Genomic DNA, 72089 nt, shown 5'->3' on the forward strand with positions numbered 1-72089 from the left:
GGCAGTTTCTCTTGCTGTGCAGAAGCCTTTTAGTTTAATATAGTCTCATCCATTTATTTTCTTATACTTCCCTTGCCATTGGGGTAAATTCATAAAGTCTTCTTTAAGACCAAGGTCCATAAGTTTAGTACCTATGTTTACGTCAATGTAACTTATTGTTTCAGGTTTTATAATTAGGTCTTTGATTCATATCAATTTAATTTTTGTATGTGGTGACAAGTAGCATATGGTGACAAAGAGCAGTCTAGTTTCACTCTTTTTCATGTGGCTCTTCTGTTTTCCCAGTACCATTTATTGAAGAGGTTTTTATTTCTCCATTGTATGTTTTTGGCTCTTTTGTCGAGTTATTTGCCCATATCAGTGTGGATTTATTGTTGGGCTCTTAATTCTTTTCCATTGGTCTGTGTGTCTGTTTCTCTGCTAATATCATCCTGTTTTGATAATCTTAGTGCTGTAGTATGACTTAAAGTCAGAGAGTATGATGTCTCTGGCTTTGTTCTTTTTTCTCAGGATTGCTTTGGCTATTTGGGGTGTTTTTGTGGATCTGTGAAAATCTGATAATTTTATGTTCTATTTCTTTTAAAAATGGCATTGGAATTTTGACAGGAATTATATTAAATCTGTATATTGATTTGGGTAATATTGAAATTTTAACTGTTGTTTCTTCCAATCCATGAATATGAAATATCTTTCTACTTTTTGTCTCTTTCAAATTTTTAAAATAATGCTGTATAGTTTTCAGTGTATAGGCCCTTTACATCCTTTGTTAAGTTTATTCCTAAGTATTTTATTCTTTTTGTTGCAATTGCAAACAGAATTGTTTTTTTCCATTTCTTTATCTGAAATTTTATTTTTAGTATATAGGAATGCAATGGATTTTTATAAATTGATTTTGCATCCTGTAACTTTACTATGCATTTGTTTATTGTTTCTAATGTTTTTTTGGTGTAGTCTTTAGGGTTTTCTATATGAAGAATTATGTTACTTACAAAAAGTGACAATTTTACTTCTTCATTCCTTATTTGTATGCCTTTTATTTCTTTATCTTGCCTGATTGCTCTGGCTAGGACTTCCAGTACTATGTTGAATAAGACTGGTGAGAGTAGACATCCTTGTGTTGTTCCTGAAAGAAAAAGATTTCAGTTTTTCACCATTGAGTATAATATTAGCTGCATTATATGGCCTTTATTAGGTTGAGGTACTTTTCTTTCTTTACCCATTTCACTGAGTGTTTTAATCATAAGTAGATGTTGTATCTTATCAAATGCTTTTTCTGCATTACTGATAAGATCATATGATTTTTATACTTTCTTTTGTTAATGTAGTGTATTACTTTGATTGATTTGCATGTGTTGAAGCATTCTTGTGTCCCTGAAATTAACCTAACTTGATCATGATGTATTATTTTTTAATGTATTGTTGTATTTGATTTGCTAGTATTTTGTCTAGGATTTTTACATCTTTATTTATCAGAGATATTGGTCTCTGGTCTTCTTTTGTGTGTATGTTGTCCTTGCCAAGTTTTGGTATCAGAATTATGTTGGTCTCACAAAATTTGTTAGAAAGTATTGCCTCTTCTTCAGTTTTCTGGAAGAGTTTGAGAAGGGTATGTATCAAACCATATTTTAATGTTTGGTAGAATTTACTAGCGAAGCCATCTGGTCCTGGACTTCTAGTTTTGGGGGAGGTTTCTCATGGTTGTTCAGATTTCCTCACTGGTGATCAGCTTATTTAGATTTTTCAATTCTTTCTGATTCAGTCTAGAAAGGTTACATATTTGTAGGAACTTTCCCATTTTCTGTAGGTTATTGAACTTTGTCTTTCATAGTATTCTTGTACGATCTCTTGTATTTCTGTAATATCTGTGGTAACTTCTCTTTCTTTTCTGATTTTGTTTATCTGAGTCTTTTCTCCTCTTTCCTTTGTGAGGTTAGCCAGGAGTTTCCCAATTTTACTATTCTTTTCAAATAACCAGGTCTTTGTTGCATTAATTTTTTTGTATAATCTTTTATACAGTCTTTTTGTTCTCTATTTCATTTAATTCTCCTCTAATTTTTATTATTTATTTTCTTCTGCTGACTTTGGGCTGCTTTTGTTTGTCTTTTCTTTTTTTTTTTTTTTAGTTCTTTAAGATATAATGTTAGGTTGTCTATTTGGGATTTTTTTATTTGTTTGTTTCTTGAAATAGGCCTGTAATGATATAAACTTCCCTCTTATTACTGCTTTTGCTGCATCTCAAAAGTTATAGTGTATTGTCATTCTCTTTGTCTCTATATATCTTTTGATCTCACCTTCTATTTGTTCTTTGACCCATTTATTTTTTGTGCATGTTGTTTAATCTCCATGTACTTGTGGTTTCTTTCACTTCTTTTTTGCAGTTGATTTCTAATTTCAAAGTATTACAACCAGAGAATATGTTGGTATGATTTCAATCTTCTTCAAATTGTTGAGGCTAGTTTTTTGTCCCAACATATGGTCTATCCTTGAGAATGTTCTGTGCACACTGGAGAAGAATGTATAATCTGATGTTCTGAGATGAAAGGTTCTATAAATGTCAATTATATCCATTAGATGTAATATGTCATTTAAGACCGGTATTTCTTTGTTGATTTTCTGTTTGGATGATGTATCTATAGCTGTCAATGTGGTATTTAGGTCTCCTACTATGATTGTTTTTTGTCAGTTTCTTTCTTTAGTTATCAGCTTTACACATTTTGGTGTTCCTTCATTGGGTGTGTATATATTGAGAAGTGTTATGTCTTCTTGATGTAGTGTCTCCTTTGTCATTGTAAAGTGTTCATCTTTGTCTCATTACCTCTTTTATCGTGAAATCTATTTTGTCAAATATAAGTATGTGTGTACCTGTTTTTATGTGGGTCACATTCACTTGGAGAATAATTTTTCACCCTTTCACTGTGAGTCTTTATTTTTCTTTGCACCTTTTGTCTCCTATGTATATGATTGGGTTTTTTTTTCTTTTTTTTCTTATGGTGAAATACAATTAGGGGTTTTGTTTTTTGATCCAATCTGCTACTCTGTACCTCTTTATGGTGAATTCAGTCTATTTACATGTAGAGTAATTATTGATGTATGAGGATTTCCTAAAGCCATTTTATCTTTTGTATTCTGACAGCTCTGTGCCTCCACTGGTTCTTTCTTAAAACATATTGATTTTAGAGGGAGAAGAAGGATGCAGAGACAGAGAAAGAGAGGGAGAGGGAGAGAAAGAGAGAGGAAACCATCAATTTGTTGTTCCACTTCTTTATGCATTCACTGGTTGCTTCATGTATGTACTCTGACCAGAGCTCAAACATGCCACCATGGCATATTGGAATGACACTCTAATCAAATGAGCCACCTGGCCAGGGCTCCCTTATGTTTCTATCTGTTGTTTTTGTTTGGTGGTATTCTGTAACTTTTTTGTTTCCTCTTTTTTCAAGTTATGTGTCTCAGTTTTGGGTTTTTTGTGTAGTGGTTACTATTATGTTTATGCAAAAGAAAGTTCATATATACACTAGTTCTTTTTCTTCTGAATGCATCTAATATCCATCTCCCTTTACAAATTCATGCCTTTACCCCTTACCCTTTGATGTTTTTGTTAGTACAAATTATCATTATTTATGCTGTGAGTTCATTTACAAATTTCAGTATCTATTGTCTTCTTCCTCTCTTTTAATGTTATTACTCCCTTTAAACTTATGTGATATTTAAATGTAAGTACCCTATTTTTAAAAAAGGGGTTGTAATATCCTTATTCTGTCTTCTTGATGGTGATCTTACTGACAGTTTCGTGAATTTTTATTATTTGTTTTAGGTAGAATAATGCCTTTGAGTATTTCCTGCAGTGGAGGTTTCCTGGTGGTAGATTCGCTCAGCTTCTGTATGTCTGGAAAAGTCTTTATTTCACCTTCATATCTAAAGGATAACTGCTGAGTGTATTATTCTTGGCCTTGTAAAATCTCTCTTTCAGTAGTTTGAATAGTCCTTTCCACTCCTAACTTGCAGGGTTTCTGCTGAAAAATCCAATTATAATCTAATGGGATTTTCTTTACAGGTCACTGTCTTTTCTCTGGTTGCTTTGAGAATTCTTTCTTTGTCATTAATTTTTGACAGTTTTAATACAATGTGCAAATACAAAGAATTCTCAAAAGAATTCTCAAATTGTATTCTCAAAAGAATTAATACAAAGAAGATCAAGGATCAAGCTCTTTCAGTAGGTTTGAATAGGATCTCCATTCCCTTCTCTCTCTTCTTCTTCCTCTGGTGTACCTATTATTCTTACATTGTTTTTTCCGACAGAGAAAGATAGTTCTAATAGAGTTCCATCTTTTTTTTTTAATCTTTAAGTCACTCTCTCTTCTCCCCTCTGTGGCATTTCTAGATTTCTATTTTCGATATCACTAATTCTTTCCTCAGTATGGTCAGCTCTATTTCCTAAACTCTTTAGTTGATTCTTTATCACTTTTACTGAGTTCTTCATCTCCAGAATTTCTATTTGTTCCTTTTTTAAAGTTTTAACCTCTTTGGTAAATACATCTTATTTTCATTGATTTTAGTTCTGAGTTTATTAAACTGCCTATCTGTGTTTTATTGTAACTGGAGTTTTTTTCAGAACTGCAATCTTGAATTCTCTGTCATTTAAATCACATATTTTCATGACTTTAAGTTTATTTTCTGGAGATTTTTTTTTCTTTCTGAGCGGCCTGGTTACATTGCTTATTTGTGGTATTTGATGGATTTCTTCTCTGTTTAGGCATCTATACATGAGTGGTATATCTCTTGTAGATTGATAAGAAAGAATCTTTCTATTGTTTGCTAGTAGGTGGCGCTGAAGCACAACTTTTTCATTCTCCTGCACTGCTCTGGCTTTTCAGATCTCTGCAGGTGGTGGAAAATGTTCTGTGTTCCATGGGAAGGTGAGCATTCCCTCTGTATTCAGGTCTCCTCAGTCCCAGGGGACCAACCCCACAAGGAAATGTGGTGGGCAATGGGGTGGGGTTCCATATCTGTGAAATCACAGTGTTGTCCCCTGCAGCCCGACACTGCTGGCAGTGCAGCCACAATGGGTGAAGGTGGGGTAAGCCAGGGAATATTGGCTGCTACCTTTGTTGCTTTGTTCTGCCATTAACGGTGACTGGCAAACATTAGTAACTTCCCCTCTGTATCTCCACTTGGCTCTGGGATTAGTTGCAGAGTGTGCTTGTTGCTCAGGGGAAAAAAAATGTTTCTGTAGTACCAGTTCTCAGGTTTCCAGATAATGTGCTCCACAACCCAACACTCATGGCTACAACTTCTTCAAGGGCCCACTGTGTGACTCTGGGCATGTGAAAGCAGATGAGCTTTGAGAGGGGGAGAGGAGGCAGCCTGGCTCCATGGCTTTGTTTGTCATCTGGAATGGTTATTGCCAGACATCCATGGTCATACCTCTGTGCTTCAGCCCTCTCCACGTTACTGGGATCAGCCTTAGCATGTACTGATCACTCCTAGAGGAGTGCATGCAGCATCTCTCTGCTCTTCCAAGATGAAGGAAGCACAAGTGGCAACCTGATTCCTCCTCTCTCTAGGCTGAAACTTGCAGATATCACAGGGATGAGAACTCCAGGCTTAGCACTGTCTCAGCCCTTCTCCCTTCCCACTTCCATGGTTCACTCTTGCTTGTCCACATTTAGATGATTCAATGCATGGATCTCTTAGATATGTTAGTGAATCGAAGTTTTGTTGCATTAGAGCTGTTCAAATTGTTGAAACTTCGAGGGAGAGGCCAAGGGAACCTCTCATACCAGCATTCCTCTGACATCACTTCAACAAATCTATATATTTCTTTTTTATTTCTTTGAATGGCTAAGTTTTCCTTCTTCTTCTGCCCCTTACTGTTAGTTGTCTCCTAAAATTAAGTCTTCATTCTTTAGTCCTTTTACTATTCCCAGCTTTGTCTCCTCTAGTTCTCTGTTCTCCTACAGTTTTCTAACTGGTCTTATGGTTTATGTTTTCTTTGAATATTGTGATTATACAGAACGTGAGCATACATAATTATATACAAAATATTATATACAACATATAGATAAGAACGCTGCCCATTTAAGTCAGTATTAGTTTAGATAACCCTTTTACACTGGAGTCAAAGATGATTTTTTTGACTTAGGATATATTATAAAGAAAGCATTTTAAGAGAGAATATCTGAGGATTGTCTAAGGATGAAGTTAGGCAGAGTATAATTCACATTAAGAACTTGATTAATTCAATAAAGGAGACACAAACTCAGGATGTTCCAGTCAAGAAAGCAGAGTAGGTGGACACCAGGCTTACCTCCTCCCATGACTACATCAAAATTACAACTAAATTATAGAATAATCAAACTGGAGAACCATCTGAAGACTAGCTGAACAAACATCCTGTAACTAAGTATATTTTTAAAAAGTCATATCAGGATTAATAGGAGGAGTGGAAATGTAAAATGGGCTGGCCCCATAACCAAGTGTGGTGGTTGAGAAGCAGAAGGGATATCTCAGTTGCAGAGGATGCCCTGAGGAGTAAGGAGGTCCAAGCCTCAGGCCACACTCCACAGACCAGAGCACCAGTATCAGGAAGAAGAGCCCACAAAATATCTGGCTGTGAAAATCAGTCATTATTCCATCCATTCAGGTGAGACAGAAAGATGCTAGAAACCCACTCATCTTCTTAAAGGGCCTATGCACTGACTTTCGCTTGCAGGTTCTCACCATGGTCTCCAAAGGAGGGACAGAGGCTTGGAAAGTGCCAGAGACATACAGGGAGGACCTGAGTTGTGTAGCTTCAGGACGAAGGCTGGAGGGACAGCCACCAGTGTCCTTTTGTTGAGCCTTCATTCAATGCAGCTGGCAGGCAAGCATCACCTTTACTTTGTTGAACACCCCTTGCCCAACATATACACATGGCCAAATCTGAATTTGCATTAGTCTGGTGAACTCCACTCACTCCAATCTAAGACCCCATCCCAGCAAAAAGGCAGTAGCCCCCATGCAGTAGGCCTCAGTGTACACTGTGACTTTTGCAGAGTAACCTCAGGCTCAGCACTGGCACCAAATTGAAACTGCATTAACCTGGTAAATATGATTCACCCCACCCTGGTGACTCCCTGAGACCCTGCCTCACCCAACTCACATACCACCCAAAACTTTCAGCCGCTGAGCTTTACAGGTATCTAGCAGGCAGCAACAGATCTCAGGGTCTCTTGTGCCTTTTGCTGACCAACCCCAAGCTCAACACTGATGGCAATCAGCCTCACTTTGCAGTGTGGCCTCTCCCACATGCACCCAAGTTCAGCACAGGCAGCTACCAACTGCAGATCACTTTGCAGCTCTTGACAGGTAGGCCCAAGCGAGTCAGAGGCAGTATCTGACATTAGTCTCAATCTGAGAGCCTCCCAAGAGGCCTCAGAACCAACACACCCAGTGGCCTGCTTCGGATCACAATGGAGCACCACCTGATTAGCTCCACAAGCAGCACACCAAAAGGACGGTCCCGTCCAAACAGGCACCAGACCCTGCTGGGGCAAATCCCACACCGTGATGTCAGCCTCACACAACAGCGCATGCACTGTGGTTGTGGCCAATCCTCATAGCCAGCTGGCCTGAGGGTCAATCCCACTCACTGACATGCCAACAGCAAACAAGACTCAACTATAACTGGAGGCCACACACAACCCACACAGGAAACAGTCCTGGAACACCCAGTTCAGGTGAAACTGAGCCACTTGGTCCCACAGGACACCTACTACATAACGACACCTTGCCTTGGAGATGTACTAGATCAACCCAATACATAGAAACAAAAACAGAGAGGCAGCCGAAATGAGGAAACAAAGAAACATGCCCCCAATGAAAGAACAGGAAAACTCTCTTAAAATAAAAAAAAAAAAACCTAAATGAAAAATGAAATTGAGACCAGCAATCTACCAGATAAACAAAATGAAGGATAAAAAGACTACGGTCTTATCAATAGATGCAGAAAAAGCATTTGACAAACTCTATCATCCATTTATAATAAAAACTCTGCAATGTACGAATACAGAGAACATACCTCAACAAAATAAAGGCCATTTATGTCAGATCCATAGCTAACATCATACTCAGTGAGGAAAAGCTAAAAGCATTTTCCTCACAATAAGGAATAAAATGAGGTTTTTCTCCACTTTTATTCAACATAGTATTGGAAGTCCTAGCCACAGCAATCAGACAAGAAGAAGAAATAAAAAGCATCCATATTAGAAAGGAATAAGGAAAACATTATTTGCAGAGGACATGATACTATATCTAGAGAACACTAAGGATTCCACCAAAACACTCTTAGAACTGAAGAATATATTCAGTAAAATAACATGATAAAAAATTAATATTCAGCATATTCAGAAATCAGTTGTATTTTTATATACAAATAATAAACTATTTTTAAAAATTTTTTAATCCCATTTACAATTTCTTTCAAAACTACATAGGAATAAATTTAACCACAGAGGTGCAAGACCTGTACTCAGAAAAGTATAAGACAAAAGTATAATTGAAGAAATTAAAGATACAAATAAAACATACATTGTGTTCATGAACAGAAAGAATTAATATTTTTCAAATGTCCACACCACCAAAAGCAACCCCTTTAAAAATACCAATATTATTTTCTATTTTCTCCAAAAACTCTTTAGATTTTACATATTTATTTTTTAACTCACTTGAATATTTTTTGTATAATGTGTGAAATACAGCTTTATATTTGTCTTATTTCAAGTAATAGTGGTCCATGCACCTTGTTGAATAAGCCTTATTTTCCCCATTTATATGAAATATCAATTTAATCATATCTTACAGTGTTAGACAGATATATACATGTGTTTCTAGAATGCTCAATTTATATCACTGATCTACTTGATTATTTCTGTGCTGGTGTCATGTTGTTTTAATTGCTGAGACTTTATAATGGATTTAAATTTTTTTAATATTTTATAATGGATTTTTACATTTAAAAAATAAATAAATAAAATCAATCTGCATTAGAAAGAAAGAAAGAAAGAAAGAAAGAAAGAAAGAAAGAAAGAGAAAGAAAGAAAGAAAGAAAGAAAGAAAGAAAGAAAGAAAGAAAGAAAGAAAGAAAGAAAGAAAGAAAGAAATTCCTACCTTTTGGAACATCATGGATAGAACTGGAGAATATTATGCTAAGTGAAATAAGCCAGTTGATGAAAGACAAATACCATGCGATCTCACCTATAAGTGGAACCTACTCAACAAAATAAACTAATGACCAAAATAAACCACAAGCAAGAAAACATGGAGCAGACTGAAAGTGATCAGAGGGGATGGGGAAAGTGGAAAGAAGGAGAAGGGACTAAACAAAGAACATGTATGATTGACCCATGGACATGGACAACAGAGTGAAATTGACTGTGGGAGAGGGGGGCAGGGTGGGATGGGTGGAGGAGGGCAAAAGGGGAAAAAATTGAGACAATTGTAATAAAATAAACATGATTTAAAAATAAAATTTAAAAAAAACTTGGAGAGACTATTCAAATAAGAAGGGAAATCAAGTCCATAAGATTTTAGAATAAAAATGGAAAGTAAACAAAATATGTTGGTATGTTTCATTCTGGCTAAAAAAAAATGAATAAATATTAATAATGGAAAAAAATACCAATGGTGTTTTTCACAGAACTAGAACAAATAATGCAAAAATTTATATGGAACCACAGAAGACCCTGAATAGCCTCAGCAATCTTGAGAAAGAAGAACAAAGTTAGAAGTATCATGCTACCTGGTATCAAACCATACTACAAGGCCATAACAACTAAAATAGCATGGTACAAGCATAAAAACAGACAAATAGATCAATGGAACAGACTAGAGAGTCCAGAAATAGACCCATGCATTTATAGCCAATTAATATTTGACAAATGAAGCAAAAACATACAGATAGTCTGTTCAGTAAATGCTGTTGGGAAAATTGGACAGATACATGCAAAAAAATGAAACTAGATCATCTTCTTATACCATATACAAGAATAAACTCAAAAGGAATTAAGACTTAAATGTAAACCCCAAACTCATAAAAACATAGAAGAAAACATAGGCAGTAAACTTTCGGACATTGCTCTCACATTCGAAGGTGGTCTGTGGCACAGAGGCAAGAGCACATACCCTCATGACTGAGGAATGACAAGGAGGGCACGTGGCCCCTGTGCTGTCCTTTATGGTTCTTCTACGGCCTTTGCTGACACGGACCCAGGTGTCTACCAGAATCAACTGGAGAGATTGTTATAAATGTAGAATCCCAGGTCCTTTTGATTCAAGGAGAAGGGATTGAAACTAAAAAAAACCTGTTTGTTTGTTTTTTAAAAGTCTGCCAGAGGGCTCTAATGCCGCCAAGCCAAACCTGGCATTTGTTAAACACCAGCATAGCCCATCCTGTTTCTTATTAAACTTGGAACTTCCTGCTGTATAGCAAAAAGAGAAAAGACTCATAAGCTACTGTGTCCCATTGAAAGGTATATACATGTTTTAATGTTGTTGTTGCCTTTACCCATGTGAGGCATATTGGGACAGAGGATATATGGCATCCACAGTGAATCTTGGCCTTGGTCGCAAATATACTAATACTGCAATTTAAATGTGATAATCATGGAATTTTTAAAGCAGAACTGAGGAAACAAAAGGAGAAAAAGATCCTCTGGCATTAATTTCAGTTATTTCAATGCCATTAACAAGGAGGAGGTTCTAAGAAAAACCACACAAAATCCCTGAGGGGGAACAGGAACAATTTTTGTGAAGAAAGACAAAAAAATTACATATAATTTATTTTTACTAAAATCTGCATCTAAAACTCTGAAAATTATCTTATTTAAAAACTGCTGGAAAAAGAAATTAGCTATTATTCTTCTGTAATTGTATACCCTAAACATTAAATAAAATATTTGCTGTTTCTTGATATTTTATATAATAAAAAAGCTTATAGCATCACTTTGTATCATTTTTAAATTGAATATTATTTTAATGAATAAATAGGATTGGTTTATACCACTTAAATTTGATGTCAACAAAATCTTCCACCCAAGCAGCTGCACATTTCAAATCCCACAAAGTGAAATTTAATCTTTTAAAATCTGATCCAAAATATTATCTCAGCCTATTTTGTTCAAGGAGAACCTTTCCCTGATGGAGAGTCAGACCTGTGTTTACAAATAAATCCAAGATTTCAACACCTAGAGCCATGAAAGGTGCATTCCCTGCCTATATACATGCTCAGCATGAGTGAACGGGGCAGGTCTGCTGATCCCAGTCTTCCACGGGCCAGGCTGGCAGAGCCTCAGTATGTGCTCCCAAGGTATCCACAGCAGCAGGGAGGAAACATGGCCACTATGACACGCTTCTGCTCATACTTCCTTAGTCGAACAAATCAATGATCACTCCTAACTTCAAAGGGGGTGGAGGATTGTCATCTCACTACCACCTTCTGAACTGGAGTATATTTCCCCAGCCTTACTGACTATCACAACTGCTTTTGCTTTTTATCTTCTTTGGACTTTGGCACTAAGTAGCAATCCACACTATCTATCCTCTTATTTGGAACTCATATCATCAATCCAACAAACTTATATTATCAATCAAACAACAACAAAACATTTCATTCTCGTAAACCTTCATATTAAAGCAAGATTTTTTTTTTCTTAGAATCAACATCCCTAGTACATCTCATTTTGGCAGAGCCAGGGTGCTGTAAATAAAGAAAAAGAGAAGGGTACTGTTAAAAGAAAAGAGAAGTTGGTAGTGCCACTATGGCAGAGATGACAGGCTGTTCGCCAAAGATGGACGAATCTCCTACTACCAACCATAGCTTAGAGATGTTGTTGAGTTGTAACAGGAGATACACTCAGGTCCTTGCAATAGGTCTGGTTGCATAAGAGGTTGAGTTCTGTCCAACGTAATGTAGATGGAAGTGCCATTTACCACTTTCAGGCCCAGCCCATAAAATCCTCTTCTGCTCTTATCTTCTGGCTGGATGTTGATGCCTAAAGCAACCTAGAAAGTCACATTTAAAACATGACAAAGCCTCTAACAGCCTGGTCTCCAGATGACTACGTGACCTAGACCTTCCACGAATCCTCTACTCTGCTGATCATACATATAAACTTTTTAATTAAAAATAGTTTTATTTTTAAAGTTTATAAAAATAAACTTTTATTATGATAAATAAACTTTAATAGTGATGGGGGGTAGTTAGAATAAACTGACAGAACACTCCAAAGTGTGAAGTGTAAAAAATGTTTTGGTTAGCCTCCACAGTTTAGTTCTTTAGCTGTCTACTAAAATCTCTCCATTCTCTGGTGTGCATTCGTTGGATGACTGCTCTCCCTGATTAGAAGAGAACTTCCAGGCAAGTGAGGGAAAACTGCATTATTGGAGAGGAGTTTGGAGAAGTACACAGGGAGGACTGCCAGGTTCTGGTTTTGTAAAACCCTTTACTTATCGCTAACCACTAAACCTAGAAACAAGATATAATCACAGTGTCAATGACTGCTTAAGGCTGACAGGCCATATTCTAAGTGTCTCATGACAGAAATAATTCATAAAGCAAAATTAGATATATGATAGTACTTAAATTTTATTATGCTGATCAAAGCCCTATCGTCCCTAAAATGTTGTGGCAAATATAATGCCAATGGCTTTGCCAAACCTATTTTCTTTCCCCCTGGACACATAGGCTGAATTTCCCAGTCTCCCTTTGGAGGACCCGGGGCCCACAGGGGGAACAGGACCGCTAGTGGGAGGAAGCTGGGTCCCGAGTGAATGCTTAAAACAGCACCGTCTCACCCAGCCACCTTGGGACTACGAAGTGAGAAAGATATAAACCACTGAGATTTTGCTATAGCGATTAACACAGCATTCCCTAATAAATACATGAGGACTGTTGCATTTGCTTCAGAGAACTATGTAAAAGGTTAAAACTGAAGGGGATGGTATGTAAAGTATATTTCAATAGAGCTGCTAACCTAAAAAACAAAGTCCAACTCTATAGGTGTACTTTAACACCACCCCTACTCCCACCCCACCCTGTTCAGTCTGACTCGTAATTGTTTAAAAACTGCTACAGACTGCTCCTCTCCCAGGCATGCGTGGGGCAGACCCTAGAGGAACATACCCTCTCTGACGCACACCCATCAGGACTTTCCCCCGTCTCCAAAATTGTTCAAATGAAGGAGTATAAGAGGTAAAAATCTCCAGTTAAAAATAACAATAATAAGTCATGGGAATGTAAGGTACAACATAAAGAAAAGTCAGTATTATTGTAATAACTTTCTATGGTGACAGATTTTATTGTGGTGGTCAAATGGTAAGGAATATAAATATTGAATCACTATGTTGTATGCCTGAACCTAATATAATACCATATGTCAATTATAATTTTTTAAAAAAGAAGGTCCACAAAATGGGTGTTGTAGCTTTGGAGGAGACGAGGACTCCTCCTAGGCACAGAGCCAGGTGGGCACAACTCCAGCCCCAGGCCACTGGCCCCCTCTCCCTCTCCACTTACCCTGACCCTGCGGGCAACCTGCCAGGAGGCCTGGGTGCCTCTGGAGAGGTTCCCTCAAGCCTCCAAAAGAAGGCCTTGCAGGGCTGTAGCCCTCCTGCTTCTGGAGCCAAGGAAGTTTGGCTCGAGCCAGCACTCCTGCCCCTCTACCTGCCCTCAGTCCACGTTACTTCTCCCTTTTCCTGAACCTGGAGAGGAAGGGCATCCTCTGGCTCCCTTCCAGTAGCTCCTGTCAGACTCTACGCAGAGAACCCAGGGCTTTGGAAAGAACAACTCTCCATATAAAGACCTAAGAGGCAGCTTCTATTCTGACATCACCCCCAGATTTTCAGGACCAAAGCTTTGAGATCAGGCTCCATTCTAGAGGTTTAAGGCTTCCTGTCTCTTAAGACCCTCTGCTTTGCCCTTGAACAGGAAAAATCCCTTGAGTAAAGGGACTGTTACCAGGGACACCCGAGTTAGGGGCCTCCCCCTCCTCAGCTCTTGTCTCCCTCACAAGAAAAGAATTCAGGCGAGAGACAACATCTATAATGGAAATGAGATAGCAAGTGTATTTATGAAATTGAGTATGAAGCTCCAAGCAGGCCCCCAACTAGTCTGAGTGTTCTGACTATTGGGATTTGGGGGAGTTTATTGTTGTAGCCAGCTTCTACCGTTCCCTCTGCTCCTCCCCTCTCCAGACCTTGGGACTGATACACAGTTTCGAAAGCATGCAGAACTTCAAGGGCTCCCCTCCCCCTATGCTATCTTTTCCTTGTGATTTTCAGAACACCACACAATCTTATCAGACCAGGCTCAGGACTGCTGAATTACTGCCTGAGACATGTCTCCCTCCCCCTCCCTGCCTTGGTTTACTATCTATCCTGCTTAACAGAACCATTTTTGATTTTGCAAACTCCCTATTGTGAACAGTTTATCCAGGATCATGATTTGTGTGTAAGAGGTAGATAGAGACAGGTAGGCGATTAGTTAGCTGTGTAGGTAGAGAGCTAGATAAAAATACTTGACAGTCTGCAGATCATTCTAAAGACAGGGTCCGAGGGATGAGTCTGGGTATCGGTTATATGGGAGACTCCTTGATCACAAGAATGTAGTACAATTTTTGGTCTTATGTTTCAGTTGATCTAAATAAGGGAACAACAAAGAAAACTAATAAATTGGGCCAGGCAGGGGGGCTAACAAGGGAATATTTCTAAAGTTCCTACATAGGTGCTTATAATGTTCATCAGACTGGGTTCCCTCCCAAGTTCCACACTGTACATCATTTCTCTTCCAAGTCCCTTCTAATGTTTTAGGGGGAGGCAAATTGCAGGGCTTTGGGCTTCAGGGTTAAATAGGAGGGATGCCTAGGCGGAGCTGGACCTTCAAGAAAATCACCCAATATCCCTGTTGCTTTCTATAAATATAAGGGAAACCACTGATTTTTAAAAAGTGCTCTTTTATTCAAACGATCCATTTCACAGTTGTTTACTGAGGCCCTTGCTTTGTATGCAGCAAGCACCAAGTTATGCCTCGGGGAGTTCAGTGATGAACAGAGCAGCCACTGTCCCCAAGTGCACACAGTCTGGTGGAGCAGGCAGCCTTGTAAACAGCTATCCTCCACAGGGAGAAGTACTATGACAACTGCCACGTACCGGCAGTGGGACCCAGGGCAAGTCACTTCTCTGTACCTTACCTTCATCATCTTTAAATGGGTATAACAGTACTGCCCCTCTCCTTGGGACGCTGTGAGGATTAAATGAGTTAATATATTGAATTGCTTAGAACAATGTAAGACACACAGCCGGTGCTATGGAAGAGTTTGTTCTTGGTGGTGGTGGTGACTAATGGAGGAAAGCTCCCCTACCCCATGCTTCTCTAAACCACACCGCCCCGCCGGAAGGGGTTACACCAACTGCATCGAAGAGGAGGAGTTGGCCAGGTGTCTGAAAGGAGGAGGGGATGGCGGAGGAAGAGGAGGGAAAAGAATGAGGGGAAGAGATGGAGCAGAGGAAGCAGCATGTGGCAGCACAGAGGTGTGGAGAGCGCAGCAAGTGTGAGAGCAGAAATCGATTTCATTCAAATGCGGAGGCAGTTTGGAAGATGAGGCAGAGAGTTAAGGACAGACCATACAGAATAGATCATAAAGCGTCTGTTGTATCATGCTAAGGAACTTGGATGTTTAACCATCAATTTATGGAAAAAATTTTTCTACGAATTTGTAAAATGCTTACTAAGTTGTATCAGCAAAGATTAGCTGAACAGGGAAATTGAGAAAAGCACCCTCAATGGCCAATTTCTGATCATAAGTATGGAAAATGTGTGGAATGTCCCACAGGTACCAGGATCTGGCTATAGATCCCTGGGGCCATGTTGACTGTGACTGATTTCCTGTAACTTCTTTTCCCTGAACCTGGAGGGGCTCCCTTCTACCCACATGACCTGATAATAGCCTACCTCCATAAAGGCATTCAAGACTGTGACAAACTCTTCTGCTGTCCTCTCCAGTACCCCTGTGTCCTTACTGTCAGAGCCCTGACATTCTGTTCTGGGGTCCACCCTTCTCTTCCATCCAGGGACTCAAGGGGGAAAACCCTGATTAGCTCAAACCACGCATGTAATTCTTTTCCCTTCCCAGGGATTGGCTGAGAGAGAGATGGGCACTTGTCTTAATTCTAGCCAGAGACATGTGGGGACTCAAGAGGCTCCTGGGAAAGACTTCCTCTCTCTGAAAAAGAAACACACAGGCTGACATGCCTCTTCTTCCTCTCAATGTTGTGTTGGTATGAGACATCTGGAATTGCAGGTCCTCTGGCACATCTAATACAACAACTTGCATATAGTTGGATGTTTACATTTCATTGAAAATGGAAAATTTATGACAACTTCCTGTGGCATAAGTAGGGTGGTTCTTATCCCTTGGGTAGATTAGAAAGCTGGAAGATATAAATTAGCATATATATTAGGCCTAGAGTAGGAGCAGAAATAAACCCAGGACTGATGATTGCTACTGCTTCTACAATACCAGGATATTTCTCTTTCACCATACCAGATACAGACCGAAAAACTTCATAAAGATTGGCAGTCATGCCCAGACAACAAAGCAAGATAGGAGGGTCAACTAAACTGTTTGAGATGATTAAAATGTCTTTTAGCATTTTTGTTCACATTGTATAAGCCATCTGAGGCTGAGCTGAAAAAACATGAAAGGATGGATTCTAGTACTTTTCAAGCTCAGAGATACACACATGTCTGAGTCAGATAGCTGCCCTACCCAGGAACAATTGCCAATAACCCAGCTTCCCAGCCAGTGTGTCCCAAAGGGGCTCAGGGCCCTTGGGATGCAGATATTATCTCAAGCTTTGAGGAGACTTTTCACTTCACCCAGTGTCATAGTCAGTCCGGGCTGCTATAACAAAGTGCCTCAGACTGAAGGGTTTATAAACAAGAGAAATTTATTTCTCATAGTTCTGAACACTGGAAGTCTGAGAGCAGGGTACAAGCATGGTCAGGTTCTAGCAAGGGCCCTCTCGTGGACTGCAGACACAGCTATACTTATATCCTCACATGGCAGAGAGAGGGCAAGGGAGATCTCTGAGGTCCCTTTTATGAAGGCACGGATCTCGTTCATGAGGGCTCAACTCTCATGACCTAATTATCTCCCAAAGGCCCCACCTACTAACACCACTACACTGGGGGTTAAGATTTCAATACATGAATTTGGGGTGGAGAGGGCAAACAGTTCATTGCCCCCAGTCTGCTGTACAAATGTTGTTACTATATACATGTGCTGAGATATGAAATAAGTTTGGGAAGAAGATGCCTATCTTTCTGTGTCTTTCCCACATCTTCTACTGCTGTCTTTTATAAGCCCTCTATTTCAGCAAACGGATACATTCACTGTTTTTTGAACTGTTTTGTTTGTTCACAGTTTTGACTTGAAGACCTTCCCTATGATCCCTTTTGCCTTAAATCCTGGGTCTCCTCCTGCATAATTAAAAAGAATTTTAATTACACTCAAAGTGACCTCCTCCAATTGCACATCTTTATTTTTTCTACTTGTCTCTCCAAATAGACAACAATCTCCCTGAAAGCTATCACAAAGATGCTTTCTCATAGCAAATAATTCATTCGTAACCTGTTTATTGATCATTGACACATCTTACTGTGTTTATATTTTCTAACCTGTTCTATCTTCTTGTTCCTGTGATAGCTGGATGTGCTACAGAAGGTCAGACAATCTGCCCTGGCTGGTGGGGCTCAGTGGGTTGAGCGCCGGCCTGCACATCAAAGGGTCACTGGCTCGATTCCCAGTCAGGGCACAGGCCTGGGTTGCAGGCCAGGTCCCCAGTAGGGGGCATGTGAGAGGCAACCACACATTGATGTTTCTCTCTCTCTCTCTCCCTCTAACCTATCTCTCTAAAAATAAATAAATAAAATCTTTAAAAAAAAAAGGCCAGACAATCTGATGGTATTTTTTCCAACTCCAATGTAGTATATGATTACTATATGTAAAACATGGTGCTGGATGCATGGAGATTCACAGAAGAGAAAAGAAGAAGAAAAGAGAGGAACCCATTGGTAAAAACAGGATTGTAATGTCTAGTGGTCTTCTAACCTAAAAATCCGGTGATAGAAGGGGCCCTAACTAGTAAAGAATTCCTCTGCATGGCAGAAGCACCCACAGTGAGGAAGGAGACACCAGCTATTACTTCTCTCTTGGAACATTTACTATATGTAGTCAAATTTTAGTGGCTATATTAGGATTTGGGGAAGGGCAGGGTACCACCAATTCTCTAACCACCAATAAAATCTGAAGTATTTGCAAGTTTAGTCATAGAACAGACTTTGCATAATTTGACTTAGCTGAGTATTTCCTGCAGAGGCAAGGAAACCCAGGAGCCAAAGTCTAACATTTCTGAAACAACCTGTGGGTGTTGTGGGGGTGGGGCATCAGGTTGGGGCTTGGCCCCAGGGTGTGACTGAGCCAGGGAAGGGAAAGAATCTGTTGAGGGACAGAATCTATTGACTGGTCTGGAGAAGAGAACTGGCCAAGCTCGTGGTCCCTGCGTGGTCAGCCCTACTAACCACAGGCCTCCATGCAGCCCACCGCCCCCCGTGAGCCCTCTCAACACACTCTGTGTGAAGAACAGCTTGGCAAGCTCCTGTAGTGTGACTCCTTGGTCCCTCCTTCAGAACCAATCAAAAGGGCCGGTGTCGAGGCTTCTAAAGCTGCCAACCTCCTAAGGGAGTATTCCTATATACGAATTTATTTGGGGGTGCTAATAAACCCCTTCTGAATATTTGGGACACAGCCTTTGAATGTAATAGTTTGACTGCCGATATCTACTATTATAGTACAATTTATGGAAAGCTAAGATGCAAGGTGCCTATGTGAAAAGAGGTAGATCATTATCGATCATTTATCTTGATGTCAGAGTGATTTAGGGAACTTTTAATTACATACCTCCAAGAAACCTGTGAGGCCAACACCATCCTACTTGTCCCTGGGGCTCAGCTGGTGTCCGTGATAACCCAAGGCAGAGGATGAACTCCTATAGGAACCCTGGAGGGCAGTGGGCACTGGTTCAGGATCTGAGTATGCTCAGGGGTTCTGAAAGGGATTGAAGTCACCTGGAAGACACAGAGCTACTCTAAAAATGATTTAGGATGGCTTTTCTATGGATTCTCTACTTCCGTGACAATCAGGGGCCATCTCCTAGTGACTCTGTCTCTCTGACAACGCTCAGCTCCCTATTTTCCCATGAAACCAAAAACCTCCTAGTTTGTCTGCAATCATTGCCCAGAGTTAAGTCTCCACACCAACACTCACATACAAACAGACCCATACACTGACATACACTGTACTTTCTGTTTCAGCCAGTGATATTTTGTGACCTAAATGCTCTGAAAAAAATAGAGAACTATCGCATGAAGCTAAGGAAGTGACCTCCCAGACTTTGTCTTTAAAAATGTTCAGCTTGATAACTGAGTCCCCTAGATCACTAGCTTGTCTTCCCCCACCCCTCAGGTGCAAAGTTTGAACAAGGGATCATTTGAATTCCCATGAAGGAAAATTAATTAAACGGGCTTTGCAGGCCTAATGGATTTAATTTGGTTCTTAAAAATCTTCCTACAAGGCTGTTTCTCTAATGTGACTGTTAAGCCTTTCCTTCTGCTTAGAACTAGCTAGAAAATATTTTATGTGTTTGTATCTCATGAATGTGGTGGGGGGTTTTGGGAGGAGATCTATGTAATTTTAATTTGCTTTGGTCTCTCACAATTATTAAAAAGTTAGTTCAAAGAGTATAAAAAATGTATATAGTAAACACTGTTCCCTCTCGTGCTTCACTCTCTGTGCTATTAACAGGAAACGCATTTCTGACACTTTTAAAATGAGCAATCACACGTAGAATCAACTTGGTTAAAACTTCCTTCCTGGTAACTGCAACACTTCCTCTGCATCTGGATACGAAGGGAGACCCAGAAAAGCGGAAGAGTTTAGAGGTACACTGGGTAGGTTTAATTTTATTGTTTTCAAAAATTGAACAAATGATCCTTCAGCATCATCACCTCCACTGCTTTATCAGGTATTTTTTTTTCCTTTCTATTTTTTGCCCTTTTTTGGGTCTGACTTGGAATACTGACTCTTTCTTCTCAGCTAGAATATTTTTAACTGGAACTGTCATTGGTTCTTGAGACGACACTACCACTGAATGTCTCTGTTTCATTGTCTAATCCAACCTGTACGTGTAGATACCCAGGAGGTTCCGGTGATAGTTTTGCAGGTGCATCAGTCTTTTTTTGTTTTTGTTTGAGAGGAAGAGGGAGGGCACAGGAGCCTGTGCTAGCCAAGCTTCACATTCTTACAAGTGCATGTTTAGCCATTACTGTACTTACCAGTGTTTCTAACGTCTTGTAAAAGACGAACACTCCATAACCTCAACCATGAAGGAAAAGAGTGAGTATGTAATCTGCCTGTTTTCTTCTGCATCTTGTAAGATTGATTGAGGTCACTGAGGCAGAAGTTATTGCCGTGTATTTGTATGTTGCCTAAATTCAGACCTATTTTATTTCAAATGTCAGTATTAATATATCTTTCAGTTCTCTTCTTTGTTATTCTATAATGTAGCAACATTACAGATCAAATAGTGAATGTTTTAAGCTGCAAGAGACAATACTTTGAGACAGTTGGTTTCATGTATTTACTAAGTAGAATTTCATAATATTTTATGAGATGGAATATTGACTTTAAAGGTAACTTTAAGCCAAGATTTGAACAGAAGTTTGGATCTAATGAAACCTGTCTTATCTTTTAATCAAACTCTTCTTTTTGGTATGTGTCAAATGCTCCACTATTTCTTAAAGAAATAAGTAGTTACGAGTCTCACTAATATTAGTCATTTAAGAGAGTAAATGTTATTTTCTGAAATAAATTTTTATGTCAAGAGTTGATTCTTATTTATAATATAATATCTTACAACACAGTGATACTGAATATTAAAATAAAAATACCTTATTTATATTTCTATTTTAATATTTTAGCATTTCAATTATTATTTGAAGTGTTTGTTACTGCAGTATGTCATATTTGTACTTAAATGATTTGTGCAGGATAGGGACTCATTAATATTTATGGAAAGAGTGGATAAATTGATGAGAAGAAACTTGCGAATTCTCATTATAAAGATGAAAATATTAGAGGGAAAAAAAGAAGTTAAATAATCGATTGGGACCCAAACAGCAGGTTACTGGAGTCCAGAAGTCCTTCCTTCCATCCTATGACTTCTCCACTGTCTAATGCAGAGGAAGATGTAATGAACTGGAACAAAGTTAAAATTGCCTGAATGTTCTATAAAGAAAGTTCACCCTTGGGTGACTCCTCTAAGACACTACAGTAATATAGCAATGACAGCCCAGAACTTCATGATTCAAAATGATAAATATCTGCAAATGTTCTTGGCTGAAATTACTGATTCTGGTATTTTTTAGTTTTATCAATGAAATGATTACCTTTCCTAACTAGAAAGAAAAAAATAAATAAAAAGAAAAAAAAGACAGGAAGTTGACTAGGGAGTAGATACCTGAACCAGACAGTGTGGACACAGAGAATGTGAAGTGAGGCTGAGTAAGGTATCTAGGTCCCAATAAGTGTGAGACTGAGCAAATAGGAAATATTTCAAAGGCCTGTTTTCTTAGTGGGGTATTTTAGCATTTCACAGTGCACCCTGCAAACTGGCACTTGATTTTTTAACTGGATTGTATGCTTAAAAACATTTACCACTTTGAGCCATTACAGTATGCCAGACATCATGCTAGATCAGTGCTTTACATATCTCCTTTATTAAATTAAATTCTTAAACATAATGAAAGTAAAGAGAATGATTACTAAACCCCTTACAACACGGTGATACTGAATATTAAAATAAAAATATCTTATTTCTATTTCAACTTTAATACTTTGGCATTTCAATTATTATTTGAAGTGTTTCTTACTGCAGTATGTCACATTTTTACTTAAATGTTTTGTGCAGGGTAGGTGCTCATCGATATACCCATCGTCCATACTGAACAAGTACATGCATGACCTTACTTAATCCTCACTTCCAGCCTCTGAGAGTATTATTCTATTTGAATGATGGGAAACAGGCTCAGAGATTATGTAACTAGCTCAAGGGACCAGATAATTAAGTGGCAGTGTCAGGATTCATGGGCCCCGACTCCAAAGCCCCTCGTGCTCATGACACTGTCTACACCGTCTCCTGCCATCTCACAGAAAAATAGAATGGGAAAGTGACCTCCCTGTGACCGAGCCCTCTGTTTCTCCGCTCCCAGGTCACACAGGGCATGGAGTTGGAGAACAATGAACAGCCCGTGGTTCTGAGAGAGGACAACCGCCGCAGGCGCCGGAGGATGAAGCCACGGGGCTCCGCGGCCAGCCTGTCCTCCATGGAGCTCATCCCCATCGAGTTCGTGCTGCCCACCAGCCAGCGCACCAGCAAGACCCCAGAAACAGCACTGTTGCACGTGGCCGGCCACGGTAACGTGGAACAGATGAAGGCGCAAGTGTGGCTGCGCGCGGTAGAGACAAGTGTGGCAGCCGACTTCTACCACCGGCTCAGCCCAGACCATTTCCTGCTGCTCTATCAGAAAAAGGGGCAGTGGTATGAGATCTACGACAAGTACCAGGTGGTGCAGACACTAGACTGCCTGCGTTACTGGAAGGTGCTGCACAGGAGCCCAGGCCAGATCCACGTGGTGCAGAAGCGTTCTCCGTCCGAGGAGTCGCTCGCCTTCCAGCGGCAGCTCACTGCCCTCATAGGCTATGACGTCACCGACGTCAGCAACGTGCATGATGATGAGCTGGAGTTCACGCGCCGCCGCCTGGTCACTCCACGCATGGCCGAGGTGGCTGGCCGAGACACCAAGCTCTATGCTATGCACCCCTGGGTGACATCCAAGCCCCTCCCGGAATACCTGTTGAAGAAGATTACGAACAACTGCATTTTCATCATCATTCATCGCAGCACCACCAGCCAGACCATCAAGGTCTCAGCTGACGACACCCCAGGCACCATCCTCCAGAGCTTCTTCACCAAGATGGCCAAGAAGAAGTCTCTAATGGATATCCCCGAAAGCCAAAATGAGCAGGACTTTGTGCTGCGCGTTTGTGGCCGCGATGAGTACTTGGTGGGTGAAACGCCCATCAAAAACTTCCAGTGGGTGAGGCACTGCCTCAAGAACGGAGAAGAGATTCACCTGGTGCTTGACACTCCTCCAGACCCAGCCGAGGACGAGGTGAGGAAAGAAGAGTGGCCACTGGTGGATGACTGCACAGGAGTCACCGGCTATCATGAGCAGCTAACAATCCATGGGAAGGACCATGAGAGCGTGTTCACTGTGTCCTTATGGGACTGTGACCGGAAGTTCAGGGTCAAGATCAGGGGCATCGATATCCCTGTCCTGCCCCGGAATGCTGACCTCACAGTGTTTGTGGAGGCAAACATCCAACATGGGCAGCAAGTCCTTTGCCAAAGGAGAACCAGTCCTAAGCCCTTCACAGAGGAGGTGCTCTGGAATGTGTGGCTTGAGTTCAGTATCAAAATCAAAGACTTACCCAAAGGGGCTCTACTGAACCTCCAGGTCTACTGTGGCAAAGCTCCAGCATTATCTAGTAAGGCCTCAGCAGAGATTCCCAGTTCTGAATCCAAAGGCAAAGCTCAGCTTCTCTATTACGTGAACCTTCTGCTGATAGACCACCGGTTCCTCCTGCGCCATGGGGAGTATGTGCTCCACATGTGGCAAATATCTGGGAAGGGAGAAGACCAAGGGAGCTTCAATGCTGACAAGTTAACTTCTGCAACCAACCCAGACAAAGAGAATTCGATGTCCATCTGCATTCTTCTGGACAATTACTGTCACCCAATAGCCTTGCCTAAGCATCGGCCCACCCCTGACCCTGAAGGGGACCGGGTTCGAGCCGAAATGCCCAACCAGCTTCGGAAGCAGCTGGAGGCTATCATAGCCACTGATCCACTTAACCCTCTCACAGCAGAAGACAAAGAATTGCTCTGGCACTTCAGATATGAAAGCCTTAAGCATCCAAAAGCATATCCTAAGCTATTTAGCTCAGTGAAATGGGGACAGCAAGAAATTGTAGCCAAAACATACCAATTGTTATCCAGAAGGGAGGTCTGGGATCAAAGTGCTTTGGATGTTGGGCTAACGATGCAACTCCTGGACTGCAACTTTTCGGATGAAAATGTAAGAGCCATTGCAGTTCAGAAACTGGAGAGTTTAGAGGATGATGATGTTCTGCATTACCTGCTACAGCTGGTCCAGGTAGGGGATGCCAGTGTTATTTACAGAACATTTTTCTCAAGGAATTTATTTGCATGTGCACAAGAACCCCATTCAGTTGTCATCAAATGCCCTTTGTCCAGAGCATTCATGATCTGTCAAAGCAGATCTGAAGAAACCACCTTAAAAAGTACTGTTCTGTTCCATTTTTTTTTTATTGTCTTTGAGGGTTTTCTGAGAGGCATTTTGAAAATGTTAATATTTCCACTTTATAGGAGGACTGACCTTGCAGGAATATGTTGTTCTCATTTATTGTATTAATCATAGATTTGATTTACAGAATGCTCCATTCTGCAAAGGCTCCAAGTGATATACATGCCTTTTATATATTATTACATTTAACTCTTCCAATAACTATGATGGAGATCAAGTTGCTATTTTAATTATATAGAAGCTGAGGCAAAGAGAGGCTAACTAATGTGCCCAAGGTCACATACTTTGAAAGGCTGGAATTCAAACCCAGGAGGTCTGACTCCAGGCCCTCCTCTTCTCACTGCCTCCCAATGTCCTGCATCAACCCAGTGTCAGGGTCATGGGTCCTGGAGAAAAAAGGTCATAGTTTCTGATCATGAATATGATGACATTCATGAATAATACCTCCTATCTGGATGGGACCTACCCTGAAAGCCCCTCTCTTTAGACAGGTCTGGCCTTGCGTTTCCACTCCTATTCTTATGCCTTCCCCTGAGGTCAAGAGAGGCTACATCATTTGCCTGAGGTTTTCTTAGGAAGTTAAGGAGGAGCATTTCTCCTACTCACTGTAGCTTACCTCATATTAGATTATGCTGCTTGATAAGGACAAGGAAGTAAAGAAATTGGAATTGAAGTTCTATTTTAGAGTGCAGAAGTGTGCATTCATGACTTCAACAACATGTACATAGTACTTCTGCTGTTCTGAATGCTGGACATAGTGCAGTGATGAAAATAGAGTCCATCGCTGTCCTCATGTAGCTTGCTGTGCATGGAGAAGACTGACATTTAATGACAAATTGTGGGGAATACTTTGGGGAAAAACTAGAGTATTATGAGAAAATAGCCAGGGATCCTGGGTACACAATTTAGATCAAAGAAGCCAGGGACAGTTCTGAATAGATGATGCTTGAGCTGAGATTAAGATTATCCAGGGTAAGTGTTAGACACTAAACTGCCTAATTATTATCTGAATTGACAGGAAGGCCCTGGAGCTTTCTGATGAGTATTTTGGATGCTCTTCACTTAAACTCTGAATCATCACCTTCCAGTAAGCAGATACTTGAAACATTATATTTGGCCTTTGCCTTTATCTATCAAGTATATCCAATATTTTTATCTGCCTGTAAGTGCAGATACTAGCATAACACTAAGGAAAATTTTAGAATAATCCAAGTATCTTCAGCTTTCTAGCTCTCCACAACAAATAGAACATAAAACAAATTTGCATGAGATATGTTCCAAGTCCCAAGGCCACTATGAATTATTTTACATTGTCATTTTCACAAATAAACTTTCCAGAATTGGAAAATGAATGGTGTTCTTGGAAGTATTTAAATGAAAAAGATCAATAAGTAATATCAGCATTGAATTTGTGGTCATGCATTTGAAGAGTAGTAGTCATTTGTAAAATTGAGATATTTTTCAAATATGGCCAAATGACTCATTTCGATTAAAATGGCCTCTTCATTGAGATCTGCATTATCTTTACAGAAGTGAAACATGAAGAAGTTTGAAAAGACTCACATTATGGTTAGAAAATTAAAACATTTCTGAAGTGAGTACTGGTGGTGAAATAACCACATTCTCCAAATTAAGAGCTTAGCTGGAGCAACTGTGGCACCCATTTGAATATACCATTGGAAAGGATCTTTGAAAGTATGGGAATAATTGAAATATTATAAAGTCAGTATTGATCACTTCCAAACTGGAAAACCAGAGTAAGAAATGGAAATCATACCAAAAGTCCTCAGGCCATGAAACATAAAGTGGAATGGAAATTTCTTCTGTTTCATCTAAAAAAGGGTATATCATGTCTATTTATAAAGAAAATACTCTGAGATATTTAGTTTTAAACTCCCTCTCTTCATCCTATCTACCCTATAACTTTATATATGCATTTATAATCAAACAGTGTTTGTTAGTCTGTTTTTTAAATTATGAACTACTGAAGATTTATTGAAAAGTGCAGAGAATGATGTAACAGATACCATACACCCATCAGGATGTAATTATTTTTTACTTTTTATTGGTTCTTTTTCTTGAGTCATAGAGCTATCATTTAAGTCAGTCTCTCTATATTAACCAAGTGATACGAAAACTACTAAACACTTTTCCTGAGGAAATATATTAAATAAGAGATTTTTCAGACAAAAAGCTCTGTGTACACCACACATGACAGGGAGTAGAGATCGTTCTGCATTAATTGATCTAGGCCTGCTGTTTACTTGCAGTAAGAACCTGTGAGACAGCTCAGTGACTTGCCTTTGAGATGCCAGGCACCCGTCTTGAGTAGAAAAGTGATAGGATTTTCAGGACCTTCACATTTAACAAATATTTTTCTCCTTACATGTACTCTATCTCTACTGTCTATTTTCAACAACCTCTCTTGGCTCCCACTTTTATAGATTCGTTACAGTCATCTCCACCTTTCCCCTCTATCCTTCCAATCAATCTGCTAAGCCTTTAATGGGAGCCAAAGTCCTCCCCTCTTTGCCTTTGAAGTTAGCAAAAGCACATGACTGTGAGTCAATAGTTCCAGCTTCTACTCCCAGTCCTTACGCAAGCTCACTGTGGTTCACTCTGGTCCAAAGAGTCCTTGGGAAAAAAAAGTATTGAGCTTAAGTGACTGGTAAGATTCTCATCACCCTAGCCATAGAAACCCACCAAGGCAGAGCACTAGCTTTGCTCTTTCCTTTTCCCCAATTAACCAACACAGACTGTAGCCCTACAAATGCCCATGTGTTCTTCTTTTAGGCTGTGAAATTTGAACCTTACCATGACAGTGCCCTGGCCAGGTTTCTGCTAAAACGTGCTTTAAGAGTAAGTACTTCCATTTTGATAACAGCGTGACATTTTAAAGGTTACTGGGAATTGGCTGATAGATGTAGAGCATTAGCCACAATGATTTCAACCTTCTTGTTCCCACCCTCAGAACAAAAGAATTGGTCACTTCCTGTTTTGGTTCTTGAGAAGTGAGATAGCCCAGTCCAGGCACTATCAGCAGAGGTTTGCTGTGATCCTGGAAGCCTACCTGAGGGGCTGCGGCGGCGCCATGCTACATGACTTCACCCAACAAGTCCAAGTAATTGAGATGTTACAAAAAGTTACTATTGATATTAAGTCACTCTCTGCTGAAAAGTATGATGTCAGTTCCCAAGGTATGGTAGCTCTATTTTCTTGGTTCTCTTTCCAGATGCCTTCATCTCTAAAAGCCATCATCTCTGAAAGGCAATTTGTACCTTTCTAAAGACAGCAAAGAACAATGTTTTTAAATCCTCTGTCTTTAGGGAGCAAGCAAATTTAAGTTCTCCCTTTACAAGTTAATATATTTTTAAAACTATATATATTTTAATGAGTTTATGATGGATATTAAACTCTGAAAAATTTTAAAAGCATTATGCAGATATAAGATCTATTTTTAAGAACAATTGTGCACATACAAAAAGATTAGTTATTTTCAAATATTTACCTTTTTTCTCCCTATCTTTCAATAACACATATAATTTTCAAATTTTCAGTCTTTTAAAATAACAAATTATTAAGAAGCTATTTAATATTTTGGTGCATATATACATATATACCTCCATATATTGTGTGTATGTGTATATATAGTATATATATATGTATATGTATTTCAGAGTACTTCATGTAAAAATGTATATCACCTCGTCTCTGAATGCATTTCCAGTATTGTATTCTTATTCCTAAAATGTCCTGTCCCTGCCCTGCACAGAGAAAGAGTGGAAAATTAACCACTCTTTCTCTGTATTCCCATAGATTTTGGTTGATACTGTATTAAATTATAGTCATCAATAAATTTTTCTGATTTGATAAACTACACTGGCCCTGAGGCTAGGAAATAGCTTTTATTCCTGTTTGTAACCCTAGACCCAGCAGCACGGCTCATATGGAACATTCACTAACATTCTCAGCCAGTATTTTAAACTTCTGAGTATTTAGAATTTCCACTTTTTCCTTTGGTTTCTTTTCCAATACACCAATAATGCTCTGTTCTAAAAGTAATAATGATCTTACTTTTATTTTTATTGTAAGTAAGAAAGGGCAATATTTGCTCTGGCCTCCATTTGCTCTGGCTCTATAACTGTCTGTTATATAGGGAGCAATTTTTCATTTAGGTACTTCACTTTCAGAATTTTGAGGCTGTCACACCATCTCCACCCAGCCTAACTGACTCTTCAGAGTAACTGAAGTCTATTTAATATGGTCTGCAAATGCCCATTTCCCAAATCAGGTGACAGTTTAAAGTTTCACACGTTAGAAAGAAAACTAAAGTATCAGTTCCTTAGCACTGTCCTTAAAATACCCTTCCCTATCTGATTGTCCTGGTATGCTGCATCTGTTCCCCTATTTCTGTCCCCTGTTGGATGTGTACATGGTAGTATTGCTCCCAGTAAGCCTGACTTATCTTGCCACCTCAGATGGATAGTTCCTCAAAGACAGAAACCAACCCCCTTTTCCCTTACTCCACACCGGACCAAACGTATAGTGTTGTGAATTGATGTGGCCTCAGGGAATGTTATAGACAATATCGGTAGTTTCTTGAGCTTGCATAACTTTTGTGTCCTTTTGACAATTACAGTTATTTCACAACTTAAGCAAAAGCTTGAAAACCTCCAGAATTCGAATCTCCCCAAGAGCTTTAGAGTTCCTTATGATCCTGGACTTAAAGCAGGAGCACTAGTGGTAGGTATCACCTGGATGTCTCCACGTGGCCTTCATGTCTTGAAAATGCCTGTCACACTCTCTTCTAAACACTAAATACAAAAAGCCTCAACACTAGGCAATCTCCCACCCAGTTTGTTTTAAATCAGCTTTCAAGAGGAATCCTTTACATGCAAAAAAAATGTCCATTTTAAGCATACAGTTAATTATCACAATCAAGATCTAGAACACTTACAAAGAAATTTCATAGAAATATTTCTTTCATATTCTTTTTTTATTTAGTCCTTTCCTCCTTCCATGCCCCATCCCAGACAACAAATGTGCTTTCTATTATGTAATTTTGCCTTTTCAAGTATTTCATGAAGTGGAGTCATACACTGTATAGTTTTATATCTGGGTTATTTTATTTAGCATAATGCTTTTAAGATGCATCCATGTTGCTGTGTGTATCAGTAGTCAGTTCCTTTTTATGACTGAGTAGTATTTCCTAGTATAGCAATGCCACAGTTTATTTTCCATTCACTTTTTGAGTAAATATTTAGCAGTGAGACAGTTGGGTCAGATGGTACATGTGCATGTAACCGCCAGGTCACTTTTCCAAAGTAGCTGTACCATTCATTTTACGTTCCTACCAGCAATGCATGTGAGTTCCAACTGTTCCACATCCTAGCCAACACTTGTTACCAGTCTTTTTAAAAGACCGATGATAGCCATTGAAATGGTGTGAAGTGGTATCTCATTACTGAACATCTTCTCATGTGCTTATCTTCTATCTTCTCTTGAGCAGTTTCTATTCACATCTTTTGTTCTTTTTTAATGTGGGTTGCCTTCTTATTTTTCTTTATGAGTTATTTATATATTCTGGGCAAAAATCCTTTATAAAGTACACATTTTATAAATATTTTCTCCCAGTCTGTGACTTGCCTTTTCATTTTCTTAGTAGTATATTTCAAGGAGCAGAAGGTTTTAATTTTTATTAAGTCAGTTCATCACTTTTTCTTTTATGGCTCCTGCATTTTGCACCCTAAGAAATATTTGCTTAATCCAGCAATGCTCAACCTGGGTTGACCCCACCTCACCCCAACAGTGCGCGCACATGCACACACGCACGCACACCCCAAGGGACATTTGGTAACATCTGGAGTCATTTTTTGTTGTTACAACTGGGAAGATGCTACATCTAGTGGGTAGACCCCAGGAATGCTGCTAAATATCCTAAAATGCACAGAGCAGCCCCCATACCCCAACAAAAAATAATCCAGCCCAAAATATGATGAAAAATTGAGAAATACTGCCTCATTCAATGTAACATATTTTTTCTAGAAATCATATAGTTTTAACTGTACATTTAAGTTTTTGATCTGTTTTAGATTAATCTGTGTGTACAGTGTGAGATAAAGATCAGGTTTCATTTTTTATCTGAATATCCAACTTTTCCAGCACTGCCTATTGAAAAAATTGTCCTGTTTCTGTTTAAATATGTTGGCAATACTTTTGTCAAATGTCATCTGAGCATGTGGATTTATATCTAGATTCTCTGTTCTGTTCCATTGATCTAAATATCTCTCTTTATGTCAATACCATATGTTCTTGGTACCATTCAAATAATAAACCACTTCATGCATACATAAGAATCTTAAGACAGTATATTTCCATTAACTTCCTCCCATTGTTATACTATTTTTGTTGCTTTTAATTTCTACATATTTAATAAACCAAATACATTGTTATTTTTGCTTTAAACAGTTAAAATAGATTGAACGGATGTAATAGATTGGACTTTTTTTATATTCACCCACATATTTACCATTACTGGTACCTCTGCACTGCTTTGTATAGGTCCATGTTTCCATCTGGCATCATTTTCCTTCAGCCTTTTAATATTTTTAATAGTGCAAGTCTTCTGGCAAGAAATTCTTTTCTATTTTGTTTGTAAAACTCTTTACTTCACTTTCATTTTTGAAAGATATTTCCCCTTTCCTTTTGGAAAGAAGGGGATGTTGCTCCTTTCATGTTTATTCTATGTCCAATTAGCAGTAAACTGGCCCTATAGTAAAAGCACACACTGTCCTCCGTCCTTATCCAATTAGAGGTTGCTAGGAATAATAACATATTCATACAGCTTCAAATTGTGTTTGCTTTTTTCTTTTCTTTTTTTTTAAGAGCGCATTGCATTTTTGATGCATGGTGAATTCACTTTCAGCCAAAACCCGTAAGATTTTTTTATTTTGGAGTGGCTGCTAAGCCACATTTCTAGCAAAATTTCTTGAGTTTATTTAGATGTATGGGGTTTTTCTTTTGAGAGAGGAGGTGTTGTACCTGAGTGCTAGATTTCTGTTTACTGCAGTTAAATTTTATATTATTATATTTGACCTATTGCTTCTGATTCTGCAAGAATAGTTTTTACATATTGTGATAGCAGCAGAATTTTTTTTTTCAAATTAAATCTTATGAGGACAAATATATAAAGAAAGGACAGCAGAGTTGCTCTATATTAAAGGGAACCTGAGAGTACCAGAGTTCATGGGAGCGCAGTGTGCAGAGGATGGGATCTGCTATGCCTCTTGGGCATCTTTGCAGATTCTTAGGGTTTCTCAGAACATACTTTGAGAACCACTGGTGTAAGTGTTGTGAATTGCTTTCACTAGTATTTTCAGATTTGGTGAGAACACTTTCTATATTTTTACTCAAATCATTGAAAATAATTTTCCAACTAAGAATTTGTCCTGATTATTTTTGGTGCTTCTCAAGAGGATGTGTGTCTCCAATGTGCATTCATTGTGTATTAAAACATCTGACTGTTTCCTCACAGGTTGAAAAATGTAAAGTAATGGCCTCCAAGAAAAAGCCCCTGTGGCTTGAGTTTAAATGTGCTGACCCTACAGCTCTATCAAATGAAACAATTGGAATTATCTTTAAACATGGTGATGATCTGCGCCAAGACATGCTTATTTTACAGGTATGCTACTGTTAAGGATTTTTCTTCAACTATCTGAAAAAATAATTCTAGTATATTAGATCTAAAAAAATGCCTTCTACTGACACTATTCCTGTTCTCTCTTTGATCAATAATGAACAATGATCAAAGATTACATAATAGAAAGAGGGGATATGGCTATGGACCGTTAGATACCCAATCTAGTGAGCATCATGGTTTTGTACATTCCTGAGAGGATCCATAGCCAACATTTGCAAATAGCCAGACATACTTCCCTCACCTAGTCTCTGTTTTTTATACCCATTCATAATATGGTAACATAGAACATAGGCATATTTACCCCCTAGCATTCACTTAATTCCCTTTCATAGACATAACTACACACACACAGGTGCTCTTAGAGACGTCACCTTGGATACACACTCACACAAACTCAAATGACGATTTGATAGGAAGGAGAAAGAAGATGAACAGGTAAGCAATTGGAGACATGTAGCTAATAACAAAGAGTGAATGGATTTCTAGAGCAGGTAAATGGTGAAGGTGTCAATGTTAATCATTTTTCTATTTTCTAACATTTCTGGATAAACTTTAGCTTCACAAACTCATAAAGTGGTACTCTACTCTAGCTGTTTAACATCATAAAGGTAACATAATTTCTAATATTTAATATGATTTATTTAAAACAGGCAAACCACAATGATGGAAATATAGACTATTTAAAAACAAGGTCATGTTTTTAATTCCCTCTGTGTTTCTGTTTTTGCTTCTTTCTAATATGGAAACAATAATACCCTTTGCTCTCTTTTCAAGAATGGTATGTGTATTTTCCTGGAAATAATTGTTTATTAAAAGAATAAAAAGTCCTTCAAACCTTTTTAAATTCATTAAATTTCCAAGAAATCTGTAAAATCCTTTTAATTATTTGCTCTGGACAGTGTGGCTCAGTTGGTTGGAGCATCATCCCATAACTGAAAGGTTGCCAGTTTGATTCCCTGTCAGGGCACATACCTGGGTTTCAGGTTCTCAGTCAGGGCATATATCTAGGTTGTGGGTTCGATCACAGGTCTGGGTGTGTAAAGGAGGCAACCAATTGCTTTGTTTATCTCACATGATGTTTCTCTCTCTCCCTTCCTCCCTCTCTATAAAGAAATGAAAAAGTGTCCTTGAGTGAGGAAAAAAGAAAATCTTTTGAATTATTCAAAGATATACTTGAAAAACACAAAACATCACTCATTTTCCTCTCATTTTGAGGGCAAATTTGCGTTTTACTTTTATGTACTTTGTTTTGTTGTTAGGGCACTTTGCTTGGAAGATAAGGACAAGTTATTTAAGGTCTCTAATACTTAGTCTCTTCACCTGCAGAATATGAATAATAATCATATCCACACTGTAAGGTGAATGCAAAGGATCAACATAAAACAGCACCCAAGAAATGTTAGCTATCATTGTCATCATTGCTATTGTTTTCTTGCCTTATGGATAAAAATTTGTAAGGATGGTAGAGTAGAACAGTTTTTTTTACTGTTATTCAATTACAGTTGTCCCCATTTTCCCCCCATTACTCTCCCCTGCCCTACCCACCCAACTACTCTCACATTCAACCCTCCCCCCAGTTGTCTTTATCCATGGGTCCCTTATACGTTCCTTGACTTCCCGTCTCCCTTTATCCCCCATGATTCCCCTCTCCCCTCTCCTCTGGTCACTGTCAGTTTGTTCCTTATTTCCATGTCTCTCATTCTATTTTGCTTGTGTGTTTGTTTTGCTGATTAGGTTCCACTTATAGGTGAGATTATATGGTATTTGCCTTTTGCTGCCTTGCTTATTTCACTCAGCATAATACTCCCCAGTTCCATCCATGCTGTTGAGAAGGGTGGGAGTTCCTTCTTTCTGCTGTGTAGTATTCCATTGCATAAATGTACCACAGCCTGGTACTGGCATAAGAACAGACACATACATCAATGGAACAGAGTAGAGAGCCCAGAAGTAAACCCATGTGTCTATGGTCAGTTAATATTTGACAAAGGGGGAAGAAGCAGAAAATGGAGTAAAAATAGCCTCTTCAACAAATGCTGTAGGGAGATCTGGACAGCTACATGCAAAAAAATGAAACTTGACCACCAACTTACACTGTACACAAAAATAAACTCAAGGTGGATAAAAGACTTAAATATAAGTTGTGGGACTTTTTTTTATTGTGGTAAAATATACATAACTAGAATGGAATAGATGAATTGTGGCTAACACCTATCTCAAAAGAAATCCATTTATTTTCTTTCTCAAGGTAAATCTCAGGAACCAAAATTAACAGGCTACCAAAGGATAAAAACCCAGAGTACCAGGTTAATAAATAAAAGTACAGTTGTTACTTATATTTTTTATGTTTTCTTATATCTTTTGTGTTACCAGGTAAGATTTTTTTAAAGGAAAAGAAATACATACATTTATAATGGAAACTTTTTTGTGTTTTGATGCCCAGATTCTACGAATCATGGAGTCCATTTGGGAGACTGAGTCTTTGGATCTGTGCCTCTTGCCATATGGTTGTATTTCAACTGGTGACAAAATAGGTATGTGATTACCTCAGGAGAGGGATGTAACACTGAATTAGTTTTAAAAGATTATAATTCTTTCAGTGTGGGCACTTACTAACTGACAAATTACAATCATAATCCATATAAAAAGGAAGGAAATGTTCTAAGGCTGGTGAATGTGACTCCCAATTTAATATGGATATGTTGAAGATAAATGAATGCATGATTCAAATTCTTGTGACTATACATGGAAATGATTTTAGTAAGAACTGTTCCTTCCTCTTTACTTTTCCACCTCTAAACTTTAACTGTTTCACTGCACATTAAGCTTCTCCCTCACAATTAACATTTAAAAATAGACAGAAATATCTGTCACTTATTTTAGTATCCCAGAATTAACATTATCAAAGCTATTACATATTCCACTCTTAGGTGCTTTTACAAACATTTAACATTTTAATGTCAATCAAACATTTTTATTCAAGTTTCCTCTTTGAGAACTGTACAAAACCATTTACATTTGACCTGTAATTTAAAAAAGGAAAAGGCATAGGTTGCCAAGTAAGGAAGGATATACTCAGCCCATAACTGCTTTTACTTATTACATTTCAAAACCATCCCTTTCCTCTTTTCATTCAGGGACAGTGAAAGCATGTCCCACACAGCTTCCATTTTCCCCTCCTTTTGTTTTTCTTACTGCTAAGAAAACCAACAGCATGAACCTGGAAAATAGCTCTCTGACCTCCACTCAACAAAGATACAGCCTTTTCTCCTCTGGGCCAGGCACTGGACCCCAATCTACATCAAACTGTGTGCATCCTCCTGTAGGAATGATCGAGATTGTGAAAGATGCCACAACAATTGCCAAAATTCAGCAAAGCACAGTGGGCAACACAGGTGCATTTAAAGATGAAGTCCTGAATCACTGGCTCAAAGAAAAATGCCCCATTGAAGAAAAGGTGAGCTCCGGCATTTCCTTACTCTGAAGACTCCTTATCAGTGGTCATTTATACAGTAACAGTGGTTTCACATTTTCAAAGTGTCTACTGATATCATGCCTCCTGATGTATTTGGGGAATCCTTTTACACGTGAGGTCATAGGGGTTTAAGCACCTTCCTGTGGTGGCCTAGCATATCTGTGTTAAACAGACATGCTCAGTTCAGAACTCTGTGAGCATTTGCTTCTCCTTTGATTATCAGGCACACTTTGCATGAAATGTGGTTCAGTGAAATAATTTGTTAGCACTTTTTATAATAGTATATTTCTGTTGTTCAGCAGAAAAATGTAGTTACCACATATAAATTTCTTCCTACCTGGGATACACCACATACCCTATAAAGTAATTTCTAACTTATCACTTCACTCCAATCTAAATGGTAAATTATGGATACTGAAAATTTCATTTTCACCATTCCTCTCGAGCACATATGCTGAATGTGCAGCCGGGCTGTCCTTTCAAGTTCTGCTGCATAAGATTAGCACTTCTTGTTTGCATGGTCAGCAGCTTTTGAGGAGGCAGTATAATTAGCAGCACTTATCAATCTGATATACATGTGTATTGTGACCCCATCATCATATTTTAAGTGGTCACAAGCAAAACACATGTTCACTAATGACGGAGAAATTAGTATGGGTTCTGTATAGTTGTTGGCAAGTGATACATGGATAGAAAGTGAAGCAACCCTTTGATTAAATTGATGTTGTCCTTTGACTCTTTTTTCCTCCTAGTGCTATTGTGATTCATTGAATCTTCACCTAATATAAGTAGAGTAACGAGAAAGTTGGCACTTAAAAGATATAATGTTAATGGAACCAGACACAACTAACTTGATGTCTGAAAATGTAATGTCTTTTTCAAAGTCATTTGTACTAGATTCATGCTGTTCTCTGTAGTTAAAATACAACTAATATTCAGATGCATTTTAATTAGTTTCAGGCAGCAGTGGAGAGATTTGTTTATTCCTGTGCTGGCTACTGTGTGGCAACTTTTGTTCTTGGAATAGGTGACCGGCACAATGACAACATTATGATTACAGAGACAGGTGAGTTTATTTATTGTAAATTGTTTTGATTGTGGTGAAATACACAGAACATTAAATTTACCATTTTAACCAGTATAAATGTACAGTGCAGTAACATCAAGTCCATTCACATTGTTGTACAAGCATCACCACAATTCATCTCCAAAACTTTTTCATGTTCCCCGTCTGAAACTCGGTACCAATTAAACACCAACTCCTCCTTCCCCCAGCACAGAGTAATTTTTAGATGGAGTTTAAGGTTGGAGCAAATATCTAGAAGTCATTATTGCACAGGAACACAGATTCTGTGATCACCCTAGATCACTCAGGAGTGAATAATAGAAGATGATATAGCAAATGAGACATAAGCATAAATCAGTCAAAAGCTAAATGGGATCTTATCTCAGAAGCTAGTGAAAAGCTTGATCAACAGTGTCGTATTTTATAGAAAAGCAACAAAAAGAACTCACAGACATCTCTTTAAATCTGAAATGCTGTGCCTTCCTAACTTGCCCCTCCTCACTGGTTCACTGTGTACTCTGACAGTAGGCAGTATTGGTTACCATGCCAGGAAATTTTGGCCTAAGAAATTTGGACCAATTGAAGAGTAGAGTCTGCAAAAAGCACCATATTTGGGTAAACCAATTACTCTCTATGAGAATTGAAAGAAATAATGCCTTTACAGGCCCTACATATGATCAAGAGCTATACAAAAGAGCAGAAATTATGGTAATTGTGGTGGGGATGGTGACAGTGGCAGAAACTGACCCAAAGGAGATTCAAATGATTTATTTCTGTCAGGTTACTCAAACGTAAAAGGCAAATGTCGCTCCTCCACGCAGAACCAAACATCAGTCTCTCTTGAGTTACACAAAGGGCATAAGAAGGTCTTGAGCTTAATGATGGCATATTAGCCAGAGTTTTGCTTTATATTTCCAATAGTAATTCTGAAATGACAATTTTTAAATAACATTTGGCTGTCATTTAAAGAACACCGGAAGGATATATATAGAAAACCCCCTTGGTTCAAAGAGTGCTTTGTGGCTACTACAACACACACCTGCTAAGACAAAAAAAATCACCAGCTGATAAAAGAGTATAAAAATAGCTCTGTCACCCAAGATAGCTCATTGTCAGGCAACTTAAAAAAAAATTGTTTCAAGAGATAAACAAACCAGAGTATTGTTACAAGTGCTTATGCCAGTGTAATGATGTCAGACATTTTCTTCTTTTAAGGAAATCTATTTCATATTGACTTTGGGCACATTCTTGGGAACTACAAAAGTTTCCTGGGCATTAATAAAGAGAGAGTACCATTTGTGCTAACCCCAGACTTCCTGTTTGTGATGGGAACTTCTGGAAAGAAGACGAGCCTACACTTCCAGAAATTTCAGGTAACTGGCCTCCCCGATGATCACCTCCTGTGAACACCAACCAGATGGTGCCGGCAGTGCACGGGAGCTTCCGCTCCACTTCGAGGCTACTCTCACCTCTGCCCACCCCTTCTGCCACGACCGCCCCTCACCTCCATTTCTTCCCCAAATGCAAAATGACACTTCTCATAATCCTCCCACCTAAAAAAGGAAAACATTCCGCCATCAGTGGGACTGGCGATTTTAGAACATCAGGATGACACTGGTACTGAAGAGGGACTTTAAGAAAGAGCAGCTGGCAAGCAGTTTTAGCTTTTGAATATTTATCTATCCAAAACATTGCCTTGAAAATCCAACTTTTACATAGATTTTTTTTCAGGACTCTCAAATGATTATGGACTTTTCTTGATTTTTTTTTCTACAGGTATATATCAAATTACTAACAGGGATTCTTGTTGCACCACAGTGTGCTTATCTCATCTTTGTAAAAGGCAGCCTCTTCTCTCATTTGAAATCCTTGCAACTTGACTGTAGGTCCTAGAAGAGCTCTGGCGTGCCCTGCTTACCTGTAAACAAGCCCGGGCCTGCTCCCTGGGGGCATTCACATTCTGCCTCCTTTTCCAGTCCTTCCTGGTCTACATTCACTTTTGACTATCAAATATTTTAAACATCTGAGTAGTAAAATTTTCACGCTTGCAAATTTAATAGCTGTGAATGAACATAACTCAGAGAAATTGGAATTACTACTGTGATATACTGATTTTTATAGCCATACAAACCCAAAACAGACCAATAGAGGCAACAGGTGGTCACTTTATATGTACAATAGCCCCTCCCTTAGTGCCTCTTATATGTACTCAGTATTTTAGGAACAAGTTTTTCTCCTGAGTCTTTTCTTGAGTCCCATGTTATCCCTGGGAGGGGACATGGGTCTGAAGCTCAGTGGAACAGGAACAAGAATGTATTGTTTTGAAACCCGTCTGTTCTTGTTTGTTCTCCTGCCTGCTTTTCACTTCAGAGATTTAAGAACTTACCCTATCCACAGTTCCAGTTTTGTCAGAGAAACTGAGATCTCTGTGGCCAAATGGTCTTAAGATTTTTTAGTGTGTGTTTTTCTGTGTAAACTCAACTGGATTTCAGACTATTTCCAGGGATTTGACATATTTCAGTCCTGTTTTTCTTTGAAGTTAAAATCATATGTTTTGACAACTTCCTAGAATAGAAAAATGGTTTCACACAAAAAAAGAAAAGAAAGAAAAAAAGAAAGGAAGGAAGGAAGAAAAAAGAAACACCTGGAAGAATTTTACCATTTAAAGGAGGGAAAACACTCAATTCTCCTCTCCTGGAGGTATCTCACCTGACTAGCTTTGAATGAACAAAGCGGCAAAAGTGTTATTTAAAGAATTAGATAGACACAAGAAATTTGACCTCACTAGTAGGTGCTCCTTGTTTCTGTAGATGTTCTCTTCCTTTTCACTAGTGGTTTTTTTCCAGAATACTGCTCACCTATCCTGTTGCTGACAACATTCCTGTAGACCCAAAAGTGCCCATGTCAACCCTAAAATCCTAGGAGGACTTTCTCTTTAGTGTTCTTTGTTGATGTATTACATTTCAAAGTATTACTTAATTAAACGATTTGGGGTGAGGAGGGGCCAAGGAGCGGTTGCCTCCCCTCCAGGAAGCTTCCACCCAAAGCAAGAACTCTTTGCAGGATGGCTTTGTACAAGCCATTCCCCAAGTCTGGAAACATTTCTCCATTCTATGTGGCCAAAGCATGTTTCTTAAGCTATTAAAACCTCTTTCTCTAAAGTGACATCTAGGCAATGTCCACTGCTAAACACACCTTCATAAATTATATTGTACATACTTATATAAAGATATCTGTGCTTGTATTGGCATACTATTTAAGAGCCCATGAATATATGCACTTCGAGTCTTAAACACAGATCCAGCAAGGCATTGTGGTTGAAAGGATGGGATTTGGAGCAGAGAAACTTGAGTTTGAATCTTGGCCCTATTTCTTAGTTGCTGTGCATGTGATACAAATTATTTATCCTTTCAGAACCTCAGTTTCCTCATCTGTAAAGTGAAAATACTAGGACCTATGTCATGTGATTTTTTTAGGTATTATTTAAATGAAATGTGTAGACTGCTTAGCCCAGTGGCTAGGCTACAACAGAAACTCAAACCCCTTGCAACAGGTCTTCACACTTTGAACAATTTCAAGTTAAGAAGCTCTTTCGGAAATGATGTCCCAGGCAGGACAGTAATACATAAAACATAAAAAAGTAGCACTGCTCTGGTTAAAGAACAAGTGAGAGTCCATCCACCCTCTGCCTGCCCCCTTGTCTGTTCCTCCTTTCTGCACTTGTCCCCACCCTCCTCGCTCACAGTATGAAGAAAGCCAAACACATGTACATATGTGGACAGTTATACAGATACAGACCTTCTAAAGTTTCCAGCCTGACAAAGATGAGCAGCAAGTTTTTTCATCACTTAACTCAGTCCCTTTGGCAGATTCATTGTTTTTTTTTGTTTTGTTTTGTTTTGTTTTTTTACATACTACTAAACCTTTCAGAAGATTTCCTGTTTCTTAGTTTTATGTTCCCTTTTGAGATGAAGTCCTTCAAGCTCAGGAAGCACATCTCTAAACTCTCTAAATAGCATCTCAGATCTTGTATAATAAAGCTGCCATTTTTAGGCAAGCTGGGAAATGTTGTATATATTTACATTTGAATTAAAGGTGTCCTCATTTCCAGTGAATCACTCATTTTGAATTGGCGAGATTAATTAATGCATGCAGCACATTTGAATAACTTATTAGAATGGATGGAAAAAAGTTGACCCACTTTTTGTTAAGGATGAGGGGAGCCCTCTCCACAGTCTTCAAAAGAAACCTAGCCAGTGGCCAGGGGATGGAAGCCAGGGGGACTGCCACAGGGAGGGGCCCTTCAGCTCACCTCTCTTCTTTCCTAGGTAGTCTGTTTAGCCAAGGACCATATTAATACCTTACTCCTAGAACAGTGGAGAGAGTTCAGGAACAAACTATAATCAGACAAAAAGGCACAAAATAAAGGCCTGCTCTTTGAACCCAAGGTTGTCTGTTAGCCTTTGGAGCAGTATCCTACACACACGATGCTAAACACATTTATTTCAATGACAACAATTTTGATAAATAAGTTCTCCTCAGAAAAATATCTCTCTTACTGAAGAGATAAAAAAAGAATACAATGTGTTTTGCCCACTGGTAATTTATTTTTGAACCATTTTGTTTTAAATTTCACTGAACAGTTATAGAACACATATTACATACAAATACATTTATATCACTACCAAATAAAACGTAGTGATATATTCCTGTTTACTTTTATATAAGAAAGTGGGTTTTTTTCTGATTAAAAGTACTAACTGCTTCTTTAAAAAAACAAAAACTAGCAAAATATTGAAAACATCAGGAAGATTTGAGAAAACCATTATCCCAGCTTCCAAAAATAGCAGTCAACATTCTAGTCTTTTTCATTCTATTAAGTATAATATTTAGTGTTTTAGAAGGTTGTAAATTAATCAGAACTTGGTTAAAAACTGAACCTAAGAAATAGATACAATGTTGCTCCCTTATTTTAAACTGTTCAGTGGCCTCTCCTCTGACGTGGAATAAAATCTAAATGTCTAATCTTGCCCTGCAGGGCCCTGCCCCTCGAACCTGCCCCGTGGCACCTTCCCTACGCTCACTCAGGTCTCAGTGGCCTTCCTCCATGTCTCCCCCGTCCAGCTGTCCAGCTGTCCACCTTGCGGGCCGTCTCTCTGGAATGCCCCCACTGCCCTTTAGGTCCCAGCTGAAATGCTATTGGTCAGAGCAGACTTCTGAATTAGGTCCCTGGTGTTACTCGTTGCCACAGCCCCTGCATGTTACCCTCGTAGCATCTGTCACAGCAAATAATCATCTGTGCCAGCCTGCTCTTTATGCCTCCCTCTCCAGAGTGAGCTCTGTGCAATGGGACCACCCCTTACCTGAATCCCTCGCTCGGGGCCTGACCCATATAAACACCCAGGAGGTTACTTGGGGTGCGAAGGAGTAAATGGCAGAGGACCAATTCCTGCATCAGTACAAAGTGAACGAGCCTAGCTTGCCTCTTGGTTTTATTCCTTTGTCATAATACCTTGTATTCTATGAATTTATGAAGTAGTACCCCAGGCACAGATAGACAAGCTGCCATCAACATGGATGTCAATAAGCCTTCAAGGTACAGGTTAAATATCTATATATCAGAAGAAGAAAACCTAATTATAAAATCTAATATTTTATTAAATAATACAAATATGTGTTATATGGTGTCCATTCACATTTTTGTGAAAATGTCTTTACTGACGTAACCATTACATATATTTTTTTCCTATCAGAGCAACAAGCGGTCTGTGCCAAGAGAATAAGACCTGTGGTATATACCTGTAGTATACATTCAATGTAGGACAGTTTTGAAGGAGCATAAACAACTTGACCTTGTATAAACAAACATTTTGAATATGGTCTTTGCACATAGTAGGCACTAAGCAACTGTACATCAGATAAAGCTGAAGACGTCAGGGGAACATCTTCACATCCACATCTATGCAAAGCAAGCAATTTGATGGGTGAACTTAAAAGGCACTTGCCCCTAGATGTCACTCTTAAGAAGCATTATAGGAGAGAAGTCTGGAACACATTTATTGTGTATATTATGTTCATCTAGGATGCCAGTTTTATCAGGCCCTGCTGGGCTTCCGCCCCTGGCAGTGTTGTCCCCACGCCAGGGCGCACCCACATGCCTCAACCTGTAGGCCAGCCCTGGGCCCAGCCTCTCTACAGAGCCCTGACTCAGGTTTTTAAGAACCTTCATTCTCAGTCCATTTCTGCTCTCATCTAGCTCTCATCTCTGACCCCAGGTTGTTTTAACTACTTCCACCTCAGTTCCCCACCCAGGCCCTGCTCGTTGACCTGCTTTGAGCACTGGGGCCCTGTCCCCTCCTGCCACCTGTTTTGGAGAAACTCAAGTGCGCTCCTCAGCCCAGCCCCAGGGAGCACGAGGGCAGAGAGCTCTCCGTCCGGTCACTCACCGTCATTCCCCATTCCTGTCCTCTGACTCCCCTTCCCTATGTGCTGTCCCCTGCACTCGTCTACACCTATGACTGTCTATACCTCTAACCTGACACCCCGGGCTATCTCGGCCTCCTGCTCCATCCTGTTATAGTCACCGGGCTCTTTCCTTCCGTATCCAAGACAGCACACTTATTCAACACATACTTTATTAAATACCTACTACATTTCAGATACTGTGCCAGGCACAAAAAAGGCTCAAGTACTGCTCTTGGCACAGCAAGATATCTTTATAGTTTAATCCCCTTCAGATATGATTGTCCTCTAATTCATCCTGATGTTAAAGCAATGAATCTTCCCAGCACTGAACTTGGCTCCTGGCATTAAGCATTCTGCATATTATCTACCATGTGCCAGACACTGTACTAGACACAGGTGACACAGAACGGAGGCAGAGCCCCAGGGCCCAGTGGAAGAGACACATATACAACCTTGTACTAAGGATTTCAACCATGGTTTGCAGAAGAAGTAACTAAATCCTGGGGAATAGAAAAGGGCTGTGGAGTGAAGGAAGTATTTATGCTGGGGCCTTAAGGGTTGAACTCAATTACATTTGGTCCCTCATTGAATGTATACTATAAGTCGATACCACATGTCCTAACTTCATGCCCTTGCTCATGTTATTCCTTCTACCTGGATATTCCTCCCCCTCATCCCTGCATCATGAGAATAACATGAGCAAGGGTATGAAGTTAGTATGTAGTCTCAGTACTTAGGAACAAAAGCACAGATGTCTAGGATGGGTGGAGTATAGGTATATATGGGAGTGCATAATAAAATTTGAGTCAAGAAAGGAAATGTGGGTCTAATTTGAAGCAGGGCATGGGCTGGATTGGAGGGTAGAGAATGAAGCAAAGAAGTCCTTTGGAGCTCATTTGATTAATCACACAATACTGTAATAAAGGCTTATTACAAGTCAACAGGGAGATGATGAGCTTTTCTGTCAAACTGCCAAAAACATACTGAGTCCATAAAGGGCCTCTCTTGAGATTTGCACCCTGGCCCACAAATGAGATTGAGCCCAGCCTCCTCCATTGGGCCTGAGACTCTAAGTGCTTCAGTATCTGTGCTGCTACTGGAAGATATGCTCAGAGAAATGTCCGGCATCAGCCCTTTGTAGGAGTTCAGATATGTTGCTGTGACATCTCCCCCAGAAGCAAACTTGCCTGGTTGTAGAATTGTTAAAACTTGGACAAGTGTGCTGAACTTTATCACTTTTCTGGAAAAGATATGAACATATCACTGAAAAATGGCCTTGGATTGGTTCCATGTTAGTCTACCAGCATGCAGTGTCACCCGGTGCCTGAGATATTAGACCTCTGGTACTTTTAAACACTTACCGAGAATAACCTTCCAACTGGCATCATTCTCTCAATGTTTGGTTTCTTTTAGAGAATTGTTTTGTCTACCATAGAAGTATTACTGAGGACACTATTCACCATGTTACAAAATGTGCTCTTTATAAAGATCCACTTAGAAGATTTCTGTCAGGTCTTCGTGTCTACAAAAACTGTGTTTCTCCTAAACAAATAATTTTTAAAAATCTGTACATTGGATGAAGTAACACATTCAATCTTCTTTTTGGCTACAGATATATTTGAAGACCACTCATAGCAAGTATATAGAATTTGTGACATGTAGGCTTAATCTCTTGCCCAAATTTATTGTGGGTCATTTCCTTTGTGAGTCCCTTTCCTTCTTCTACCTGGCTCTAAATAATGTTGTCTTGACTTTTGTGTAAAAATAATCCACTTTCAATCTTCTTTGGAACAAGGCTAGAAGATAACACATATCTCTACATATAGTCTCATCTATTTAAAATATTTTACTAAAATAGAACAGTTTAATCATAACCGTTACCTTTACAATGAATGAGCTTCTAGATAAATATTTGAGAAGATGGAAATACATCCCTTCCCTCTGGTAGACAGAGCTAGTCTGAGAAACATTTTTAAGAATTCCTTAAAGATAAGGATCCTAATTCAAACTGAACAAATGCATGACCAAGTGTCAGATATACTCTTACTTCAGATTTACCAAAAAGTGTTTGTTTCTTCCTGCATTATTAGGTCTGCTAATCAGTGGCCTTCTCTGTTTTGCCAAAATAATATCTAAAGACATTGCCTAGCTAATTCATTGATTCTTATAGAAAACAAAATAAACTCCTCTGTCTTTGACTGAAGTATTTTTCCCCATTTGGTCCTTTCTCTAGCAGACAGAGGCAACATGATTATTTAGGAAAAGTCAGTGTGTGAGAACATTTCTTTTTCATTAATGAATATTTGTTTTTCTTCTCCTCCTCTCAGCCCTAGATTCTGCCCAGGGAGTTTCTGTTTTTTTGTTTTTGATCCTTAGATTACTTCCTCATTTTTGTGCAATATGTACAGTAATATTTCACTTCTACTTTTTTTCAAGATGAGAACGGAGGAATTTAAAGAAAAAGTAGGCCTATTCCACATGACCTTGGATAGTCTGAAGCAGTCAGAACTCATCGGTGGTTAAGAATTGAGTAGATTGTACATAGAAAGTTGTTTGTTTGTTTGTTTTGTTTTTTCAGTTTAGTGGACTAATAAGTTGGACCAGTTAACAAATCAAGTCAAAGTTTTGACCCTGAAATGGTAATGAATAACTTTGTTCTTAAGAATTATGGGAGTGGCAGTTTTGTAAAAGCAATCATCCTTTTGGTACTAGATGCTGTAATTAAGGCATTTGAATCAACTATGAAGTTAAGAGCAAATGTACTATCTAGGCTAACTCTATTTATTAGCTACTAAAGCATCGTGCGTCCAGCTAATGACATCCACAATACTACAGTGTTCCCCACATTCACACTCATTTACAAGTACATTAACTAAGTCTGAAATCTGATTCTTCCCTTACCCCTTCTTCTCCACTCAGTAACAGAAAGCCTTTCACAGGCATCAGAGGACAAAAGGAGGACATTTGAGGCCAGTGCCAGGCAGCCCTGACAGAAGGGAAAATTCTGTTGATATGACCAGTAACTTCTGTGTTCTGTGCTTCCCCCTGAGCTCCCCAAGCCACATCCTCATGGTTCCTCAAACCACAGGCGTTTGGGCTGAGGCAGCATGACCAGAATGCTCTCACAGATGATGGCTGAGTACAAAGGGCAGAAATGAAACCTCTGGAGCTTGAGTGGGTGGAGCAAGTGTTTACCATGCCCCTCATAGCAAGAGAACCACCTGCATATGTAGCCCTTGTGCCACACACTCCCATCTTCCTACCCGTCTCAGTGGCCAGTGTGAATACCACCCTCTCCCTCAACACTGCTGGGAACTGGGGCTGTCTCCTACCCCAACCTATCTCACCGCCTAGGTCTTTATTGTCTAAGGAGACATTTTGAATAGGTGGTCTAGATGGGACCACCTACAGCATTGAGAAGTATGTGACTTCTCACATTATTAATAATAATAGCCAACTACTTACATAGTACTTAAATCTCACCAAAACCATATGAAATAGGTATTATTATTATTCCACAGATGAGGAAACTGATGTCCAGAGAGTTTAAGCAACTTCTGTGACAAGCAGCTTGTCAATAATAAAGCCAAGCTTTGAACCTGGGCCATGACTTAGGTGCAAGTCTGTGCTTTTAACCACTACTCCACACTACCTTTAAGCAAAATAGAATTAAATCTGTACCAACTATCTCAGTCTGCACAGCCAGTCAGAATTTAGACATTGCATCTGACAAGTATGAGGCATGCGGTTAAATCTGGGGATATTTCTTTCTCATAGAAGCGACTCTTATACAATATATATGAAAAACAGAACTAATCATATAAATAAGAGCCAGCACAAATTCCTTATGTAGGTGAGATGGCCTTCAAGAGAAGCAGAAACATCAATCAGTTGCCTCCCACAGGCACCCCTCAACCAGGGAATCAAACCTGCAAACTAGTTGTGTGCCCTGACTGGAAATCAAACCCACAACTTCTGTTGTATGTGATGATGTCCCAATCAACTGAGCCACCCCTGGGTGACAGTTCCTTTTTTTAATATCTCTTTGTGTGCTTTGGCCATTGATGAATCACTGTGTTGCCACTTGACACATACTTACTGAGCACCTGTAGATTGGTATTTTAACATGGCCCCAGATTAATTTTTCTCCTCAAAAAATTTCTGTTAAAGAATTTGACAACACAGTGGCCTCAGACAGCAGTGTGTCTGTGTGGGGCGGGGTGGAGGAAAAGCGAGAGGATTGCCTAGAGCTCCCTGTGTACGGAAGGAAAGAAAATAATTAAAAATCAGAATGTAATATAATTCAAAATTAAAAGTCATCCTCATCTACACCTTTGTGAAAGTTGCGTGAGTTGGCAAATTAATGAAACTGTTGCCTGGGGTGAAGTCTACCCTTAGCCTGTGTAGTTAGCAAAAAATGAGAGAGGCCTCAGTGGGTCCTATGGGTGAGCAGGAGAAAGTGATTTCCTGATGGGAGCAGAGTCATTAAGAATGCAAGAGCACTAATGCAATGGGGCCCCTTCCAGAGGACATGATGCCTGGGCTGCCACAGAAACAGCTCAGGCTTTTGCATCTGTGGAGCCTCCCCCAGAGTCAGCCTATCCTCCAGGTGGGGAAGGGAGAGCACCAACATCCGTGGAAACCTTGCTATGTGCCATCCTCTGTGACAGACGTTTTATATATATTGTCTCACTTAAAAAATGCCAGAAGAGTCCATAGCCCTTGGATAGGGCTATGCACGCACAGTCCAGCCTTGACACACAGAGTGACACAGGCATGACCACCATTGTCATTGCTGTTACCGTGCCACATGCAAATGACACAGAAGAGATCACCCAAAAGCAAAATGAAAAATCACTATTAATATTTTGGCCTTATATTCTCTTTAAAGAAATTTGTGTTCAGTTATCAAAATGGGATTATACTACGCATTGGTTCATACCTGCTTTTTATCTCAAAAACTTTTACATGCTTATCGAATATTCTTCCAGAATATAATTCCAGTAGTTATAAAGCACATAATTGTAGGTGCTTTCCTAAACCCTTTATATCAATCCCCAGTTGTAGGATATTTAGGTTGCTTTCAATTTTCTACAATTTTAATCGGTGTTCCTAATTAACATTCTTATAGATAAATCACTGCAAAATTAGCCATTTTTTTTTTAAAAAAGGTTAATTCCCAGCATGGAAATTTCTGGACAAACAATAGAGACATTTTTAAAGTCAAATTTATTGAGGCATAATTCACATACAAAATTGGACCTTTTTAGGTACACAGGTCTTTGAATTTTGACAAATACATGTCACACAACCACCACCACAATTAAGTTATATCACACTTATAAGTATTTTAAAGCTTTCAATGCATGTTATCAAGTTATCTACTAGTAAAATTATACCTATTCCCATCTACCATCAGCCTTTGAAAGGTGAACATTGGGTATTGTCCTTAAAAATGTTTTAAATAAAAAAGATTTTCCAATTCAGTAGGTGAATGTTTCCATCTCTTTTTAAGTTACGTTTATTTGATTACTAATGAGGTTGCATATTTTTCATATGTTTATCTGTTTTATGCCTTATAGTATAAATTTTCATTTATATCCTTGGCCTGTATTTCTAGCCAACTATCTATCTCTTTCTTATTGATTTGTAAGAGCTATTGGCGGGGGGGCTGGGATGGAGGAGTGATCTGTCATGTTGCAAATATGTTTTCTCTTATTCTTTGCCTCCTTTAATATTTTCATGGCTTATTTTCCCTCAAAAGTTTGAAGTTTCTGTAACCTCTCCAGATATTCTTTACAGATTCCATTTTGGAAGTCATCTTCATAAAGTCCTTTCCCATTTCATGATTATTTAAATAATGTATTTGCCCTTTCCTAATTTAAATCTTTAATTCACCTGGAATTTATTTTGAATATTTTTAATTTTTTTTATTTATTGTATTCTTTTCCGTTACTGTTTAGCCCCTTACAACCTCCTCAATCACTGCACCATTGTCCATGTCCATGAGTCCTTTTTGCTCAGTCATTTCAAACCCTAAACTGCCCCCTGCTTAGCTGTCATCCCACTCTCTCAATCTGTCTCTATTTTGCCTGTAAGTTTGGTAGGTTCATTAGATTCCACATATCAATGAAATTATATAGTATTTGTCTTTCTCTGACTGGCTTATTTCACATAACATAATGTTCTTCAGGTCCACCCATACTGTCACAAAAGGTAAAATCTTTTTTACAGCTGAGTAGTATTCCATTGTGTAAATGTCCCATAGTTGTTTTATCCACTCATCTACTGATGAACGTTTGGACTGAGTCCATATCTTAGTGATTGTAAATAGTGCTGCAATGAACATAGGGGTGCTTATGTTCTTTCAAATTAGTATTTCAGGTTCCTTGGGATATATTCCCAGAAGTGGGATCGCTGGGTGAAAAGGCAGATCCATTTTTAATTTTTTGAGATATCTCCACACTACTTTGCACAGTGACTGCACCAATCTGCATTCCTACCAACAGTGCAAAAGAGTCCCCCTTTCTCCACATCCTCACCAGCACTTCTTGTTTATTGATTTATTGGTGACAGCCATTCTGACAGGTGTGAGATGGTGCTCATTGTGGTTTTAATTTGCAAACCTCTGATGATTAGTGACATTGAGCATCTTTTCATATGTTTATTGACCATCTATATGTCCCCTTTGGAGAAGTGTCTATTCAGGTCCTTTGCCCATTTTTTAATTGAGTTGTTGGTTTTTTTGGTATTGAGTTTTGTAAGTACTTTATAAATTTCAGATATTAACCACTTACAAGACATATCAGTGAATATGTTCTCCCATTCCGTGGGTTGTCTTTTTATTTTATTGATATTTTCCTTTGCTGTGCAAAGACTTTTTAGTTTGATGTAGTTCCATTTGTTTATTTTTTTTCTTCTGTTTCTCTTGCCTGGGGAGATATATCCAATAAAATATTGCAATGAGCAGTGTCCTAGATTTTGCTGCATATGTTTTCTTCTAAGCTTTGTGGTTTCAGGTCTAACATTTAAGTCTTTAATCCATTTTGAATTTATCCTTGTGTGTGGAGTAAAAAGATGATCTACTTTCACTTTTTCGAACATATATGTCCAGTTTTCCAAAAATAAGTTATTGAACAATCTTTAGCCCATTATATGTGCTTACTTCTTCTGTCGAATATTAATTGACTATAAAGTTGTGTGTTTATTTCTGGGCTTTCTATTCTGTTCCATTGATCTATGTGCCTGTGCCTTAAATGCTGTGCCTTCTGCTCCATCAGCACCCTTTCCTGCCCCCTGCCTTTTTTGCAGGATTGGAGGCAGGGGTTCCCCTGTTTTCAAGGGACCTCTGGTCCAACCTACACCAATAAGGTTCCTATAAATTTTTGAAATATTTATTCCAGTTATGTGAAAAACATCTTTGGTATCTTGATAGGAATTGTGTTGAATCTATAGATTGCTTTGGGTAGTATTGACATTTTTATGATATCAATACATCCTATCCATGAACATGGTATGTACTTCCACTTATTTGTATCTTCTTCCATTTCTTCATTCAGTGTCTTATAATTTTCTTAGTACAGGTCTTTTATATCCTTAGTTAGGTTAATTCCTAGGTATTTTATTCTTTTTGAAGTAATTGGAATGAAACTGTTTTCTTAATTTGTCTGTTAGTTCATTATTGGCATATAAAAATGCAACTGATTTCTGGATATTTTGTATCCTGATATTTTGATGAATTCATTTACCAGTTCTAGTAGTTTCTGTGTGGAATCTCTGGGATTCTTTATGTACAGTATCATATCTTCTGCAAATAAAAAGCTTTACTTCTTCCTTTCCAATTTGGATGCCTTTTATTTCTGCTTGTCTGATTGCTATGGCTAGGACTTCCAGTACTCTGTGGAATAAGAGAGGTGAAAGCAGATATCTCTGTCTTGTTCCTGATAGCCAGAGGAAAACTTGTAGTTTTTGATCATTGAGTATGATTTTGGCAGTGGGTTTGTCATATGTGGTCTTTATTATGTTTAGGTATGTTCCTTCTATTCACACTTTGCTGAAAGTTTTGATCATAAATGTGTGCTGAATTTTATCAAAAGCTTTTTCTGCTTCTGATATGGTCATGTGGTTTTTATCCTTCATTTTGTTTATGTGGTGAATCACATTTATTGATTTGTGAATGTTGTACCAACTTTGCATTCCCAGAATAAATCCCACTTGATCATGATGTATTATCTTTTTGATGCATTACTGTATCTGGTTTGCTAATATTTTGTTGAGAATTTTAGTGTCTATATTCATCACAGGTATTAGCCTGTAATTTTCTTTCTTTGTAGTGTCTTTACCTGGTTTTGTAATTAGGACAATGTTGGCCTTGTAAAACGAGTTTGGAAGTCTTCCCTCCTCTTGAATTTTATGAAGTAGTTTGAGAATAAGAGATGTTAGTTCTTCTCAGAATGATTGGTAAAATTCCCCTGGGAAGGCATATGGTCCAGGGCTTTTGTTTTTGTTGGGAGTTTTTTGACTACTACTTTAATTTCACTATTCAGATACTCTGATTTTTCTTGATTTAGTTTTGGAATACTGTACATTTCTAGGAATTTATCCATTTCATCCTGCTTGTCCCATTTGTTGGCATATAGTTGTTTGTAATATTTTCTTATTATCCTTTGTATTTCTTTGCTGTAAGTTATTATTTCTCCTCTTTCATATCTGATTTTATTTATTTGGGTCCTCTCTCTTTTTTTCTTGATGAGTCTGGCTGAAGGCTTGTTAATCTTATTTATCTTTTTAAAGAACCAGCTCTTGGATTCATTGATCTTTTGTATAATTTTTTTAGACGCTATTTCACTTATTTCTGCTCTGATCTTTATTATTTTCTTCCATCTACTTATTTTGGGCTTTTTTGTTTTTCTTTTGCAAGTTCTTTTAATTATAAAGTTAGATGTTTATGAGCTTTTTCTTGTTTTTAAGATAGGCTTAAATCTATTATTTTCCCTCTAAGGATTGCTTTCCCAGTGTCCCGCAGATTTTGGGACACTGTTCTCATTTTCATTTGTTCTCATTTTCATTTGTGTTCTCATTTTCATTTGTTTCAAGGTATCTTTTGATTTTATCCTTGATCTCCTCGTTGGCCCATTCATTGTTTAATAACATGTTATGTAGCTTATATGTCTGTGTGTTTTTCAGTTGTTCTTGTGATTGATGTCTAGTTTCATAGAATTGTGGTCAACGAAGACAGTTGATACGGTTTTAATCTTCTAAATTTATTGAAACTCATTTTGTATCCTAAATGTGGTCTAACCTAGAAAACATTCCACGTGCACTTGAAATATGTATATTCTGCAGCTTTGGAGTGAAAAGCTCTGAAAATATCAATTAAATCCATTTGATCTAGTGTGATATTTAAGACTACTGTCTCCTTGTTGATTTTCTGTCTGGAAGACCTATCCATTGAAGTCAATGGTGTGTTAAAATCCCTGACTATGACTGCGTTTCTGTCAGTCTCTGCCTTTATGTCCATCAAGATTTGCTTTACATATTTAGGTGCTCCTATGTTCTGTGCTTAAATGTTTACTAGGATTATATCCTCATGTTGGATTGTTCCCTTTATCGTTATGTGGTATCCTTCTTTGTTTCTTACTGTAGCCTGTTTTTAAAGTCTATTTTGTTGGATATAAGCTTTTTTTTTTCCTTTCCATTTTCATGCAATATCTGTTTCCATCCCTTTACTTTTAGTCTGTGTGTATCTTTCAATCTGAAGTGCATCTCTTGGAGGCAGCCTATATATGGGTCTTATTTACTTATCCATTCAGCTACCCTACGTCTTTTGGTTGGAGAATTTAAGCCATTTACATTTAAGGTGATTATTGATAGATATGTATTCAGTTAGATTATTTTCCTCTTTTTTTTCTTTCTGTTTTTCTTCTTAAAGCCAGTCTTTTAACACTTGTTGCAGTACTGGTTTGGTATTAACAAACTCTTTTACCTTTTTCTTGCCTGGAAAGCTCCTTATTTCTCCTTCAATTTTAAATGATAGCATTGCTGGGTAAAGTAGACTTGGTTGTAGGTCCTTGTTTTTCATCACCTTAAATATTTCACACCCCTGTCTTCTGGCCTGAAGTGTTTCTGTTGATAATCAGATGACAATCTAATGGGTGCTCCCTTGTAGGTAACTACCTGCCTTTCTCTTTCAGTTCTTAGTATTCTCTCCTTGTCTTTAAACCTTACCATTTTAATTATGATGTGTTTTGGTGTAGGCCTCTTTGGGTCCAACTTGTTTGGGACTCTCTGAGCTTCCTGGATTTGTGTGCCTTTTTCCTTCACCAGATTAGGAAAGTTTTCTTCAAATAGACTCTCCATCCCTTGTTTACTCTCTTCTCCTTCTGGTGTTCCCATGATGCAGATATTGTTATGCTTCATGTTGCCCAAAATGTTCCTTAAGTGATCCTCATTTTTAAAATCCTTTCCTTTTCCCCCTGCTCTCTTGGTTTTGTTTTCCTACCTCGTCTTTCAAATCACTGATTCAATCCTTTGCTTCATCTAACTTACTGTTTATTCCTTCCAGTGTATTATTTATTTCGTATATTACATAATTTATTTCTGACTAGTCTTTTTTTATGGTTCCTATGTCTTTTTTCATGATGTTGAGTATGCTTATAATCATTACTATAAACTCTTTATCTAATGAATTGCTTGCCACCATTTCATCTAGTTGTTCTGCTAATTGATTCTCTTGTTCTCTCACTTGGGGTCTGTTCTCTGTTTCCCATTTTGGATGCTTCTTTGTTTCTATGTATTAGGTAAATCTGTAAAGACTTTGGTGCAAACTTTTGTCAGATACTGCTTGTGATTGGCTCTGGGCCACCTAGTTGGAGCTATCAGCAATCCACAGCATGTGGCTCCCTCTGCTGGGCCTGTTTGTGTGCAGAAACAACCAGACTGAACACTAAGGCCAGCTTTTACAAGCAGCAGGCCCAGTGGGGAGTCAGCTAAAGTCTCAGAGCTCCCAGAGACCCACCTTAGTTGTTAAACTTAATCAATGTTATAGCTTAAAGCTGTAATCAGCAGCCTGGCTTAAGCTATATAGGGTGGGGCAGTATAATTCCTGTAGGCAGGATGATTGCATCCCCACAGGCTGACACCACTTGAGGAGGATTGCTCTGCCTGAGAAATATAGCCTCTGCAGAATGGGGAATGACTCAGCACAGGGATCCTGGTGGCTGTTCCCTCAGTTCTCTCCCCAGAGCCACCAACCCCAGACTCTCCTTGTACATCTCTAGTCCACTCTTCCCTCCCTCTGCCGGAGCCCAGGGTAAGTGGCTGCAAATGATATGTTGTGCATTGGCCCTTTAATAGACTCTCTGCATCTCCAACCATCACTGTTTGGCAGACAGAAAGCCCACTGCTTTTCACCGTTGGATGTTATCTGGGTTCCGTTCCTGGCTCCGGTGCTATAGGCTGGGGAGCCCAGCTTAGGGTTTAGACCCCACACTTCTCAGGGAGAACCCCCTGGCCACTGAATTAACCCTCTGGAACTTCAGCTCCCACCCATGGGAGCCCAGCCAGCCATCTCTCGTCTCTGCAGTCCCTACCAGTCATGTTGTGGTGAAGTGGTTTCTTCTGTCTATCCCTGGTTATACAGCTTCTCTCCAGCTAGCGTTCAGTTGGTTTTTCAGGATGATTTCTCTACAATTTAGCTATAATTTCAGATTGGTCCTAGAAGGAGGTTAATGTAGCTTCCACTTACTCCTCCACCATCCTAGGTCTCTCCCTGGAGTTTGTTTTGGTATATCATATGGGATAAACTTTATTTTCCCCCTAAATGATGAGCCAGTTGTACCAACCCCAGTTATCAAATAATAGAGCTTTCCTTACTAATCTGTCACCTTTATATTTATTATATACTTAGATATGTCTGAACTTTCCATTCTGTTCCACAAATTCTCTTATCTTTTTTGTAAAAGAATAGATACTGCTTCACAAGTTTAAAATATTACAATTTTAAGATATGCTTATTATCTGATATTGAAAGCACTCTTTTTTCATTACTGCCCTTTTTCAAAATGGTCTCTCAGGCCCTAATTAATCCAGATGAAATTAAAACCCTGAGTTTAAGTATTCAATAGGAACATTTATTGAAATATTATCATATTTATATGTTAATCTGAGAAGAATTTCCATCTTTATAAGCATTCAGTCATCCCTGAGGAACGTGCTATGCTGCTCCACATGTTCTGGTTTTCTTCTTTGTGCCTCAGTAAATTTTTACAGTTTTTAAATATGGGTTCTGCATGTTTTGTGTATGTGTTTATCCAGAGATCATGATATTTCTGTTACCATTACATAGAATCTGTCTTTTCACTATATTTTCTAATTAGTGGCTCCTATTCATAGCATTATATTTATTAATGTTATAAAAAGCTATTTTATAATAATGAATTACAATAGTATTTTAGTTTTTTCCCCTCTTCGGTATTCCAAGACAATTAGGATATTTGTAAATACTAATAATTTTATCTTCACTTTTCTGATTTTATACATCATTTATTTTTCCTATATTCCTTATTCAGAATGATTGTAATGACTAATAATTTCAAGTAATTCTTTACATCATTACATTTTAGTTACATACTGTTACATGTTACTGTCATAGAATTAATAGTAGATTTTAATACAGTAATTTCTGATGAACTGTTCTTGCAATTTTGGAATAAACTTTATTTAACTATGATGTTATTCTTTTAACATTTTATTCAGTATTTTATTTGAAATATTTATGTTTATTATTGTTAAATTCAGTTCTCTTTAACACTTTATCTTTGCCAAGTTATGATATTACAGTTGGGTTATTCTAGTGTTATAAAATTGGAAGACTTCCATCTTTTTCTATGCTTTGGAACAATTTAATTGGGATAATCATTCCTGTTGCTGAATAAGTGGATTTAGCTCACCTGTGTCATCTAACTCATATTACCTGTATCATCACCAGCCATAGCAGTTTTTAAAGCCCTCTCTTTCACTTAGTATTCAGAATTTGCATTAAAATTCCAAAGTTCACTCCACAGTTTTGAGATTCAGACAATAAAAAGCAAATTCATGCGCTGGCTGGTGTGCGGTGGATTGAGCTCTGGCCTGTGAACCAAAAGGTTGGTGATTCGATTCCTCATCAGGACACAGGCCTGGGTTATGGGCCAGGTCCCCAGTTGGGCACATGGGAGAGGCAACCATGTATCTCTCACACACTGATATTTCTCTCTCTCTCTTTCTCCCTCCCTTCCCCCCTCTCTAAAAAAGTTAATAAATAAAATCTTTTTTAAAAAGACTATTCTTTTTTCTAACAAAAAAAAGCTAATTCATCTGTTTTCTTAGAATAAAGCAAATAAACAAAGATGAACACTAAATCTCAAATGCTATATTTTCATCATTTCTTTGGATTCCATTAGCTCTTGGCAAAGATTGTTTATGCTTACATAAAGTATATTGATTCCCATATTGTGTTCAAAAACTGACTCATTACTCTTCAGAGACTACAGAAGTTTCCATCCTCAATTTCCTAGGGAAGAACTGAAGTAAAAATGTAGACTAGGAAATAAGATGAAGGTTAACTGTGTCATTAGTTTTCCTTGAGCACACCTGGACATATGCAACTATACTCAAGTGCTTAAGAGATGACAAAAACATCTCATCAAACTTTTCCTATGAGGCAGGGGACCTACCTTGTTTGTGATGGTTTCTTCTCACAGACAGAGTAATGCCATGTAGATTCCAGTATAGCCCAGTAGTCTCCAGCCTACTTAGTTACCGTAACAACAGTAACAGCATTTGTTTTCTTTATCTAGGACGTGTGCGCTAAGGCTTACCTAGCCCTTCGTCATCACACAAACCTACTGATCATCCTGTTTTCCATGATGCTGATGACAGGAATGCCCCAGTTAACAAGCAAAGAAGACATTGAATATATTCGGGATGCTTTAACAGTGGGGAAAAATGAAGAGGATGCTAAAAAGTATTTTCTTGATCAGATTGAAGTTTGTAGAGACAAAGGATGGACTGTGCAGTTTAATTGGTTCCTACATCTTGTTCTTGGCATCAAGCAAGGAGAGAAACATTCAGCCTAATATGTTGGGCTAGAATTAAAAACAAGTTAGTGTTCCAAAGCTTTGAATCAGCATGTCAATTATAGGCCTTAGATTTACATTGTAATAGGACATTATGAAAGCTGACACTTGAGAAATATATCCCTTTTCCTAGCTGAACTCTTCACTGGAGAAAATTATTGGCACAGCTGACTGTTTAAGTAATGTTCAATTCTAGGCCTATTTGCAGGTTTGTTTCTTTCTCATTTGTCTCAGTAGTTTTGCAGAATATTCTAAGTTTAAACAGACTAATCACTTCCTCCTTGTGCCTGATGTTTTGACTGTAGTCTTATTGAGTGCTTCTGGAAATTCTTTAGAATAATTGGTGACATCTGTTTTCATCTGTGTTTACTCTCAATTTTGGTTATCCTTGTGTTCCTCAAGCTCTTTACAGAAAAAGATGTAATCATTGTAATCTTTGTCTCATACCTTAAACAATATTTTCAAACATCCCCTCTGTGTCTGCAGATGTCAGTGATGTGCTAAAAGCAAGAAAAGTGAGTTCGTCTTTTCAGTGCCTTTTGCAATTAGGTTTTTATACAGTGTACAACTGAGATAAACGAACACAAAATGGAAAATCTGAACCTTTGTGCCTTGGCCATTCTCTGCTGGTCTGGTTCCAAGATTATGAATAGGAAAAATAGAGATGAGACCATTTCTCCCCACTCTGTCCACAGAGTGAATTATTAGGCACAACTGTTACAGCTTTTTCCAGCATAGAAACAGGAAGTAACTAAAAGGACTCATTTTTTTGGCCTTTATATTTTCTCCCTCCCTCCCTCCCTGCCTCTTTTCTTCCTTATGCCACAACTCTTTACCCAGAGTTGTGAAATCTTCAAGAACCCCAATACCTTAGATTCAAAAATTAGTTGAAAAAGAATTATGGGTTAGTTTCCAAGTGTGTTAACTTTAAGTTTTTGTCTAAGAAGCATTTTCTTTCTTTTTTAATGGAAGGAGATATTTGCCATCTAAAAAATAGTCAAGTTAGGACGGACACTACTTGCCCTATCCGTCTCTCAGTTTAAAGAATGTTTAAACTTTGACACATTCTTCAGATTTTCTAAAAATAATTGAAATGTTTTTTTAAAAACTATTTTCATCTATTATATATTTTGCTATTTATTAGGAGTGTTGTTTAACCTTTGAGAAAGATCATTAAGTTATTTATAAAATATTTTTAAATTACCTACAGTTAATACTTTACAAAGGAATAACTCTGTTAGCAGTGTCTATGTTTTTTTAATATAAATATATATTAAATATAAAATTTTTGCTAAGTAGATACCTGGTCTGGTTTAGCCCAAACCTTACTTTTCTCTATACAAAAGTGCAGTGCTTCTTAACCCTGGCTGCAAATATGAATCACCAGGACCCATTTTAACATACCCTGCCTGAGCACCAACCTCAGGTTATAATTTGTTTGGGATGAGGCCCACACATCAGTGTTTTTCTAAGTACATGGGGTGACTCTAATATACAGTGTTGGAAAGCCCTGCACGGCCTTTGAGAGTGTAGATAGCACTGTTTCCTTGCTCACAGAACTTTTCCCCTGGCTCATAAGGTAGCTAAAAACAACTATTTCTTGCCAATTCTCCTTTTAAAATTATGTTCTATCCCCCTGTACAGAGGACCATGCCCTGTAATGAAATATATATTCCTCTGTGGTAATGAATGTTAGATATTTTATGGCGTTTTTAGAGCAAAAATTCCCTACCATTCTTTTGAGGAAGAGCAGGAAGAATGATGATTTCTAAATCAGAAGAGGATGTTTCCATTGTTCGTATTAAAAATAGGCAAGCTTGCACAGATTCTACTTTTTATTTCAATTGCTGAACTAATCACCTTAATCATTGAAGAGTTACAGAGCAATGTATTTATATTTAGCTTAATGGTGCATGTGCACACATATTTGCTCTTCAAATGAGCTTTATTCTTCCATATTCCAATGAAGGCATAATTTTAACTCTACAGACTTGCAGATAAAGAAAAATTACCTTTGTGTGCTTCCTTCATTGTTCCCAGTGAATCACATGACCCACACCTTTTATATCTTTGAAAATGTTCTAGAACTAGGGTCATCTTGCTACTAAGGGGAGATGTTGGGAAACTACCCACAACTATAGAGTTGCCAAATAAAACAGAAACCACAAATCAGATGACTGAGGTCAAAGCAGCCTCTGTGTATACCTAACCCTGGCTACATAATTTTCAGAGCCCAGTAAAAAATGTAAATGCCAGGCCTGTCATTCAAAAATTATTAAGAAATTCAAAATAGCAAAGGAGAACTTCAACCAAGCACAGGGCCCTTCTGAGCATGGGTCACTGCACAGGTCACAAGCCCAGGAAGCTGGCTCTGTGTGTATATAGATAATGGCTTTGGTGCTCAGTTTTACATTTAGACCATGTCTGTATGAGTGCAGATAAAGTGCCCAGATCAAAACGTGCTTCTGTTCAAACTGAAATACCTCATTTCTGTGGCTGTGTATCAGGACCTAAAACACCAGCCAGTAAAAGTGAAGCCAAGCAGATATTTTAGACCTTGGCCCATACGACTGCACTTGTCTGGCTCTGGTGACACTCTGGTGAAAGCAGAGCAAATGGAAACATTTAAAGATAAAATGTATCAACTCCTAGAGAAAGTTCTTGAATTTAAAAAAATAACTTTATCGAATATATCTTTTACAGGAGATGAATTCTTTTTTTTGAAAAGGTTAGATATAGGAATTCTGCAGCATAATTCAGAGGCCGTTAGTCCTATATAATTGTAAATTATTTTTTGAAATGATTAAGAAAATAATTTAGAAATAAGTTTCTGGAGCAAATTCTGACCTTTATTTGGTAAGCTAGGCTCTATTTAACTATGAATAAAAGTGTCAATTGTACTCTACAGTATGAATAAGAAATAAAACAAATGTATATTGTTAAAGGTTCTACTGTCTTATTTTCTACTTAATCCAATCTAACAATTCTAGCCAATAAATTTGGTTCTAGTCTGGGAGAAGACCTGTACATTCTTACACAGGTGCTGGGGAACCGAAAGCACACACCTTGGCTAAAGCACCCATGCAGAAAGCAAAGACAGTTCCTCTTCTGGAAAGTCTAGTTCTCCCCACTTGCATTTTTATATTAATTAGAAATTGTTAAATATAAATTTAAATAAAAGAAAGAATCTGCTATCTTGTGTTCTCTAGTATATACCTTTTAATGTCTGAAAGGCCATATACTCCTGAAACTCAAATCCTTTCTTTTAAGAAAACTTTGTTGAGGGTCCACTACCTATCAAACACTGGTCAAAGTACTGCACATTGGGCCACAGAACAAGGCTGACCTGGTCCCAGTCATTAAAAAGTATAGGTTGTTTGTGATAAGAAACACTTTATAATGGGGGCTATTGTGGGTTGAATTGTGTCCCCCAAAAGATACATTGAAATTGTAACACATAGTATCTGTGAATGTAATTTTATTTAGAAATAGGTTCTAGAGATTTACAGATATGCCTCATTTTATTGTGCTTCACAGATGTTGCATATCTTACAAATAGAAAGCAAGACCTCCACCAGCAAAAATATTAGACTCACTTTACCGAGATACTCGATGTATAGCAGTGGTCTGGAACCAGACCTGCAGTATCTCTGAGGTCCGCTTGTAATTAAGATGAAGTCCTAATCCAAAGTGACTGGTATACTTAACAGAAGATGAAAGAGAATGCCATATGATAGAGGCAGAAATATAATGATGCATCTAGAAGTCAAGGTACACCTAGGGCTACCAGAGGCTGGAACAGGAAAGGAAGGATCTTCACTAGAAATTCCAAGAGAACAAAGCCCAGCCTACACTTGATTTCACACTTCTAACCTCCAGAACTGGGAGAGAACAAATTTATTTTTATGGTTGTAAGCCACGTGGTTTATGATAAAATGTTATGGCATTCCTAGGAAACTAACACAGTGTGAATAACCAAAAGTCCTATAGGGGATTTTTTGTGGGGTGTTGGGAGAATCACACAGTTTTATTTTAAGTAAACCTAATGGATATTTTCTACTGTTACCAAAAGGATTTAATTGCCTATGTGACAAAGTGCTAATATTCTTACTGTATTAAAAACTGTAATAATTCATTGGGGCAAAACGGTGGAGGAGTGAATGGAAGTCACACTGACCTACTCCCAGAACCAATCTGGAATTACAACTAAATTGTGGAGAAATCAGCTGGAACAAACAACTGAACAATAGCGAGAGAGGAGCGTCATAACCTTGGAGAGGCAGAAGAATCAGCTTTAGTACAACCTGACTGGTAAGGAATGTGGTAGAGACTCAAGAAGGTGGGCTAGGCACCCATGGGTGGCAGCACCCAGATATTTGAACGGCCAGTTGGATCCTCCTGAGAAGAGTGGGGTCTTAACCATAAGCAGGGATCTCCAACCTATAGCACCAGAGGCCAAAAAGTACACACATGACAGCCAGCGAAAAACAGTAGGGTTGCTCTCTACCAGAGATGGGTGGCAGGAGATGCAAAGAGCCATTTAAAGGGCCAATGCATAAATTTTTATTTGCAGACACTTACCCTGGGCTCCAGCAAAGGCAGGGGCAAGTGAGCTACAGACGCCTGAGGAGAGTCTGGGGAAGGAGTCTTTGGGGAGAAGCCTGATGAAATAACCAGCGGGATCCCGATGCTGACTTACCTCCCATACGGCAGCAGCCATCTTGCTCGGGCAGACCACTCCCCTGAGCGGCAGCAGCGTAAGAGGACCAAATAACCCCACGCCGAGGAGGGACTCCACCCCGCTCTGTGATGTCTAAGCCTGACTACTGAGTACAGAGTGACTAGATTAACAACTGAAGGAGACGGTCATAGACAGTAGATTCCTGGAAGTCTCAAACAGACTGCCTAAGGTCAGACAGGGTCAACATCTGACATCATCAGAGGGAGAGCCAGAAAGAAAAAAACAGCTGTAAACATTAGAGGCTACCGAGATGAAATTCACTGTGGTCTTCTCCATGATTCAGGATATTTTCGTTACTACATAGCTTTTTAACATTCATTTGGGGCCATCAAGTATGTGCATATTAAATCATTAGATTTTATACTAATAGCTTATTTATTTCCTTTCTTATAATAGTTTTAATCTCTTTACAGCCTTATTAATACTGGTTTGTTTGCTGTTGATAGTGGGATTGCAGGGGGGAGTTATTTTTGCAGATGTGGGTTTTTTTCCTGGGCTTTGTGATTTTGCTCTGGCAGCACCTGCACAAAAATACAAAAGATGTGGTGGGCAGAGTGACCCTCAGTCAACCAGCTGGAGGGTAGGACCCACCAAAGAACAAACAAACAACAATCAAAACCCAATTACTTCCAGAGAGTAAACATAAATAGCATAAAAAGTATCCAAAGAGTAGCAAGTTTAGGAGATCAAGAAGACTGCCCCACAGGTCTCCTACCATAGAAGTTCACACCACAAAGTCAGGAAGTCAAGATAGAGCAATTTAAGAAGCAGAAGTGAAAAAGAAGAGTCTCACAAATAATGGGAAGACAAAGAAACACCTCCCAACTGCAGAGAAAGAAGAAATGCCCACAAAGAGAACTAAATGAAATAGAGGCAAGTGAACTATCAAATATTGAGTTCCAAACAATTGTTCTAAAGATGCTCAATGAGCTCAGTGAGTTCAGAGGGAATTACCAAAAACTGCAGGGAAATGACAAGGAACTTACTGCAAATTATATCAGCAAGAAAAAGGACATAGGAACTATCAATAAGATACAAGAGGAAATGAAGAATACAATTTCTGAAGTGAAGAACACAGTAGAAGCAATCAAAAGCAGGCTAGATGAAGCAGAGGATCGAATCAGCAAGCTGGAGGACAAGGTAGAAAAAAGCTCCCAGAAAGAGCAATAAAATGAAAAAAGACTAAAAAGAATGAAGAGGAGTTGAGAGAAATGCAAGAGAACCTGAAACATAATAATATCCAGATAATAGGGAGAGCAGGAGAAGAAGAGCAAGGGATAGAGAACCTGTTTGAAAAAGTAATGATGGAAAACTTCCCTCATTGGAGGAGAGAAAAAGTCACACAAGTCCAGGAAGCAGAGAGGGCCCCATTCAAGTGAAACCCAAGGAGGCCCTTTCCAAGACACGTCATCATTAAGACAGAAAATATCAAAAACAAAGAGAGAATCCTAAATGCAGCAAGGGAGAAACAGAGAGTAACACACAAGGGAACTCTGATATGGCTAGCAGCTGACTTCTCAACAGAAAAACTACAAGCCAGAAGGGAATGGCAAGAAATATTCCAAGTCATGAAAAGCAAAGGCCTGCAACCAAGACTGTGCTACCCAGCAAAGCTCTCAATTAAAATGGAAGGTGAAATAAGTAGTTTCCCAGACAAAAGAAGGCTAAAAGAATACACTGCAAGATATGCTAAAGGAACATTTTCTTCAAGAAAATGAAGAAAAAAGTGGTGGCGGGAAAATGGGGACAAATGTATTTGAACAATGAAAAAAAATTAGAGTATGATTTTATAAAAAAAAAAAAGAGGATGAAGAAAAAGAGGGAGAAAGAGAGGAACACAGGTACAAAGGGAACAATGGATAAGTACCTATCACTAATAACTTTAAATGAAAATGGAGTAAATGCTCCAATCAAAAGACATCGGGTAGCCTAATGGATAAGAAAACATGGCCCACACATATGCTGCCTACAACAGACCTACCTCAGAACAAAGGACTTACACAGACTGAAAGTAAAGGGGTGGGAAAAATTGTTTCAAGCAAATGGACAGGGAAAAAAAGCGAGGGTAGCAATATTTGTGTCAGACAAAAAAGATTTTAAAACAAAGGCCATAGGAAGAGACACAGAAAGACACTTTATAATATTCAAGGAAAAAATCCATGAAGAAGACATAAACATTGTAAACATGTATGCACCCAACATAGGAGCACTCAAATATGTAAGGAAAATCTCGGAGAACTTCAAGAAAGATATAGACAGCAACACATTGATAGTAAGGGATTTTAACTCCCCACTGTCAAAAATGGATAGATCTTCCAAACAAAATATCAAAAAGCATATTGTAGAACTGAACAATGAATTAGATCAAATGGACTTAACTGACATATATAGAATCTTTCATCCCAAAGAAGCAAAATACAAATTTTTTCAAATGCACATGGAACATTTTCAACAAAAGACCACATGACAGGACACAAAAGAAGCCTCAACGAATTCAAGAAAATTGAAATCCTAACAAGCATTTTCTTGGACCACAAGGCCTTGAAACTAGAACCAACCTCAGGGTAAAAACTCAAAAACAATCAAACTCATGGAGACCGAATAGCATGCTATTAAACAATGAATGGGTCAATAATGAGATCAAAGAAGAAATCAAAACTTTTCTGGAAACAAATGAAAATGAACACACAACAGTCCAAAACCTGCATGACACAGTGAAGGCAGTCCTGAGAGGGCAGTTCATAGCAATACAGGCCTAGGTAAAAAAGATAGAAACATTTCAAATAAACGACCTAAACCTACCTCTTCAAGAACTGGAGAAATAACAACAAAAGCCCGGAACGAGCAGAAGGAAGGATATAATCAAGATTAGAGCAGAAATGAATGATGGAGACTAAAAGAACAATTCAAAGGTTTGACCAATCCAGGAGCTGATTCTTTGAACAGATAAACAAAATTGACAAGGCTTTAAGACTCATCAAGGAAAAAAAGAGAGAGGACCCAAATAAATAATATGAAAAATGAAAAAGGAGAAATAACTGATACCGCATAAATACAAAGGATTGTAAGAAATTACTACAATTATATGCCAAGAAATTTGAAAACCTCAATGAAATTTCTAGAAAAATATAACCTTCAAATGCTGAATGAAGAAGAAGCAGAAAGCCTGAACAGCTGAAAGCCGATAACAGCTGGTAAAATTGAATCAGTAATCAAAAACCTCCCGACATACAACAGCCCTGGCCCAGACGATTTCACAGGAAAATTTTACAAAACATTTCAGAAAGAGCTAACCTCTGTCCTTCCCAGACTATTCCAAAAAATCCAAGATGAGAGAAGCCTCCCAAACTCTTTTTATGAGGCCAGCATCATCCTAATCCCAAAACTAGATAAAGACAAAACAAAGAAAGAGAACTACAGGCCAGTATCGCTGATGAACATAGACACTAAAATCCTCAACAGAATATTGGCAAACCGCATCCAGCAATACATTAAAAAGATCATCCATCAAGATCAAGTAGGATTCATCCAAGGGATTTAAGGATGGTTCAATATTCACAAATCAATAAATGTAACACCTTTACGATAAAAGTGCTCAGCAAAGTGGGAATAAAGGGGGCATACCTCAACATAATAAAGGCCATATATGGAAAACTTACAGCCAACATCACACTCAACAGGCAAGAACTAAAAGCTTTCCCACAAAGAGCGGGAATAAGACAACGTCGTCTGCTTTCCTCACTTCTATTCAACATAAGTATTGGAAGTCCTAGCCATAGTGATCAGACAAGAAAAAGAAATAAAAGACATCCAAATTTGAAAAGAGGAAGTAAAACTGTCATTGTTTGCAGATCACATGACAGTGTTCATAAAAAACCTGAAAGACTCCACCAAAAAAACTACTTGACCTAATAAGTGAATTTGGAAAAACAGCAATATACAAAGTTAATATTCAGAAATCGAAGGCATTTTTGTACACCAACAATGAAATATCAGAAGCAGAAATAAGGAAAAAAATCCAATTTGCTATAGCAACAAGAAAAATAAAAACCTGGGAATATACTTAACCAAGGAAGTAAAAGACATGTACTCAGAAAACTATACAACACTGGAGAAAGAAATTAGGGAAGACACAAATAAATGGAGGCATATACTGTATTCATGGATTGAAAGAATTAGCATCATCAAAATGTCCACAGTACCCAAAGCAATTTATAGATTCAATACAATCCCTATTAAAATACCAATGACATATTTCGCAGATATAGAACAAACATTTCAAACATTTGCAAGGAACTGTAAACAGCCCTGAACAACTACAGCAATTTTGAGAAATAAGAACGAAGTAGGAGGGATCACAATACTTGACATCAAACTATGTTACAAGGCCACTGTAATCAAAACAGCCTGATACTGGCCTAAGAACAGACACATAGATCAAAGGAACAGAATAGAGAGCCCAGAAGTAAACCCATGTCTCTATGGTCAATTAATATTTGACAAAGGGGGCAGAAGCAGAAAATGAAGTAAAAATAGGCTCTTCAACAAATGGTGTTGGGAGTGCTGGACAGCTACATGCAAAAAATTGAAATTCAACCACCAGCTTACACCATACACAAAAATAAACTCAAGATGGAAAAAAAAACTTTAATATAAGTCACGACACCATAAAAGTCCAAGAGGAGAACATAGGCAGGAATGTCTCAGATATCCCATGCAGCAATATTTTTACTGATATGTCCCCTAGAGCAACGGACATAAAGGAAAGAATAAACAAATGAGACTTCATCAAAATAAGAAGCTTCTGCACAGCTAAAGGAAACATCAGCAAAATGGAAAGGGAACCAACTGTATGGGAAAATATATTTGCCAATGATACCTCAGACAAGGGTTTGATCTCTAAAATATATAAAGAACTCACATGACTCCACTCCAGGAAGACAGACAATCCATTTAAAAAATGGAAAAAGGACCTGAACAGATACTTCTCCAAAGAGGACATACACAGGGCCCAGAGACATACGAAAGAATGCTCAGCATCACTGGCCATCAGAGAAATGCAAATTCAAACCACAATGCAATACTACTTCACAGCGGTCAGAATGGCCACCATAAACAAATTAACAAATGACAAATGCTGGTGAGGTTGTGGAGAAAAGGGAACCCTAGTACTGTGTTGGTAGGAATGCAGACTGGCGCAGCCACTGTGGAAAACAGTTTGGAATTTCCTCAAAATGCTAAAAATGGAACTGCCTTTTGACCCAGCAATTCCACTGCTGGGATTATACCCTAAGAATTCCGACACTTTCATTCAAAAGAACCTCTGCACCCCAATGTTCATAGCAGCAAAATTTACAATAGCCAAGTGCTGGAAGCAACCTAAGTGCCCATCAGTAAATGAGTGGATTGAAAAACAATGGTACATTTACACAATGGAATACTATGCAGCAGAAAGAAAGAGCTACTACCCTTATCAACAGCATGGATGGAACTGGAGAGCATTATGCTAAGCAAAATAAGCCAGGGGGTGAAAGACAAATACCATATGATCTCATCTATAAGTTGAACCTAATCACCAAACAAACAAGTAAATATAACCAGCAACATTGAATGAAAAAACAAACCAACAGTAACGATACGGAAGGAGGGGGGCTGGGTAACAGAGAAAAGAAGGGAAGGGTCAAATGAAGGAACATGTATAAAGGACTAATGGACAAAGCCAAAGTGGGGAAGGATTGAGGATGGGAGTTGGGGGTGGGTGGGACAGGAGAAAGTGGTGGCAAGAAAATGGAGACAAATGTATTTTAACTATTAAAAAAACCCTAATAATTCAGTAAGAAAGAGATAAATACCTCATCAGAAAATATTGAATTCCCATAAAAAAACATGTAGCCAATATAACAGCAGACCCCAAATCACTTTAGATTTAAGAAATGAGAATTAAAATAACTTACTTTTTTTGCCATCACATTAGCAACTCTGGGGTAATGCCCAGAGTTGGTGATATTTTGGGAGAAGGAGCAGTTTATCATACTGTTAAAAGCAAAGCAAGTTGGTAAATTAATGCATGGCATTTTGTCAAATTTTATCAAAATTAAGAAGGTATCTATTCTCTAATTCAGCAAGTCCACATCCAAGAATTTATCCTTCAGAGATAATATTAGACAAGTGTGAAAAGACTTAGGGGCAAAAAGTTACCAACATTCTTTGTAATAACCAAAGCTTGGAAATAGCCTTAAGAGCAGTTTAGTCCCTCAAAAGGGGACTGAATAATTAAATCATATCTATACAATGAACTGCAATGAGGTCCTTGATAAGCTAAGGTACATCAAAATATCAAAACGTGTTGACAACCATGTAGATCTATGACCTATAAAGGAGTGAAACAAAGGTGGTTACAGAACAGTATCCCATTATAGTCACACTCAAGTTAAAACATAGGTTTGTATATGCATTAGAAGTCTGGGAGGATATACTTTGCATTTATTTTTTTCTCTTGGGTTTTGGGGAACTTGACTTTCTGTTATTTGAACTTCTTAACAAGGGAAAAATTTTATTTTGGTGAAAAATGCAGTATGTGTAATAACTGTAAGCTTTAGCTTCCATCAAACCTCATTAAAAGCTCAGAAAATTTTGTTTCTCAAAGGAAAATTAATCATGTGAAGTCAATAATTATTGAGAACTCACATCAAAGCCATTGATGGAACTTTATGGCATAAAAATGACTATGTCAGAGCTTCCTGCTTTAGCTGATCCTCCTGGACTGCGATCTGTTATACACTAAGGCTGGCCTGCTCTATCCCCTAAGACGACAATGCTTTTGGAGAAGGAGGGCCTCCAGGGGTGCTGTCTACTCGGTCAGGGATCAGTGCCTCGCCCGGCCCAGCTCCTCTCAGCTCTGCAGACCTCCTCCAGCCCCTGCGGCCATGCTGCACTCTCTCACAGTTAAGATCTCATTTGGAGGTGCAAGGGGACTCATTTTCACTTCCACTGAGTGTTAGATTTCTTTTTTTTTCTAAGCATTCACTCATTTAGTACAGATTAAATTTCATTGCCCACCACTCTGCTAAGAATTTTCCCTTCTGGGAGCTGGGCTCTGAGTGTGGGTCCATAATGCACTTGTTGATCTGACTTGGAGAAAATCACAGGGACAGAGACATACCAAGGAATGAAGAATCCATTTGCAGCATCTCAACAACACTTCTCTTCCTTCAAAGCAGAGGAGCAACCATCTGAGAAGTTTTATACTCAGATAATCAAGCTCAGAATCCTTTCAATTAGGCTTCAGAGTTAAAATGGGCCCATGCTCTGCAGAGAGGCACCCACCATTATTCCCACTATTTCCAGACATGTTCAAGGTTTGTAGCTGAACAGCACGTTCAATCACCAGATGTGTTTCGTGGCCAAAGCCATATTGGTCCCTACCACCTCCCACCTGGCACCTTTCCCTTCCATCATCACCAGGGACCTGTTACAAAACAGCTGGCCCTGTAACTACTGAGAGTTTTCACTGGGGAAATTCCCTGGCCACACACCACTGCCAAATCCCTGACCTCTTCCAGGCTCTGCTCTCTCCAACCTATGACTCTGGAAACCAGAGAAAACAATTCCTCATTTTGGAAGTAACTAGCATTCTCTAGCTTGCTTTCTTTCTCACCTGCTCAGGATGATAAAATACATGCCATGTCATGAGCTGCTGTGTGAAGAGGTCTGCGGGGCAAGGAACCTGGGGGAGTCTCTGACCCACAGCATGTAAGGAACTGAATTCTGCCAGCAACCACATAAGTGAGTTGGAAAATGCATCTCTTCAAGTTAGGCCTTTGGAGAGACCCAGAGCCACACGACCCAGATAAGCTATGCCCACATTCTGATCCAGGGACCTGTGAGATAGTCATTGTTACAGTTTGAAACCACAAAGTTTTGGGGTAATTAGTCGTGTAGAAATAAATAATACATTTTAGAGTTGTTTTGGAGATTTAAGAAGACAAAGAAATTAATATATGTGAAAGAACTTACTAGAGAGCCTGACACAGAGTAGCTGCTTAGCAATGTTTGTTGACTCTAAAACCAGCAGAGTCATAAATATCACCATGATTTGTAAACAGCAGCTGCAGCAACTAACCTGAGAATAATCCATATGTATAAAGCCTGCTAGTTTCAGCCTCATCAGAGAAGTTCAAACAAAAAAGTTTGACATGTACATACAAATATAAAGACATAATTAATGCCCGTGTGTTTTATATACTAAAGCAGAAAATCTCACTTTGAAATGTAAGCTTGTTTTTCCATGAATCATAGAGCTGTGCCAAGTACCCCAGCAGGCATTCAGGTGATGATGGTGATGAAGATGATGATGATGACAGCAATGATGACAACGGAAAGACAACAAAAATAGAAAGGGAGCTCCCACTAAACCGTGTTTCATAAAGTGTCAATCCCACTGTTTCTTATCATTTTCTCTCCCTACCTTATAGTTTATTCAAATATGCATGTTCAAAAGCAATCGTCAATCAAATGGAAACTACAAGAAACATTTAAGGGGATCCAATCCCAGACTCAGAGATGCTACTGTATTATAACAGTGATCACAGCACTTCGCTGAAACTGGTAGTTGAAAATGGTTCAGTATCATCAAAACCTATATGAAAATCACTATGAAAAGTGTGAAAGCATTTCAAAATGAGACCAGGTCCACTCTATTCCACAGAACTTTTCTCAGGATCTACTGTGTGCCCTTCAGTCCTGCTCCGTGATCCCAGGAAACAAAAATAAGCACCATCTAGTGGAGGGAATGAGCACATTCACACCTGACTGTAAGACCCTGATGGAGCATGATCTTCTATTGATGCCTGTTCTAGGCTTGGGAGTAGGGGCAGGGACATAAAGATGACCTCTTGACTAGAGAGAGAAGACAGGTTGTGATATACTACAACAGAGGTATAAATAAAGAATCAAGAACATACAAAGGTGGCAAAAGTTAATTCGGACTAAGAGACTAGGAAAGACTTCCTAATGAAGGTAACATTTGACTGTGGTCTTCGGGAATAAATAGGACTCAACATGTAAGATCATTTCAGGTGGCATGAGGGCAGGAGTGGCATAAACAAAGGCACAAAGGCAATGAAGTGTAAAACTGTCAAGTGAGGCAAGACATTCCAAGCAGAGCACAAGAGTGTCAGCTGTATGGCAAAAGAGTAGAAGCAAGGGCTAAAATGGGCAAGATCAAAAAAGGTATTGAAACTGAGCAGAGGAAGTTGGATCTATTCTGCATGTAATAGAAAGCCATGAATGCCTTTTAAAAACAATAGCAATATGCCCATGCATTAGTCAGTATGCTTTATGTTGCTAGTGACTGAAATCCAAATTCAAACTAGCTTAAGCATAAAAAGAATGTATTGGTTCATTTAACTGTGCGGTAAAGAGGTGCATCTGGCTTCAGGCTCAGCTGGTGCCAAAGAATAAATGATATCTCAGCTGCCCCTTCCCCTTCTTGTCTTCTTTCTCAAGGGGGTTCTCTCCACACTGGCAAAGATGGTTGTCAGCAGCTGGAAACTTATATTCTACTGGTTTAAGTTCCTCTGTGAGAAGAGAGCAATTCTTCCCCAGTAGTTCCATCAAGAGTCTGGTGGCTGAATCTTATTGGATAACTTGGATCGCCCACTACAGATGTAAATACTATGGCCAGGGTAATGTAGTGTCTATCCTTGGAGGACACTAACAAAAAACAGAAAAGAAATTCTAGAGGCAGAAAATGAAATGAGGGGAGTTTCCCCAGAGGCAAGAAAACCTCTTCAGTAGACTTGGCAAGAGAACTTGCCAAGACAGCCATGAGCATGACATGAACAAAGCAGTTGTTTGTGACTTCACACAGAGTATCTAGGAGTCAAGAGAGAAGAGACGTATTAAGAAGTAAGTTTGGGAATCATCTGGGTAATGAATACTAGTTAGGGGGACATGTACTACAAAGTCAAAACTTAGGTTTATCCCT

At 38.6% G+C, this 72089-nt stretch overlaps 1 protein-coding gene across 1 annotated transcript; it reads left to right on the forward strand.

Moving 5' to 3' along the window:
- The first annotated feature begins 20002 nt into the window (after nt 1–20002).
- Nucleotides 20003–57799, forward strand: PIK3CG (phosphatidylinositol-4,5-bisphosphate 3-kinase catalytic subunit gamma). The gene is made up of 11 exons (XM_054563934.1): nt 20003–20044; nt 22364–24370; nt 27335–27400; nt 27513–27738; nt 29181–29284; nt 32076–32222; nt 34681–34771; nt 35564–35694; nt 36667–36778; nt 37994–38151; nt 57082–57799. Exons 2-11 carry the CDS (start codon nt 22376–22378, stop codon nt 57358–57360), a joined length of 3309 nt encoding a protein of 1102 aa, XP_054419909.1. The 5' UTR covers nt 20003–20044; nt 22364–22375; the 3' UTR covers nt 57361–57799.
- The last annotated feature ends 14290 nt before the right edge of the window (nt 57800–72089 follow it).

Source organism: Pteronotus mesoamericanus, unplaced genomic scaffold (genome assembly GCF_021234165.1).
Source record: "Pteronotus mesoamericanus isolate MK-2021 breed Mesoamerican mustached bat unplaced genomic scaffold, CSHL_Meso_final scaffold_85, whole genome shotgun sequence".
Classification (NCBI taxonomy): domain Eukaryota; kingdom Metazoa; phylum Chordata; class Mammalia; order Chiroptera; family Mormoopidae; genus Pteronotus; species Pteronotus mesoamericanus.

What these genes read in the sequence shown, in the direction of transcription:
- PIK3CG (XM_054563934.1), top strand. Translation starts at nt 22,376, where the DNA reads ATGGAGTTGGAGAACAATGAACAGCCCGTGGTTCTGAGAGAGGACAAC. An exon ending in TTAAAGCAGGAGCACTAGTG is followed by an intron (nt 29,285 to 32,075) that starts GTAGGTATCACC and finishes GTTTCCTCACAG; the next exon opens with GTTGAAAAATGTAAAGTAAT. An exon ending in AAGACATGCTTATTTTACAG is followed by an intron (nt 32,223 to 34,680) that starts GTATGCTACTGT and finishes TTTGATGCCCAG; the next exon opens with ATTCTACGAATCATGGAGTC.